The 70478-nt window shown below is 40.6% G+C and overlaps 7 protein-coding genes across 10 annotated transcripts in view; 4 read left to right on the forward strand and 3 right to left on the reverse strand.

The window, feature by feature from the left end:
• LOC133133881 (probable G-protein coupled receptor 132) overlaps positions 1-6052 on the reverse strand; it is a 7053-nt gene extending 1001 nt beyond the window's left edge. The window contains exons 1-3 of one of the 2 annotated variants that reach the window (XM_061250168.1): positions 5958-6012; positions 4921-5070; positions 1-2946 (exon numbers count right to left, since the gene is read on the reverse strand). The exon at positions 1-2946 is cut by the window's left edge and continues 1001 nt beyond it. In XM_061250168.1, the coding sequence (XP_061106152.1) occupies positions 1868-2932 (1065 nt within the window). In that variant the 5' untranslated portion in view covers positions 2933-2946; positions 4921-5070; positions 5958-6012 and the 3' untranslated portion in view covers positions 1-1867. Of the gene's footprint in view, positions 2947-4920; positions 5071-5957 lie in introns of both variants that reach the window. The other variant, XM_061250159.1, reaches the window with a different exon arrangement.
• Positions 6053-14113: 8061 nt separating this feature from the next.
• On the reverse strand, positions 14114-24751 carry vipas39 (VPS33B interacting protein, apical-basolateral polarity regulator, spe-39 homolog). Its single transcript, XM_061240741.1, has 19 exons — positions 24692-24751; positions 24115-24204; positions 23794-23896; positions 23570-23704; positions 23336-23374; positions 23158-23222; positions 21804-21860; positions 20410-20502; positions 20264-20297; positions 19996-20098; positions 19499-19526; positions 19298-19371; positions 18927-19002; positions 18034-18168; positions 17852-17893; positions 17161-17337; positions 16138-16227; positions 15641-15745; positions 14114-14727 (listed from the first exon to the last, which is right to left on the reverse strand). The coding sequence occupies exons 2-19, from the start codon at positions 24202-24204 to the stop codon at positions 14707-14709; spliced, it is 1467 nt and encodes a 488-aa protein (XP_061096725.1). The 5' UTR covers positions 24692-24751; the 3' UTR covers positions 14114-14706.
• Positions 24752-25275: 524 nt separating this feature from the next.
• On the forward strand, positions 25276-32224 carry LOC133135913 (activator of 90 kDa heat shock protein ATPase homolog 1-like). The gene is made up of 9 exons (XM_061253262.1): positions 25276-25601; positions 27310-27500; positions 27685-27767; positions 27897-28014; positions 28373-28461; positions 29194-29319; positions 29935-30036; positions 30377-30428; positions 31183-32224. The coding sequence occupies exons 1-9, from the start codon at positions 25522-25524 to the stop codon at positions 31353-31355; spliced, it is 1014 nt and encodes a 337-aa protein (XP_061109246.1). The 5' UTR covers positions 25276-25521; the 3' UTR covers positions 31356-32224.
• Positions 32225-34223: 1999 nt separating this feature from the next.
• Positions 34224-37203, reverse strand: LOC133137362 (dr1-associated corepressor). Its single transcript, XM_061255598.1, has 6 exons — positions 36597-37203; positions 36335-36407; positions 36065-36158; positions 35830-35946; positions 35592-35688; positions 34224-35500 (listed from the first exon to the last, which is right to left on the reverse strand). The coding sequence occupies exons 1-6, from the start codon at positions 36657-36659 to the stop codon at positions 35444-35446; spliced, it is 501 nt and encodes a 166-aa protein (XP_061111582.1). The 5' UTR covers positions 36660-37203; the 3' UTR covers positions 34224-35443.
• On the forward strand, positions 36529-51646 carry LOC133137343 (protein sel-1 homolog 1-like). Of its 3 annotated transcripts, none has more exons than XM_061255584.1 (22): positions 36529-36598; positions 37785-37921; positions 38256-38290; positions 39055-39235; positions 39879-40046; positions 40561-40666; positions 41457-41619; positions 41785-41838; positions 41958-42017; positions 42189-42270; positions 42629-42783; positions 43202-43258; positions 43349-43417; positions 44136-44213; positions 44782-44844; positions 45179-45266; positions 45503-45651; positions 46315-46480; positions 47267-47344; positions 47957-48129; positions 48789-48917; positions 49443-51646. In XM_061255584.1, the coding sequence occupies exons 2-22, from the start codon at positions 37858-37860 to the stop codon at positions 49905-49907; spliced, it is 2583 nt and encodes an 860-aa protein (XP_061111568.1). In that variant the 5' UTR covers positions 36529-36598; positions 37785-37857; the 3' UTR covers positions 49908-51646. The 3 variants fall into 3 exon arrangements, with proteins under 3 accessions (XP_061111568.1, XP_061111562.1, XP_061111554.1); XM_061255578.1 differs by lacking the exon at positions 36529-36598 and adding an exon at positions 37148-37281; XM_061255570.1 differs by lacking the exon at positions 36529-36598 and adding an exon at positions 37375-37444.
• Positions 51647-56898: 5252 nt separating this feature from the next.
• On the forward strand, positions 56899-58974 carry si:dkey-177p2.18 (phospholipase B1, membrane-associated). The gene is made up of 6 exons (XM_061216073.1): positions 56899-56907; positions 57375-57440; positions 57597-57688; positions 58216-58297; positions 58440-58541; positions 58855-58974. The coding sequence occupies exons 2-6, from the start codon at positions 57408-57410 to the stop codon at positions 58972-58974; spliced, it is 429 nt and encodes a 142-aa protein (XP_061072057.1). The 5' UTR covers positions 56899-56907; positions 57375-57407.
• A 9462-nt stretch (positions 58975-68436) lies between these two features.
• LOC133107089 (chromogranin-A-like) overlaps positions 68437-70478 on the forward strand; it is a 9769-nt gene continuing 7727 nt past the window's right edge. The window contains exons 1-2 of the mRNA XM_061216082.1: positions 68437-68690; positions 69232-69281. Coding sequence (XP_061072066.1) covers positions 68645-68690; positions 69232-69281 — 96 coding nt within the window. The 5' untranslated portion in view covers positions 68437-68644. The remainder of the gene's footprint in view (positions 68691-69231; positions 69282-70478) is intronic.

Raw genomic sequence — 70478 nt, forward strand, 5'->3', positions numbered from 1 at the left:
GTGACACAAGATTATATAATTAATATTGTTTCTTCAAGAATGGCTTGATATATTGCAAAGTAATAATGAAACATTAGCCCTTATATTACAGTAAATACTAATTAATTAATTAATAAAGGGGGTTCCTTACACCTTTAAATGTGTATGACTGTGTCACTAATAAATCCCATTCCTCATTTCTGCATTACAAGTGTCAGGGAACTAATTCCTAATTCACCATTGGGTCATAGGGAACTTCAAAAGACCAAGCCTGGTCTAGAGATGAGAAACGGAGAGACATAACTGGGGGGTCAGCCTTGTGTGTGTGTAAGTAATTGCTGTTTTAAACACATTTTACATTAGTCCTTGCGTCCCTGACACAAGCATCACCCAGACGTATATTTTCTTACAAGATAATGGAAAATTAAATTTTTCCAATGTGCAGTAATACTATTTTTCCAGTGCCTATATCCTCTCTCTCACCATATGGTTTTAAAACCCAGTGCACAGCCATTGTACAGAGGACTGTACAAAGCAAATTAATACCTCTGAAAGCTCCATTAGGATGAAAGTGTAGACCTAACAATCTGTTAACTACATTGAAATTACCAATGGAAATGATGTATTGCTGCAGCAAATATAAAAAGTATGTTTTATAATCTAGTATGTGTACATGTCTGCATACATTCCGTAAACTGTGCTCAGTGCTCTGTTACAAAGTTAGTTACATTCTCTGTCAAAATTGTAAAATTGTACATTTAATTAAAAAAAGATATACATTTCAGAAAGAGAAATACTGACCTCACATTTTTAAATAAAACAACAAATATTCAGTCATTGTGGCAAAATGTTCAGTATGTGATCGTGATCAGTGGGCCAAACTTAATCTTGCTTGTTGACAACCCAATGGGCAAACGACAATGTATGTTACAACACTGGCTTCTGTTGGGGACATTTATTGATACCTTCAGAAAGCCCACCTTGGCAGTTGACTGATAAAATACTACTCGGTGAATGCTGTATGGCATATCCTGGGTGACACTGACTACTGATAGGGATCATCAGAGCTGCTCAATGACAGCACAATGTGTCTGTTGGCCTCCACCTCTGCATATCACCAATATTGCAACACACAATATTGCAGCTCACACTTACAGGATACCAGTGTCATCCTATTGCAGAACTAGTATCTAGCCATCAATCTAGATTTCAGCACACATACAGTTGTACATACACTAATTTACAGAACATACATAACAAGTGCTATACATCAATGAATCCATTCCAACTCATTTTATATATAAAAAAAGGCATTCTTCGTAGCGATCACAAACTTTTAAAATCCATGAAATAGGCTACCAAGTGATACTTAAATACATGCAAGCCTTCATAGCAGTGATGTAAACAAATGCCTAATTTACTCCCAGGCACTCCAAATGTTGGCGTCCTGAGCAGATTGTGGCACAATGACAGATACTCTTGTAAGACAGGTCAGATATGAATACAATTAAATTACATTACATTACATTATTGGAATTTGGCAGACGCTCTTATCCAAAGCGATGTACAGTTGATTAGACTAAGCAGGAGACAATCCTCCCCTGGAGCAATGCAGGGTTAAGGGCCTTGCTCAAGGGCTGTGCAGATCTTATTGTGGCTACACTGGGATTAGAACCACCGACCTTGCGTCTCCCAGTCATTTACCTTAACCACTACACTACAGGCCGCCCTCTATATATGCATAGAGATGAAAATAATGACAAAAGAAATACCTGGTTTTGGCACTGGCGTGCCCATCAGTCTCCACACCTGCCTGACAGCAGCACAAGTAGCAAGTTCAGTTCAGAAATGCGTCCACCACCGAAAACCAGAGAGTGCCCCCATGCCGCTAAGTGACTTTGTTCTCCCGCACAGTGGCCATATCTGACGAGTTCTTGGAGTTGTGCATCTTGTGCTGGCTGCTGTCCGTGAAGGGCCGCTGCAGAGCGCTGCGGCTACGGAAGCTGGCCAGGCCCCGCCGGATCTCCTTGCGTATGTTGTCGCTGGCCAGCACGTAGAGGATGGGGTTCAGGGCACTGTTGAACGTAGACAGCCCCAGGGAGATGGTGTAGGGCGTGTAAATGCTGTTCTCAAAGTGGCATCCCTTTTGGAAGGAGGGGAAGTGGTACATGACGGCACGCAGCAGCAGGATGATGTGATAAGGGCCGAAGCAGACCAGGAAGAAGGCGATGACTGCCATGGCCAGGTACCTGACCTTGGCCTTCTGCTGGGGCCGGAGGCCCGTGCTGGCCTGGATGTTGACCAGGATGGAGTGGTTGGTGACCACCAGGATGCCCAGGGGGATGAAGAATCCGATGACGAAGCGGGCGTAGTTGAAGCCCGTCACCATGGCGGTGCTTTGGCCCGGCTCAAAGCAGCGCTTGTCCCCAGTGTCGGCGTCTCCCTCCGACATGGTGAAAACGGGCACATGCCCCAGGGCCACCACCAGGCAGATGACCAGCGTGATCGTCCCGGCGAGCTTCTGCCGGCGCAGGCCGCGGGACTCCACCGCGTAGACCACGGCCACATAGCGGTCGATGGACACGCAGCACAGCAGGAAGATGCTAATGTACATGTTGTTAAAAAATACATAGCTGGTCACTTTGCAGGCTAGGGAGCCGTACATCCACTCATGGCCAGCGCTGACGTAAGCCGCCCACAAGGGCAGGGTGCCCAGGTACATGAGGTCGCACAGGGACAGGCTCAGCAGGTAGATGCCTAGCACGTTCTTGCGCTGCACCTGTAGGAAGGTCATAAAAACGGTGGCAATGTTGGCTGGCAGCCCGATTATCAGCACAGTGCTGTACAGCGCGATCAATGGGATGCGGCCCTGGCTGTAAGGTGTAGTGCAGTTGCTCATATTCCGGGTAATATCGCCGGCCAACGCTGACTGCGTCACACTTGACTCGTGCATTGCTTTTGGGGTGACTGCAAGGGGAAGAGAGAAGAGCCTTTAGACACTGAGAAAGACAGGATCTTAAAGCATTTCAACACTCTCAAAGTAGAGCAAACATTGATGGGGATGCAACTGATACATCCTGTTTCACAATTTCCAGTTGTTATTTCCTGTTGCAATGTTTTATTTATGTATGTCCGAGAATGTAATTTCATTTAAAATACACGATGTTCAGGTATCCTGTATGTCATCTCATGGTTATTTAATCTCTCTGGCCTTTCTAGTACTTTCTAGTTGTTAAATATGCAAACTAACCAACGACATGTCTTCACATGCAAACCAATACAAACACACGCAAGGACACTGTGAGCTGAGACTATATTTTCCTTACACCTAAGTGAAAACCTCAACAGTCCCTGAGTTCTAGTTCTTTCAGATATCAACACTAATGACTTAAACTCATAATTTTCCTCCTCCAGCATATTAGGTGCATTTCAATGTTTCCACCTTTCTATTTAGTGCTTTTGGCAAGAATGAATGCATTCAATGAACTAGTCTGCCCTTTAATATGGGAGTGATGAAAGGATGGTAGTATACACCTTTTCCCATGTGCAAAGTCACGCTGCCTTGGCTGTAGGTTCCATACCTATTTCAAGACCCAACATTGTAACATTATGTTCTAATTTTGTCATTTTCCTGTTGGGCATATAAATTAAGGGCACAGTGACTCTGAGTCACGTTGACACACAATCCATTTCCTTTGTCCTCAGTACAGAACATATTCACATTTACTGTAGTCTCTATGGAGAAAAATGTGATTCAACCCCCGCTCTCGCTACATGGGTGTCATTGCTTTCAACTGATTTAAACACAACATCTCCCTCCCCCAGCACAGCTCCTGAAATATGTATTACTTGACTTGGAGGAGAGTGAAAACATGGAATAATAACCACATGACTGAACATGGGAAGAAATGGGTCAGGACCAGGACATAAAAAGTGATGGAATGGTATTGTTTATAAAATCCTTTAACTGTTATTTCATATTTAGCATTTGTAAAATTAATCAAGTATGGGAGAATGACTGGTTTTTAGTAAAACACATTTGTAAATACAACTACATTAATACTCAATTATAGGCCTAAATACGTACTTGATCCGTTATTTGATATTCATCACATTTGTGTCCCCCAAAGAGTCTGAATAAGCCTAGCAAAGACCATCTGCTTCATTTTGATAAAACTGTCATCTACTATAGCGAATGAGTCACAAAACAGTGGAACACACCTTTTGAGGTTTAACGGCATTTACCAAACAGCAAGTCAACTCCAAATGAACTTCCTGTTTAACTTCCTGTTTAACATCCTGATGTAGGCTAGTAACCTGCACACATCAACATGAACATATGCAAATCCCAAAGTAAATATATAACGTGGACAGTTTGATAAAAAGTTGTTTTGGGTGGTTTGGGTGGATTGTGCTGACAGGAAGGTAGGTTACATTAAATATCCATGTGCAAATCGTACCATGAAAATATGTATTTTGCGTTTGCACTCAGTTTTTGTTGTTACACTCATCAAGGATTAATTAGGTCAGGAGCACTGTAGGTTTGGAGAGTCCCTGTCAATCTATTATATCAGACTATACCTAAGGGTATGTGTGCACAATAATCTACTCATTTCTAACACAAGTTTGTGCGCACAAACTTATGATATGATTAATCTTCAACATTCAAACTTCTTCCAAATGAGAAACAGCAGCGGGTGGGTACTGTAGGCTCCATGAACCAATCAGCAGAAGAATAGAAGCCCATGTTTAAGATGTAAATCCCCTAGCCTATGCCTGGCACTGTGACTTCAAAGCATTTATACATCACCGAGTATTCTAGTAGGACGCTTTCACTGTTATATTTTTTCGCGAAAACAAGCCTACAGGAATAAATGCTGATTTGTATTTATCGAAATAAAAGCATACCGAACAATAACATTGTAAATGTCACAGGCATACTTTCGAGTCAACGGGAAGTCTTTGTTGAATGAAGACTTCCTCCGCTTCCTTTTGCTTCGACGGCGATGAAAGTGACATGACCTCCTTAGCCTATTTACTGAAGCTCTCTGGACGTGTCTGCTCTCATTAGGGTCACGGGCGCTCGCGCGACTGCAAAGTAAAGGTTTTTCACATATAGCTACATTAGTACTCGCTTCAACAGTATTTGCTCTCTGCGAGCATCTTAAGTGTTTGTAGTTAGCCATACCCCTGCTATTTTACGATTTCACTGGGCGGGTTTCTATAGCATACGAAATGGGCCACGTCAAATTGAAAGCCATTATCTAGACCAGACGACACATCGATGGAAAATGACCAGGCCACTGATCACATGACATACTATTATTTCAAAAGGTTGGTTAAAAAATTGCGCGCACTTAAACACAAATGAGCAAACGTAAATAATTATCCATTAAAAAAATATAGATATATATACACGTGAAAAGCTTGATTCACATAATGACAAATTTGCTGTTGTTTTGTACAAGAGTATTTTTTATAATATTTATAATATTTGCATAAAATGCTTCTTTTTTTTCATAGCCTAGATATTCATAGATATTGATCAATGCCTGGATTTAAAATCGGGTAATTCGTATTAAGTATTTTCCACGAGGTTAGAATTACTATGAAACAGCATGGCCGGAATTTCCCGTAAAATCTATTATTGAATATTAATATGATCCTGTAGATAGGGCATCTATAGGCAAACAGACAAAAATGACGAACAAAAATACAAACATTTTTAAGACTATGAGAAAAATGAGTTTTTGAACAAAATCATTAAAAAATAAATCATAGACCACTCATAGATCATGTGTTTTTCGTTTTACGGTAAATTCAGCAGCAGCCTACAGTAGACTAATATTACGGTTACAAGCACATTGTGTTATTTTATACAAAATGTGTATAGCCTTCAGTTGAAAAACAAATCTCTGACATTTACATCGTTTAATGCTCCATAAACACTATGCCATAGTTTAATAATGATAACTTACCAGCGGAGGAAAAGCGAAACATGACAGGTTGTTGCTCATTGTTGACTGACTGCTCTGAACACAGAATTTCAGTTCCAGTAGCTAAATTCGCTTCCTTCACCAGCCAGCGAGAAATTGAGTTAACCAGCAGAGGACGCTGCTGAGTATCCTAAGCGACGGCGTGCAGATTGCAGAAGTGAATTTATTTATAATTTATGGAAAATTCCTTATTCATAAGTGTAAAAGGTTAAAGGAGAAACCTAAATTTGCCAAATTCAACTGTAAGTCGCTTTGGATAAAAGTGTGCCAAATGCCATTAATGTAATGTAATGTAATGCTTAGAAAATCCATTGCACAAGCATTGGGGATAGCAAGTACAACTTTGAATGTGTTTTTGTGATTCTGAAAAATAAAGAAACTGCTGGCGTACTGAGCAACAGACATTGAACAGGTTGACCAGGGAAAAGAACAGCAATTGATGACTGAATCATTGCGAGAGCTGTGAAGAAAACCCCAAAACATCAGTCAGTTACATCAAACAACCTCCACAGGGCAGGGGTGAAACTATCTCAATCACTGCTGATACCAAAGGTGCTATGTTCCAAGTTTAACACATCATGGTGTAAATACCAGGAAATAAAAGCAGAAATTCTGACCTCTTGTCTCAAGTTCATCTTTTTATCTCTTTTTATTCAGTATATTGCAAAAACAATATTGGCCTTGCTGTTCCAATACCTTTGGAGGGGACTGGTAAATGGTAGGCATTTATATAGCGCCTTTATTCAAAGCACTGTACAATTGATGCTTCTCATTCACCCATTCATACACACACTCACGGCGATTGGCTGCCATGCAAGGCACCGACCAGCTCATCAGGAGCATTTAGGGGTGAGGTGTCTTGCTCAGGGACACTTCGACACAGCCCGGGCGGGGGATCGAACCGGCAACCCTCCGACTGCCAGACGACTGCTCTTACTGCCCCATGTATATTGATACTTTAATTGGACTGAGGAATTATAAACCAAAAACACCAAACGCCTTGAATCTAAATCTAAATCTAAATATATAAATATATATAGTTAATGTAAGCCATGTATTTTTGTTTCTTTTTTACGAGACATTTGATATATACCTTATGTTACTTTTTACCGTATTTTTTAAATTTTGCACATCATACAGCTTGATATACTTGATGTACATTTAGAGCTATGTAAAGAGAAACGATTGTGAAAAAATATTATTGCAATAAAAGAAGAAAGGAGATATGCATATTTAAAAAAAAAGAATTTGCAGAAGTTGTGTGTTTGCAGATCTGGGAATCCCCCAAAATAAACCTCAATAGAGAGAATTGGTGTTATAGGCATTACGGGAAGAGGTGAATAAATGTAGGGGGATTTCTATATCTTCATAAAAGCTGAAGTTAATTTGCTGAATTCCTCGAGGCACAAGTGCAGTACAGTTGTAGCGCTATATGGAAAATAAGACTCCACCATAGTGTTAGAAGGATTGCCAGTTTTTTACAATCACTTTGACACTAATTTCAGAACCCATCCATCCATCCATTATCTTAACCCGCTTATCCTGAACAGGGTTGCTGGAGCCTATTCCAGCATAAATTGGGCGAAAGGCAAGAATACACCCTGGACAGGTCACCAGTCCATCACAGGGCACACACACCATTCACTCACACACTCATACCTATGGGCAATTTAGACTCTCCAATCAGCCTAACCTGTATGTCTTTGGACTGTGGGAGGAAACCGGAGTACCCGAAGAAAACCCACATGCACACGGGGAGCACATACAAACTCCACACAGAGAGGCCCCAGCCGACCGGGATTCAAACCCAGGACCTCCTTGCTGTGAGGCGGCAGTGCTACCCTAATTTCAGAACCTTGAGGTAAAAACGGATAATTAAAATCATTTGATCACCGAATCAAATCACTTGTCCACAATGACTCAACTTAACTTTCAAAGTTGAGTCATTAGCATTTCAAAATGAAATACACACATTACATTTGAAAACACTGTCTTTTCATTCATTACGATGCATCTAACTACCAATGTATCTAACTACTCAAAATTATAAGTAACTGAAACATTACTCCTAAAACATAGTTTTATGGAAACAGATTACTTGTAACCACATTCCATGTTTAGATCATAAATGTTTTAGGATGAATAAATTGATTGACACCAATTACTTTGGAACAGGATCAATTTTACCTCATTATCATTGAACGTAATATTGCATCACCATCTTCTGTCACAGGGGTTTTCAACCTTTTTTGACACGCACGTTTGAGCTGGTGGTCAAATGACGATTGATTTTACATAGTGTTAAGAGCAGGAGTAAGGATGTGTATCCACCTGCAACAACAAAACGACAACATGGAGCAGTCAGATGATCTATGTTAGAATAAAGATCAAGCAGTGAGAGGAGGGGGAAGAGGAGGTGGTCAATGGAATGGCAGATGACAAGTAACATCTTGATGATCCCCAAAACTTTTTGGAAGGTGTGTGTCCCATTACATGTGGCGTAAAAGTAACACCGCATTTCAGAAAAAGAACATCATACCAACAGTAAAATATGGTGGTGGTAGTGTGATGGTCTGGGGCTGTTTTGCTACTTCAGGACCTGGAAGACTTGCTGTGATAAATGGAACCATGAATTCTGCTGTCTACCAAAAAATCATGTCCAGCCATCTGTTCGTGACCTCAAGCTGAAACGAACTTGGGTTCTGCAGCAGGACAATGATCCAAAACACACCAGCAGGTCCACCTCTGAATGGCTGAAGAAAAACAAAATGAAGACTTTGGAGTGGCCTAGTCAAAGTCCTGACCTGAATCCTATTGAGATGCTGTGGCATGACCTTAAAAAGGTGGTTCACGCTCGAAAACCTTCCAATGTGGTTGAATTACAACAATTCTGCAAAGATGAGTGGGCCAAAATTCCTCCACAGCACTGTAAGAGACTCATTGCAAGTCATCGCAAACGCTTGATTGCAGTTGTTGCTGCTAAGGGTGGCCCAACCAGTTATTAGGTTTAGGGGGCAATCACTTTTTCACACAGGGCCATGTAGGTTTGGATTTTTTTTCTCCCTTAATAATAAAAACCTTCATTTAAAAAACTGCATTTTGTGTTTACTTGTGTTGTCTTTGACTAATATTTAAATTTGTTTGATGATCTGAAACATTTAAGTGTGACAAACATGCAAAAAAATAAGAAATCAGGAAGGGGGCAAACACTTTTTCACACCACTGTAAGTATTCACAGCCTTTGCCATGAAGCTCAAAATTGAGCTCAGGTGCATCCTGCTTCCACTGATCAACCTTGAGATGTTTCTACAGCTTAATTGGAGTCCACCTGTGGTAAATTCAGTTGATTGGACATGATTTGGAAAGGCACGCACCTGTCTATATAAGGTCCCACAGTTGACAGTGCATGTCGGAGCACAAACCAAGCATGAAGTCAAAGGAATTGTCTGTAGACCTCCAAGACAGGATTGTCTCGAGGCACAAATCTGGGGAAGGGTACAGAAACATTTCTGCTGCTTTGAAAGTCCCAATGAGCACAGTGGCCTCCATCATCCGTAAATGGAAGAAGTTCGGAACCACCAGGACTCTTCCGAGAGCTGGCCGTCTGTCTAAACTGAGCAATCGGGGGAGAAGGGCCTTAGTCAGGGAGGTGACCGAGAACCCGATGGTCACTCTGTCAGAGCACCAGCGTTCCTCTGTGGAGAGAGGAGAACCTTCCAGAAAGACAACCATCTCTGCAGCAATCAACCAATCAGGCCTGTATGGTAGAGTGGCCAGACGGAAGCCACTCCTTAGTAAAAGGCACATGGCAGCCCACCTGGAGTTTGCCAAAAGGCACCTGAAGGACTCTCAGACCATGAGAAACAAAATTCTCTGGTCTGATGAGACAAAGATTGAACTCTTTGGCGTGAATGCCAGGCGTCATGTTTGGAGGAAACCAGGCACTGCTCATCACCTGGCCAATACCATCCCTACAGTGAAGCATGGTGGTGGCAGCATCATGCAGTGGGGATGTTTTTCAGAACTCGGAACTGGGAGACTAGTCAGGATTGAGGGAAAGATGAATGCAGCAATATACAGAGACATCCTGGATGAAAACCTGCTCCAGAGCGCTCTTGACCTCTGGGGCGACGGTTCATCTTTCAGCAGGACAACGACCCTAAGCACACAGCCAAGATATATAGTGGCTTCAGGACAACTCTGTTAATGTCCTTGAGTGGCCCAGCCAGAGCCCAGACTTGAATCTGATTGAACATCTCTGGAGAGATCTGAAAATGGCTGTGCACCGACGTTCCCCATCCAACCTGATGGAGTTTGAGAGGTGCTGCAAAGAGGAATGGGCGAAACTGCCCAAAGACAGGTGTGCCAAGCTTGTGGCATCATATTCAAAAAGATTTGAGGCTGTAATTGCTGCCAAAGGTGCATCAACAAAGTATTGAGGAAAGGCTGTGAATACTTATGTACATGTGATTTCTTAGTTTTTTATTTTTAATAAATTTGCAAAAATTTCAAAAAAACTTCTTTCATGTTGTCATTATGGGGTGTTGTGTGTAGAATTTTGAGGGAAAAAATGAATTTATTCCATTTTGGAATAAGGCTGTAACATAACAAAATGTGGGAAAAGTGAAGCGCTGTATACTTTTGTTGCTATGATTACAGTTGCAGCTTGTCAGTTCATTTCAATCACAAAATGGATCAAAACAACCAAACCACTGCAAACGTGTCTCAAAGGAAAAGCACCAGCACTAAAATAGTAAAAAAAAACATTAACAATCAGAAGCATTAATCAATGCATTATTTTCAAATTGGACAGTAGACAGTTGGTTCAGCCTGATTTTTTATAAAAGCAATGAAAAAAATCATTCAGTTTGGTCCACATATAGTGCACTTGTGCACTTGTGTTAACAGTGAAAAGTTCTAAAAAACGTCTAATAAGTATCAAAAAAATGCTTGTTTGCAAAAAAACTGTGATTCTGATTTCTGATTATTCTGATTCAGTATTCTGATTTTTTGTTTCTATGATTCTACTGACCTCTACTGTTTCCACCATTCCCTTTATTTACAACCACAAAAAGACAATATTGAAATATTTTTTCATGCTATAGCAAAAGCGATCTAAACAAATGTTCCTATAGTATGTCATGAAAAGTGAAGTGCAAGATTTATTCAAAGATATGAATGCACAATGCATGTTTTGAACAGGCGAACGGGCTGTGTTACGAGTGCTTACCATTTTGAGTTACATTCAAAACCATCCACAGACTTTCTTACAGATGGGTAGGCCTATTGTATATATAGGCCAGCTTACAATTACAGAATATGTACAAAATGTGCAGCATTTCTTTACAGAAATCATAAAGATGCCAAAATGTATAAATTTTGCAGGAGAGAAATCCCCTTACACTTGGCAATGTCCCCAACACTAAAACATCCTGGTTCAATTCCTCATCCAGCCGAAAATTATCCAGAACATTTGCAACTGATGTTAGAGATCATCTATAAAATGAGATGTCTAGCAAGCTAGAATTTCAATACCTATTCCAACATTTGCATCATTATAAATATAAAAATCAAACACTCTGTCAATCCCCTCACACAAATTTGCCTACTGCAGCTACTGTGAAGCTATACCGTAATTTAACTGAAGTGTAATGCAGTAGGCTACAGTTCTACTTATGCAAATGAAGTTGTGAAAGTAAAACTGCCGGAACACTGCAATTATAAAAGCGTCCAAAATATTGTATAGTACTGCAGTAAGTACAATCATAACAACTGCAGTTGGACTGCAGTCATTTTTCTGCAAAGGCATGACTATCGAAAAGCAATAGGAGATGGTTCAGATTTGTCACACTTACAGTGGGCTCAAAAATTATTGGCACCCCTGACAAAAAATGAACAAACAAACAAACCCGAAATACCAACATGTGATAAATACTGTGCTATATTAATGTTTCAATGGAACCAACAAAAATCATTTACTGATTGAATTAAATCTATCAATTTAAATTAATCAATTTCCTCCAAATCAATGTTTCACAATTATTGGCACCCTTAAAGATTATTGTAAATAACACCTACCAAAATTAAACCAGGTATTAAATTCCACTTATTTAAGTTTATCTATATGTTAAGGAACTGTATTGAGTGATTACATCACTTCCTGTTTCACTAGGGTATAAAAATGAGGTAACACACATGCAATATCCCTTGTCATCCAACACCATGAAGAAAACAAAAGAATTGGCAGTTCAAAAGAGGCAGATGGTCGTAGACCTTCATAAACGTGGTAATGGCTACAAGAAAATTCACAAATGATTGAATATACCACTGAGCACTGTCAGAGCAATTATAAAAAAGTTCAAAAGATATGGAACTTTTGAAAATCTCATGGGTAGAGGACGCAACTGCATCTTGCCCCCCAGCATACTGAGGAGAATGGTGAGAGAAGCAACAAAATCCCCAAGGATTACAGTGAAAGAATTGCAGGCCTTGGTGGCATCTTGGGGTCACCATCAGACACATAACCACAGCCTCATTGGAAGGGTTGCCAGAAGAAAGCCTTTTCTGACCACAAGACACAGAAGAAAGCGCTTGGAGTTTGCCAAATGTCATTTACATTATGACTGGTTCTCTGGTCAGATGAGACCAAAATTGAACGTTTTGGTCAGATACAGCATCGGTATGTTTGGCGTAGGAACAGAGATGCATACAAGGAGAAGCACCTCATACCCACAGTGAAATATGGTGGTGGGTCAGTCATGTTTTGGGGCTGTTTTAATTCCAGAGGTCCAGGGGCACTGGTTAGGATTGATGGCATAATGAATTCCAGCAAGTATCAGGCAATTGTGGCTGAAAATCTGGTCCCCTCTGCCAGAAATCTGGGACTTGGTCGTAGGTGGACTTTCCAACAAGACAATGACCCAAAACACACCTCAAGATCCACACAGAAATGGTTCCGTGACAACAAAATCAACGTTCTGCAATGGCCGTCTCAGTCACCAGACCTCAATCCAATCGAGTTGAAGAGGTCAGTTGATAAGCACAAACCCAAGAACGTGAAGGATCTTGAAAGGATATGCAAAGAGGAATGGTCCAAAATCCCTCCAAATGTGTTCCTTAATCTTGTCAAAAATTACAGGAAGAGACTCCATGGTGTTATCCTGGCCAGAGGTGGTTACACTAAGTACTAGGTGAAGGGTGCCAATAATTCTGAAACCTTGATTTTGTTGAAATTTATTTTTTGATTAAATGATTATGGTTTTGGTTGTTTCCATTGAAACATTAATAAAGTACAGTATTTGGCACATGTTGGTGTATTACCTTTCACTATAATTATATAATTATATAATTTAAGCCTTGTTTGTGCATTGCTGGTGAGGGGTGCCAATAATTCTTGAGCCCACTGTACATTTGAAATTTGAATTTGAAAAATGGCATAAGTGACTGGACTCAAACCAACCTTGATAGGCAATTGGTTCCAAGACCTACTGGTTCTCATCACTGTTACTGCCAATTTGGTGTGTGATACTACAGGGTGAAATGCATTATAAAGAATAAACTGAGCACAGGGACAACACACTGATTTTCCATAATCATTTTCAGCCGCATATTCACAAATCACTGACAACCAGGACTGCGAAGAAATATAAATACCAAAAAGACAAAGAAAAAAGTGCCTAACCGACTGGAAAGGGAGGTAGCCACAGGGGGGCCTGGACATCACACTGACAAAACACCGTTCAAACAGGAGGTGAACTTCAACAGGCTGGGGAACCTGGGGCCTCAAAATGTCTTTATTTCTGTCATGGGAGTAGGACAGAAAACAATGGTTAAGTGAAAGAGCAGCTGGACTTTCGCTTCCGTTCTCCTCTCTGCATCAGGGGAAACCAGGGACGACCACAACAGCTTTATGGGCCCCCTGCCACAGATCAATGCGGTGTACTCACCTTCTCCTCACGAGGTGTCTGCTATCACGCCCGAATATCATGTTGGCTGCCTTCCTGTCTGCCGTATACACTACCAGATTTATGTCATTAGTTTAAAGCAATTACAGTACATGAGTGCCGGTTATCTTTTCTGCAATGCACAGGCCTTACTTTAGAAAATGGCAATGGAGGACAAGAAAAACACCAAGAACAGGTTTTTCACAGGTATTTAATTGCATCTCTTTTTCTGGGAGTTACTTCATGAATTACCGCAACACATTTTAAGGGTTGACTCTTGTTGCATCTTTTCAGTAATTCTGTTTTATTGTTATGGACTTGAATGAAAGAAACAAAAGCAAATTCAGGACATTTTACAGTGGAAGATAAAATTTAATGAGGAATAATAGGGATAGATTTGCATTTTGGATCTTTGTGGGTTCACATGGCAAATATTTAATAAATATTGGCCAAGTTTTAGCGTAAGGTCAGTATGCTCTTATATCACATAGACAGTGAAGCAAAGCTGGCAGGTTGAGATCCATGCTTGGGAATCTTTACAAAAATGCAAATAAATAAAAGTCCCGGTTCTTTCTTCAGTCCCAGATTGGCTCTCCTTTGTCGATCTTATTTTCCACAGTACCTGGAAAATGACCAACGTCTCATCTATAAACGTACATATAGACGTATACGCTATGGGAATGAAACAAGGCCTTCACAGTTCATTAAAAAAAGAATGTCTTTGAGCTTTGGTCATGAGCGGGCCTTTCTGCTCTGCCCCTCTACCCACAGGCTGCTCATGAAAGAGGTCAGTTCTTCCATCGGATTTGCTGAAAGAGAAAAGTCAATCGTTTAGGATTTTGTCTCGTGTTCAGTGTTTTACCAATATATAGATTAGTGCTGCAGGAATTCACAACAAACAATCCTGCTGTTATGTCTGGTTCAGGAAGAGATATAACCACTGCACTATTGTTTTGACTGGAGAGGAAAGATAGCTCACAGAATTACACTGGTAGGAATAAAGTGCCAAAAACAGGACAGTTAAACAATATTAATACAAGTGTCATCAAAAAGCCATTTAAATCTGACAAAATTCACCCTGCACTGCCAATTTTGTCCCATTGCCATTCGAACAGGACAGGAACATAGTGTACTGATTGTTAATGTTTTTTACAATTTTAGTGCTGGTGCTTTTCCTTTGAGACACGTTTGCAGTGGTTTGGTTGTTTTGATCCATTTTGTGATTGAAATGAACTGACAAGCTGCAACTGTAATCATAGCAACAAAAGTATATGTACAAAGTTGGAAACTGCAGTAGAAGATACTGTACCAGGACAACCCCCCCACCTCAAAGACAAGAAACAAGGCCACCTCTCCGAAGGAGTACTGGTCATCTGCCATTCCATTGACCACCTCCTCTTCCCCCTCCTCTCACTGCTTGATCTTTATTCTAACATAGATCATCTGACTGCTCCATGTTGTCGTTATGTTGTTGCAGGTGGATACACATCCTTGCTCCTGCTCTTAACACTATATACAATAATATATATAATATACAACTTGTGTATTTGCCCAGTATGAAGTACTGCAATATCAATTTTATTTCTTTATACTGGGAGCACCCTCCTGAGAGGCACAGAGAAAGGGAGAATAAAATGCTACACAGTGGCACCTGACCTGTGGGGTCACTGACCACACAGACTCAAATCCCGCGGGTCCGAGAGAGATGCTGCCCTGACCTACCGTGTTGTTCAGCAGGGCTTCGATCTTCCTGTCCTCGGGCGACCCCCTCTCAACCTTACCCCTGTACACAGTCAGCTGCTGACGGTCCTTCAGGTCTTTGTAGGTCTGAGGTGAGAGAGGAAGAGGGGTAGAATTGGGAGTTGATGCCATTGTTCTTTTTTGACCAAAACAGGTTTAAAACAGAACAACGAGGTCGAACAACACGCATCGCGCAATACGAAAATAATCACGTTAAGTTGCGATCAAGTACCCAGTGCGCTCATAATTCAGAATGTGTGTGAAACCAAAGGTCACATATGGAAAGATATACCCTCAATGAGGTCTAGGACAGTGTCTTTAATTGTGGTCAGTGATCAACACAGCATGAAAAGCAGTGTTCACATTACTCATTGTCCCTCCTGCTCAGATATATAGCTCTCAATGAGACTAGGAAAGGTGGATAATTATCAGTATTATAAGTATCAGTAAAATTGACTGGATGTTCAGCGGACACTCACATCAATGATGATGTCATGGCACTTGTGTTTCTGTGCCAGGCTGATCCTGAGCTCTGCATCTTCCACCAAACGCAAGTACTCCTGCAGCACCTAGAGCAGATTCAGAGGCAGCACAAGGATATCAGACATCCACACACACACACACACACACACACACACACACACTCCTGCAGCACCTCGTGCAGATTCAGAGGCAGCACAAGGATATCAGACATCCACACACACACACACACACACTCCTGCAGCGCCTAGAGCAGATTCAGAGGCAGCACAAGGATATCAGACATCCACATCCACATCCACACACACACACACACACACACACACACACACACACACACAAACTCCTGCAGCACCTAGAGCAGATTCAGAGGCAGCACAAGGATATCAGACATCCACACACACACACAAACACACACACACACACACACACACACACACACACACACACACACTCCTGCAGCGCCTAGAGCAGATTCAGAGGCAACACAAGGATATCAGACATCCACACACACACACACACACACACACTCCTGCAGCACCTAGAGCAGATTCAGAGGCAGCACAAGGATATCAGACATCCACACACACACACACACACACACACACACACACGCTCACACGCTCACACGCTCACACGCTCACATACACACATACACACATACACACGCGCAGTCATAACATCAATTTCTGAATTTGATGTGTACTCTTTCACCCTAAGACGCATTTGTAGTACTTCATGACAGGAGTATGTAATTCATATGTACTTGCCACTAACCTTGAGTCCTAGTTAATAATGCTCTAACAATTCAGTCTTGGTGTAAATATTAATTAGAATCTGTGGATATAAATGTGGTGGCTACAGAGACATCTGGTGGACAATCAACAGAATGTATGGCAAGAAACACAACAGACTTAATATTCCAACCAATAATAAAAGAAACCTCCACATTACAGTACCCCCAGAAGGTCAGGCTAAAGGATCATAATGAGCAGTGATGGTGGATACTGGACTATACCCACCTGCACCGGTGCATTGTTTTTCTGCAGGATGTCCACCACCCGGTGAAACCCAATTGGGGATCTCTTCTTTGTGTAGCCCAGCCAATTTTTGGTGGTGAATAGGCTGTCCACATCGAACCATGCTTTCAGCTTCGCCCTCGCCCCAAGGGCTGTGAGGAAATACTGCTTTTCACAAATCTGGAGCGAGAGAAAAAAGGAAACAGATTTTTGATAATACTGTTTCTGTCTGCTTCTGTCAACCAGCACACAAAAATTCCTTGAGGCCGTAAGGGTTTTTGACCCTAAACAAAGTCACAAAAGCAGACTTGATTCCAGAATTCTACTAGAAATATTTTCTGAACGGTTTGTGTTTACGTTTCAATAAAGTTAGCTGACTCAGATCCACATTTCCCTGACAAACACAGCAGGGTGTCATCAGCTTTACAATGGAATCAGAAGAACCCAACGGAAAGTACATACCATGACTTAACACTGCCTCAATACACAATGAGAAACACTGACAAATATTGAATGGAAAGTTACGTAATATGAGCTATGCTGCATATAAATAAGTATGAGACCTACAACAAAAAGGAAGTATAGAAACCACAACCTTTGTCAACTGTGGGTGCTTAACTAAACTGCTTCTGTGAACATCACTGTAACTACAAGAGCCAACAACACTTTTATTAATTAAAAATTTTTCTCTTACCTTAAATGTCTGTCTAATGTTTGCTGGACTGCTGTACGTCCCCTGTAGCAATAGAAGGGTCAGAAAATTAGTTTATTCACATGAAAATAACACATGGTACGTTTGTGGAAGATTAAGAGGAACTAGACATTTGAAAATAAAACAGCCAGCAGTTGAAGCTTGGCTAGGCTGATATGACAAACCTCTGACTCCCCATAGTGGTAGAAGCAGGAGTAGTACAGGGTCGTGATAATGGGCATGTTCAGGATAGAGGCCTTTCTGGGGAATTTCTTAAATATGTCTGTCTGCCCTCTGCTTTCCACCTGCTTGTCATTGACCTGGACAAAGACAGGAAATGAGGTCGTTACATAGCATCCCCTGCCCCAGAATACAAAAAGATGCAGGAAGTCAAGTAAATACATTTCTGAAACATTCTGCTTAGTATAGATAGGCCATATGGACAGAAAATCATGTTTTCGCAATACCAAATAAGTATTATTTTTTAATTTTACATCGGTTTTTAAGTTTCTCTAAACATAGTGATATGCCCTTAGCATGAATATATAACATTACTGTATTTCTTAAAAAGCAGGAAACACCCAGGCATGTGACTTCAAAGGTGAGAATATACACACGTGAATATTAATCAATTGTATTAATTCATAACAGTGCATAATGTTCCCCAATTGATGCAATTAAACCGTGGTTTGGGAGAAAATGTTATGCAACTGTACTGCAGTTATACTTCTGCAAATTGATGAACTCAATCACCACTTGTGGAATATCAGTACATCAAGGTTTCTCAAAGTAAGCAACACTGGTTAGCATGTTAGCTGATGTTAGCTATGCCCTAAAGAAGGATGATCTCCACAATTTCGTTTGAAATTGTACCGCTGACAATATTTAAACTTCATCATATCACCCACCCCTATTCAGTATTCTTTCAATTCACAAAATAAAATGTATATTTGTCTCATGATCATCCAGCAGCCTATCATTAAAAACCATCAATATAACACAACAATCACCACTATAACACAACAATCACCAATATATCACAATAATCACCAATATAACACAGCAATGCTGGCCTCACCTCTATGATGATTTGTCTTTCTAATAATGTATAGTGGTCTTGGACATGAGTTGCGTCATCTGGTGCAAAAGGGAGACTGCAAATAAGGTAAAAACAAACACACTAAATATAAGCGTTATACTTGCAAAAGTAAAATCAGCATTATAATCGGATACTGTACTGTCAGACTGCCCAACCCTGTTCCTGGAGGTCTACTGTCCTCTGGGTTTTCATTTTACCCATAATTAGGCAAACCTGACTCTACTAATTAGCAGCTCACGGAGATCTCCAGGTGTTGAACGAGGTGTGCTTTGCTATAGCTGAAGTGAAAACGGACAGCACAGTAGATCTCCACAAACAGGGTTGGGCAGCCGTGCCGGATTGTGCCTTACCTGATACAGTTTTTCAAGAAGTCTTTTCTTCGCACTTCATCTTTGATGTTGAGGTGCTCTTTGTACTGCAGGAGCTGTGAATGGAAATATAACACATTTAGGGCTTGTCTGATGCTCCATGACCTGGCAGACCAGTACAACATGTAAGGGCTTGATGACGGGTACATCACAATGGCTGATCATGTTGATTCTGGAACATACCGCCACATCCTCCGTTCTGCCCAGAGACCTGGAAGAAGATCAGGAGCAGGAGCTTCAGTTCAAACATTGACAACAGATCTGAACTTAATGCAGGTGCTTAATACAGGGATGGTAGTCTTTCACACACATTTTAACCATCAGGGCAAATTTGGAAAAAAAGGATATACAGCATTGGTCAAAACAAAAATGTCTGCCAAAATCCTAAAAGTCAAATATTCATGCAAAGCTATAAATGCGTATACTCAATACCAGCATCCAGTAATATAAAATCATTATTACAGCAGTGTTTGGTTTTAATGGGACCTTATATAAGTACCATTTTGAGAAAATACAAAATACTGTAAAAGATTAAATAAATAAATAAATTAAATAAAATTAATAAATAAATAAAAAGCATATTCAAGACACAAAAACAACTCCACCAAAAATCATCTAACAATATTTAGACTGGAAAAAGCGCATTAATACAAACTATTATAATAATGAAAAGCACTAACTTGAGAAGATCTAGCAGTAGCTTCTGCTCTCCCACTTCCTTCAGATAATGAATATAGTGCCGGAGAGCTATTTCCCTTGACATTAATTCTCTGGAGATGATTTCTGTCGAGGGACAATACGAAACGAAGAGGGTAGGCTAAGAGAGGCTTATATATAGCACCAAGTGCTATCCACCGTTTGTGAATGCAAAATAAACACGGATTTATTCATCAGAAAACTGAAGAGTACATGGAAAAATGATACACAACTAACCAAAAGAATTCTCACCTTTACTTAATGACTTCTTCAAATAGATTAAAACCTGCAAAGACAAGTCTTGTCTGTAAGTATACAATAGTCAGAGGACGTCTTAAATGTTTTTCACAATAGTAAACAAAATAAAATAAAAAAGATTGAAGATAATCAGGTCATACCGCAGTAATGACATTTCCATCGAGTGCAGAAACTGCTTTGTCCAGGAGCAGGAGTTTATCCTTCAAAGATCGAAACGTCTCCAGGGAGTAAGCCTTTTAACAAAACACCCGCAATACAAAAACACAGGCTAAGTAAATGCTACAGTGCTACAGAACAATGTGATCTTCTGACTGGCTCACTTGGGAACTATAGCTTGTAATAGGAGATCATAGTGAGTTAAACAGCCGTAACATTGTACAAAGTATTACAAGGGCTACTGATGGGTGGTCACAAAAGTCTATGGCCTTTGAATAAACTATGTATACCTCTGCGTAACACTGTCCGGTACTGTGCATTTTGTACTACTGAATTCCTGATAGTTACAGTATACAGCCCATTTCTGAAATGTCAATGTCTATTCTCCAATAGTCATTCACCTCACATCAGAAACCAAATTAGACTGTACTCTGATATAATATGTTCAAGAGAACCTGACATAATGCTATAATATAGGGGGGCGACATGGCTCGGCAGTAAGAGCAGTCGTCTGGCAATCGGAGGGTTGCCGGTTCGATCCCCCGCCCGGGCTGTGTCAAAGTGTCCCTGAGCAAGACACCTAACCTCTAAATGCTCCTGACAAGCTGGTCGGTGCCTTGCATGGCAGTCAATCGCCGTTGGTGTGTGAGTGTGTGTATGAATGGGTGAATGAGAAGCATCAATTGCACAGCGCTTTGGATAAAGGGGCTATATAAATGCCAACCATTTAGCATTTAATATCACTTTGTTATTATACCTATTGCATGCAATGACTGCGCCACTGATGAGTAAGTCTTAATCAAATGGGACCTCAAGGCACTATAACAGGGGTGGCCAATTCCATTCCTGTAGGGCTGATGTGTATGCATGTGTTGCCACCAATTACACTGGCCAAATTAGCCAATTAGCCGAATACACTTATTCCGGTTTAACCATAGATTAGATACTAGTAAAGTGTTTCATGGTGGGACACAGGGACAGGCAGTCTTCAGCTGTCATTCACAGAGGTGGAAAGTCCAGGGGTCAGAAAGTAAAAGTCCTGCCAAGTGTTTCTTCCACCCATGAACTCAGCCAGCTGATTTTACTCATTAGTTCTACCTCAGGTTGAAGAACTGCGCTAATCGGAAAATCCGGGTGATTGGAACAACATACTGGGGAGGACTTCTACTCAATGAACCCGGATATTCCACCTCTGGTCATTTACTTATCAAGAAATGTAGGTAAAATATCAATTACTCAATGATTGGGCTTAATAAACAAATAAGAAAAGTTAGCATCCAGAAACGGATAGAGGCTTCCTCGGCCACCCCTGCTTTAGAATCAAGTGCCTGGTTATGGATGAGGGGGAAGCATTTATGTTGTTTTTTTAATGTCCTACCTTCCCTCTCCGCATCCTCTTCACGGTTTCCTCTGGAGTCCAATCACTGACGTAGTCCTGTCACAACAACAGCAGCAGCCGCATTAGTGATAACAGGCTGACATCACGTGCCTCAAAGGAGAGGGCATGCTTGCTCGTGCTCTCCTGAATAGCAATGATCGTTACATGATTGTGCATTCCCAATGGAAAAGGGCAAACAAGTATAGTTATAGTTTTTGAGTTCTTATATACACACTGTGCAAATGTATGCAATGCAGTGGTCCTAGTTTTATAATCATAGGTGTGTGCACCCTTAATTGACCGATGTATCGATATATCACATTAGATTTAGACGTCATCTGTTATCTGTTGTGTGCCTTACCACTAATTCAAAGATTCATGTTTACGTTCCTTCATCCTCATGCCCACAATGTTTATTTTAAAGGTACAATCGGTAAGATTTTTGTGCTAAAACATTGTTACAAGACCATTGTAAATCCCTTCCTATCATTGAAAATCATCATCCTCTACCTGTGTTTATAGTCCTTAAATTCAGGTTTCAAAATATACAGTTGACGGCCCGACACTCTGTACCAAAACATATAACATATATAACTGTACAAAAATTCAAGCCCATTGGCTGAAAATTGGTTCTAACTGCCACAGCCAATGGCGTTTCAATGTCAGCGCATTCACAGAGAAGGGGTGGGATAAACAGTGTTGTGGTTTGGGTGTGTTTCTTGGGTATGTTTCTTGCTCTCTTGACCATTAGAAGTCCAAAATTACCTATTGTACCTTTAAACTTTACATAACCTATTGTGTGATACACCAATATTTCAGCTGCTGTAGTGTTATAATACTATATAATTTCTTTATATGCAATTGATTCATATGGGGCTATAATTATTTTATTATTATCTTTTGGTTTTCCTGTGACTGTATCTGGTTTTAAAATATGATATATTGCAGTCTTTGACAATCATTAACCCTTTACATTGTATATACTTCCCTATTTTTCTTCTGGCGCCGTTATGTTTATTTGTGTGTGCATGTTTGTATTGTGGGATGGGAGTGGGTAAGGGGAGTTATCTATCTGTTTTTGTATGTATTTCTGAATAGAATACTTAAAGCCAAAAGGGTAAAAAAGGTGGGAAATCATTCAAATATGTGCTCTCTGAGTTGCAACATTGACTATTATCACAGCTGTCATACCACATCAAGAATGGTTTGATAACAGGTCTGATAATGGACAGAATGTTATGCATGCAAATCCTTTAATCTTATGGATTTACTTCACAGAATTTAGAGGCTTGTGTCAGTTTTACACATGAAATCCACATTAACATGTGAACCCAAGGACACAGATTAAAGTTACCTTGTATTCAGACTTTGGCTTCCGAAGCTCAGGTGCAAAACTTCTGGCAGATGTTTCACTGAGACCTATGCAATTTAATAAAAGATAAAATTGAATAAATAAAAAAATTCAATGACATCTACAACATGTATGTTTGCCCAGGTGAGCACCTATGTAATGACCAAGGAATTATACTTACATTCTGAAAAGGTCGCAAAACTCCCACTTTTGCTTCTTCCTAAATAATATTAATATGATTAATAATAATAACAATAATAATAAAAAACAGAACACCAGGAGTGGAGAGAAACTAAAATCAAGCATGTCACAGCCATCTACAAGCAGGAATGGTCAGAACAGGCTTCATAAGCAATTTTTGTTTCCACTTGTTTAAAATAAAATATGTCCAAGAGCGGAGGTAAAAGTCCTATACCTTTGAAGAGGGAACTAAGTGAGTAGCCAGAACCCTGTTTGGTCAATGAAGGAGTGGTGTCAATCTTGGGCAATCCTTGATCACGTATAGTTGACTGGGTGCTTGATGCCGTCTCCTTAATAGACCAGGAGATACCTAAAAAAAAGCCAAGCTGTTCTGTAAATCTGTAACATGAAGGGAACTCAACCAGAGTCAATCATCCTATGGGTGGTGGGGTTGCATACTTCCAACAGGCTCTCCACTCCAGCTGACCTTCTCCACATCATCTTCATCATCATCATCATCCGCGAGGGGAATACTGTTAACAGCTCTTTTAGATTCCTTCAGCTGCAAGTAAGTGCAAAGTCATTCATTAATACAAAGGTAGTTCATGTAATCATTTCTACTCTAATCTTTTCGAATAAATGGTTAGTCATCCTGTGAACACCATGCATACCGTAAGTAGCTACAAGCAAACTAAAATGTTAAACTTTAGTCAACGTAAAAGTTTCAGTAGTGTGACTGTTTTGCTTTACTGGAATTAATAATCGTCGCAGGTTTCATACACTTGAATATTCTTCCTCGTCATCAAAAGTGAAGGCTCTGAACTTCGAACTGTTCCAGTAATCATCGTCGTCAGGTTTACCCCTTGTCATCTGAAAGGGAAAATGTAGTTTAAATTTGATTGTTTATATAACGCATGACTTATGCATTTCTTAATGAAAATAGAATAATGTGGAACTTTTGGTGCCAGGAAATGAACTCAGGAACTCGGGGAGCTGATTAGCGATTAGCTAAACAGTTTCGCAAGCAGTTTGCTTCTCTTCGTTTTCTTGAAATTCGTCTAGCTAGCTAACTAGAACTAGTTACAGCGGTTGTTATCTTGCTTTGCAGTAATAGTGCTACTTGGCTGCACGGACGTTAGCATAATGACATTATGAGACTGAGATTGATATAGCCAGCCAACTAGCAAATAGCTATGTTAGCTGTTTATGGCTGACAATGCAAGAGTGACAATCTCGAATTGCATTTTGTTATTGCTATAAAGATAAGTCTTAAATGGCCAGTCTTTTTGATCATTATCGACGATATTTTGTTAGCTATGTGTGGGAGAAAAAAGAGTAACGTTAGCTACATCCTTACCTTGCGATAACACACCCGTCACAGTAAAGGGTCCTATGGTAGATCACACGTCATTGTAATCACCCTGGGAAATGTAGTAGTTTTCTAATGGGCTTATCTATTGAAGCCTTACTGAAAGAATACAATAAAACGACAAATCCCATGTGCCTTTCTTTCCACGTTACTTCCTTATTTCGCTTCGTAAGATGCAATGATCTGTGGGAATTGTAGGTTTTAGCTACACAGCTGTCAACCTCAGGAATGTTAATCATTCATATCATTAATTCAAAGCCTGCTTCAAAGCCTGTTGTTTTATCTTTCAAATTCCAATTCATTCACAGAAGATTGTGCAAATATGTTGGTTATATAGATTATTATTAACGCAGCTTTCTAACTTGATGAAATTAGTTATGGACATTGGCAAGCGCATCTCTTTGTTAAGATAATTTGCTTTAGCTTTAACTCATTTTAGAATAGTGTTATAATAACGTACTGCTTGAGTGTTTGGCTCTTTTTAATTATTAAGTTTAAATGGAACCTTTTTTGCTGAATTGACGGATCTCTGAGAGGTTTGTGGAGGAAATATTTCAGTGTGACACTACACAATTCCGTTTCCAGTAATTTCTACGGTCGGAGTTAAAAAGCGACCGAGTATTCTAGAAAAAGTAACGTTACAGGCATAAGAAAGAACTGTGCTCGACAGAACACAGATACAGTATTGCGGTTGCAGACACTTTAACATTTGCCACTCACTAAAATGATCTTTGCATTTTAGTTGAGAACATAGCTAGCACTAAAGTAGCAAGTATATTAGCAAGATATATTACTGTTTTCCCCCGTCTGAACAAGAGATGGCCAAGTGGGGAGAAGGGGACCCTCGCTGGATTGTGGAGGAGAGAGCCGATGCGACTAACGTCAATAACTGGCATTGGTAAGGAATTTAGTACACAGTCTCACTTAAGTTACTGGCATATTTATATCTGCAGCCTGCTATTCAGGAAATATATGTAGCTGTATATATATATATCACACATATATATATATATATATATATATATATATATATATATATATATATATATATATATATATATATATATATTAAAATTTCAGACATCGATCATGTCTGATCAAATATCCAAGCTCTCTGGTAATATTGCTAACGATAGCTAGCTAGCCTCTTTGAGGCAACCCTGCATGCTGCTTTAATGTACCGATGGACCAGATAACGTGACTAGCTAAGAAGATAGTAACCAGCCAGGCTATATTTTCATTGTTCATTCCCAGGCAAGATGTTGTCAATAAAGCGTATTTTCCTGGGCTAGAGAAGCTTTAACGTTATGTCTAAAAATGCATGGGATGTCAAAATACTATACAGTTACTAGCCGATAACCCTTTGATCTGCACATGCAGGTAATAATAATAATAATACATTAACTATTATAGCACCTTTTTATACAATGCATTTCAAAGCAGTTCTTCACATGACATAAATGCATGATAAAAGCGTACCTGCTTAACTTAACTGGTTCAGTTAATCAGATGAACTGCGTATATTTCTGCATTTTACTGTGCACGAAAATATTATCAATATTTAGAGCGTACAGTACATCAATAAATCATATCAAGCATTTGGGCAGTCTGGGAAAATTCTGGAATGGTGAGACCTGAAAATGAGGTAAAGTGAATAGTTGTTTGTGCTTTATGTTCCTGTGGAGGAGTTTTTCATTCTATCATTAAAAGGAGCATTTTTAGAGTGGAAAACATCATCACCACTGAAGCTCTCAAGGGCTCAGGCCACATATCTCATAGGTTAGTAAGGTTACATAAACATTCTGTTCAGTGCTATAGACATGTAGTGTTCATGTGAATCCTTGAAATGGCTGCAACCTTTTTTGATATCAGTTGACTGAAATGAGCCCCACCTTGTAATTTTGAACTTGTAATCCTCAAGATTAAACTAAGTCATACACTTCCGTTCAAAAGTTTGGAATCAACTTGTTTTTTTAATTCATTTTCCAATTTTATATTTCATGTTCTGTGTTTGTAATCAAACAATTTACATGTGGTCAAAGACTCAGAGATTTTAAAGCTTTAAAGCTCTTTGCTTTTGAATGGATCTCTATGGGAATTGGGGGGTGGGACTAAATTCAGATGTAAATTATGCTGATACAGTATGGAACACATTTGTTGGCGAAATGGATTTAAGTCATCAAGGGTCCAAGGTATCAAATTAGCCTCAAACCACTGTGCTGCTGCCAGATACACAGTAGATACTACAAATTGTTTCTCATGACTAATTTTTCCATTGCGTTAAACAGGAAAATTAGTCAGGAGAAACTATTCTTGTAGTATCTACTGCATATCTGGCAGCAGCATGGTGGTTTGAAGCTCATTTGATACCTTGGACCCTTGATGATTATGAGATTATGAGGTTATGAAATATGGCCACTTTTTGGCACGTTTCACTGTGCATCTACCCAGGCTAATAGGCTTCTATTTTTGTAGCCACTAGTGATTCCCTTTTCCCTGTTTCCAGTATGCATTTTCATTACATCTAGGCATTTGGCAGACTTACACAAAATATCCATTATCCTAAACAGCCGCATGTTTATATTTATGTGTCCTGTATCGTGAAGGACGGAGAGGGATGTGACACACTGGTCGTCGGACAAGCTGAAGGAGCTGCTCGTGGGGGTGCGCACGGAGAACGACGAGGGAAGCTGTGAGGTCACAGAGGTCAGCAAGCTGGAGGGAGAGGCCTCCATCAACAACCGCAAAGGGAAGCTCATCTTCTTCTACGAGTGGAGCATCAAAGCCACGTGGACTGGTGAGTTGGGAGGCATATTTGCAGTCTCTCTTTCCACATTAAAATGTATCTTGTGATGTAAGACATGAAAGAGTTAACAGTGAGGGGAGGGTAATACTACATATGCAGTATAAATACCTTCAGATGCCTCTTTTGAAGAAAAGATGTGACACATCTATACACCTGGGTTTTCTCTTTATGACAGGAAAGTCGAAAACCGGAATCAAATATAAAGGCAACATAGAAGTTCCAAACTTTTCAGATGAGAATGACATGGAGGATTTGGATGTAAGTTTCAATGATTATGAAGTTAAAAGGTGAAATTGCTTATTAAAACACATGATTGCTATTAACGATCTTTGTTATTTGTTGCTTAGAAGGCAAAATAAAAGAAATGTAATTTGTGATATCTTTCAGATAAGTGTGACGCTTGGCAAAGATGAACCAGAAACGCCTCTTACAGGGCTCATGAAAAATGAAGGGGCAGATAAAATCCGGGCTGCACTGGGGAGCTATGTGGGTTTCCTTAAAACAGGTGAGATCATCTCTATGGTGTTTGCTTTATTATAATAGCAAAACTAATTTTACCTACCTTTGGCACACTTAATTGTAACCAGACCTGGGTCAAATACGTAATTGTTTTGGATTCAAATGCTTTTCTGTGCTCGATTGATATTGCCGGGTGCAATTGAGCAAACCAAGAGGACCAGAGGGCGGGTTTTGCACTTTGTCAGAGTATTACATAGGTTGCAATGCTCGGTGCAAGCAGCTTGATAAAGGATAGGAAAGTAATTTGCACCCAAAACAATTACGTATTTGACCCAGGTCTGATTGTAACAGTGTCATGTTTTTGCATTGAAATGAAATGAATGTGTTGTAGCTCATTGTTTCAGAGTTTACCCAAGGCATGATCCTTCCCACGGCGAATGGTTTGTGCAAGCAACAGTCATCAGAATCCAAGACCAAAGTGGACCAAACCCAGGTAGATATATCATCATCTTCAACAAAGAGCTAGGACTCATCATATTATTGTTACTTACATTTTCTTCTCCAAAATGATGTTAAGATACATTAAACATTAAATTGCAGAAATACCAAGAACCGACACAGAGCAATGAGACATACAGTGGCAAGTTGAAAATGGTGCTGAAAAAGTCTAGTATTGCTCAACGTGTCAGAGACTGCATTTTAAATTATTTCAACACCTTCCTGACCAAGCATTTCCTGACCTGGTACCAGAAAATACTTCCATGTCATGTTTTCATGTGAGTTGTTTATAGTGGGCCATTTTGTAGCAACGGCAAAGGTAAATGTCCATGCCCTGGTTATCAGTGAAGAAAATACATCTTTAGAAATGGTATAATGCATATCTAAGTTTATTTTAAATATTTTGTTCGTTTTGTTTAGTTTATGGAAACATCTACTCTATCTGTATCTGTAATCAGATAGAAAACCAGAAGTGGGCACAGCATACAAAGGAAGTTGTGTAAATGCTATATTGCACTGAAGAGTAACTACTGTAATATCCCAAGATTGCTATATGGTACTCTCAACCTTATATCTTTTCAACCAGTCCAAATGACTGCTATACTATTGTTTTGAGACCCTATTAAAACCCTACATCAACCAAAGTCAAAACCCAGTGGGATTTGGCTGGAGCTACTTAACATTGGGCTTGGGACTGGAAGGGTAATGACTCTTCTTGTCTCTTTAGATTGGCTCTGGTAGCTCAGCTCCTCCGCCCAGCTCTGGGGTAAAGATACCTACCTGCAAGTTCAGCCTGAAGGAGACCTTCCTCACCTCCCCTGAGGAGCTCTACAGAGCCTTTGTCAACCAGGAGGTGAGTGGAGAAACCTGTACAATCTGGACAATGGCTCGGGCAGGGGGAGATCTTATTCGCAGCAAATGTGAATGTTCCAGATATAAAATGTTCAGTTTGGCTTCCATGGATATGAAAACAGTCAACAATTAGCTCTATAAAATTGGCTATGTTCCCACAAAATTAAATGAGATCTCCCATTACTGCTTCATTAAACGGCCGAGCACACTGTGTTTTAAACATACACCGCCATGACCCTGAAATGCTGCATTTTAACTGCTGTTACATTGTTAAATAAATGCTTTTCCTGCTTACTCTGAACATGGAAATAAAACTGGCAGGGAAATGGTTATTCGACTCATTGACTTTTCCCTTAAGTAATTCTGCTTGCTTTGTTTGTAGCTTACCTCTACAGAATGTTTATAATAAAGGGTTTGTGATTTCTTGGATGGCTGTCACCAGGCCTCAATGTTATGAAGTGAAGAAATGTCTCAGTTCTAATTTCAGGATGAAATATAGGTCTTCAGTTTTGCTTTCTAAGAAATCTGTGACCTTGCTGCAATATGATTCAAAGCAGGCATTGAAATTGCATTTGGCGAATGATCAGAAATAAAACTTTCTCTCCTGGTCATGTAGATGGTGCAAGCATTCACACATGCACCAGCCATGGTGGACCCACAGAAAGGGGGGAGATTTCGCCTGTTGGACGGGAACATCTTCGGAGAGTTTCAGGAGCTGGTGAGGGCTGAACACTGTCTTGCACTTTGAGAGCTTGGATTATACATTTACACCTGACAATTTTGTCAAATTGTAAATTCTCCTCATCTTAGTTGTAATTTTCTATATAATGGATGAACTGTCTGAAATAGGTTTATAAACATTAAAACTAAAATAGGCACAATAAAAAACAAAGCGGTTACATTATAAGGGATTTAAACATTCTAAAGCTATACTTCATATCTCAAAGCTATACTTTCTGGAGTTCAAACCCTGTTATTTTATGCATGCTAAAAAGCTTTGGATGCATGAACATCAACAGCACAGGATTTAGTTTTTTTTCCCTCCCTCTCCTCCAAAGGTACCTGATCAAAAGATTGTCATGAAGTGGAGGTACAACACCTGGCCCTGTGGTAAGTAATGTGTCATTTTATCTTCATATTCACAATCTATTTGCTTTTATATGTTTCTTATTTGTCTGTGAACTGTAGGTGTCTGATTAGTAATAATCAGAATCATAAATTATATATAGCACCTTTCAAAATACAGTTAAAAATACGGGTAAATTATTGATTAATAAGTAAATATGTAAGTCAATAAAAAAAGTAAATAAATGGCAATGAAATGAAAAATAAAGAGCTGCACAGTTATAGGGAGGCCTGCTAAAACACAAAAGAAGATACAGAATATTCGAAAGCCTGAGCTCATCAGGCTGGGAGTTCCAGAGCCTCGGAGTCCTGGCCTCAAAGGCCCGAACACCTTTGGTCTCAAGCCCAGTTTTTGGGATAAGCAGGAGAGCCCTGCCTGTGGATCTCAGGCTGTATTCCGGTTCATACGGGATCAGCATGCCAGATTTCAGTAGGGGCCGAACCTTGCCTGGCCTCATCAAACATCGTAGCTGCCGCTATCTGAACAAGCGAGAGACACGAGAGAGAAGTTACTGAACAATGAAACATTCAGTAACCCAGCAGTCACGCGGACTTACGTAGCAGGGATGCTAGCAAGATTCATGAACAGGATGCTAATGAAGTTGTGCCGATGAACGGGTGCATGAGTTACGTCTCAGAAAAATATGAGTCTCTCTCTTTGCGGAGGAAATAAAACATTCAATGTGCTATGCCTGTTCCACGTCAATATTAATTCTCTGCAATCTCTTTCCAACCCTAGAGCATTATTCCATGATCATCCTGAACTTTCTGGACCATGGAAACGAGACGGAGCTGAAGGTGGAGTGTGCAGGAGTGCCGGAGAGCGAGGAGGACCGCACTAAATGGGGCTGGCGGCAGTACTACTTTGAGGCGATCAAACAGACTTTTGGTTACGGAGCACGGCTCTGCTGAAGATGCGCTCCATGGTATTATTCCTCTTGTATGACAAAAGAATTTGAAATCATGCAAAATGTGAAGAGAAAGGAAACGTCATAAGTTCATTGCTTTCATTTGTAGAAGTTATTATTTTAGCACCTGCTGTAAAGCAAGTATAAATGAACGGTGCCTTTTTTAGGGACTACTGTACAACTCGGCGCAGTTGTTTGACATGACATGACATGAAATTAAGAAAGTGAAAAGGAAACTCTGAACCACTAAATCATTGTTTATTTCTGATGTATGTAAAGAAAAGGTTTATGCTTGCTTTGTTCGTTTGTACTTCTACACATTGCTATGAGTAATTGTGAGTTTATAAAACAACTGTTCTCTTTAAATATCACCTCACTGGTTCTATATGAATGTCCATCTTCTTAAGTACTGTGTTCATATCTGATGTTGACCTTTATGTTCGAAGCCAGAACTCAAACCCAGGTATTATGTCAACCTTCAGACAACTGCAAGACACTGCTGTTCCCTGTCCAATTTAAATCATGTTCATTTTATTTGGTTCTTTGCATTTGGATGAGACTTGCTTTCCTTCTGGGAAAATAACTATGAATCAGCCTACAACTGAAAACTGTTAAATAAAAAGACTTCAGTAAGAAGCCAAAAAATGTGTTGCTGTGAACATATTTCCTATGCAGACTCCGTACTATAGTTGTAGTGCAGAGGTCTCTCCTTTTGGATTATTACTAAATGTGTACTTTTGAAGAAATAATATATGATCTATAAGAGCATTGTCGACCATGTTTTAATTTATTTAAATATTTCAACCTCTGTGGTATTATTTGTGACATGAACCCTCATGGATTTCTTATAATAAAAATCTTTCATCCTCTTAATTTTTCTAGTACTTAGCACCTTTCATTATTTTCTCGTGGTTCAGTATTGGCCATCTTGTGGTACACTCTGTGGCTCGTATGAGAAATTAAATTGTCACCTCCCTTGTCAACTCCTCCCTGTCTTCTGGCTGTTTTCCAGCATCCTCCAAGAGGGCCCACATCACTCCACTGCTAAAAAAGCCTACACTGGATCCCTCCATCATCCAGAACTACCGCCCGGTATCTCTTCTTCCTTTTCTTTCTAAAACCATAGAACGAGCCGCTTCTACTCAACTTTCTTCTTTCTTTTCTAACAACAACCTGCTAGACCCCCATCAGTCTGGCTTCAGATCGGGCCACTCGACAGAGACCGCGCTCCTCTCCGTCAGTGAATCACTCCATGCCGCACAAGCAGCCTCCCTCTCCTCTGTCCTCATTCTTCTAGATCTCTCTGCTGCCTTCGACACTGTGGATCACTCCATCCTCCTGTCTGCCCTGTCAGCAACGGGCATCTGTGACACAGCCCTGGACTGGATTGAGTCCTACCTCTCTGATCGCTCCTTCCAGGTTGCCTGGGCTGATACGGTATCGACACCTCGGACCCTTGCCACAGGAGTTCCCCAGGGCTCAGTCCTAGGCCCACTTCTTTTTTCTCTTTACACTCGTTCCCTTGGCCCTGTGATCACTGCACATGGGCTGTCCTACCACTGCTATGCAGACGATACCCAACTCTTCATCTCATTCCCACCATCTGATACACAGGTTTCAGACCGTATCTCTCTGAGTGACATCCAGAGCTGGATGGACAACCACCATCTAAAGATCAACCCAGGTAAGACTGAAATGATATTCATCCCTGCGAATACCTCTCCCCATCTGGATTTCTCCATTTCTCTCTGGGATACCACACTCACGCCATCACCCAGTGCAAGGAACCTCGGCGTGGTGATGGACAGCAGACTGTCCCTCTCCGAGAACATTGCGGTGGTGACCCGGTCATGCAGGTTCTTCCTATACAACATATGGAGAATCCACCCCTTTCTCACCCCCTACTCGACCCAGCTCCTGGTCCAAGCAATGGTTCTGTTCCACCTGGACTAGTGCAATTCCCTCTTGGCTGGCCTCCCAGCGTCCGCCATCAGACCCCTCCAACTTATCCAGAATGCAGCAGCTCGTCTGGTCTTCAACCTTTCCAAATACTCACACATCACCCCCCTGCTTACTTCCCTCCACTAGCTGCCTGTCATGGTTCGCATCAAATTCAAAACATTGGTGCTAGCCTATCAAGCAGTTAAGGGGTCTTCCCCAGCTTACCTACAAAAAATCATCAGACCCTACACCCCTGCCAGACCTCTTCGTTCAGCTGCTTGGCACCTCCCCCTCTCCCTCTCCGAACCTCCACCTCACACTCACGACTACTGTCTGTTCTGGCTCCACGGTGGTGGAATGAACTCCCCGTTGAGGTCAGAACTGTAGAATCTCTCCCCACCTTCAAGCGCAAACTGAAGACGCACCTCTTCAAGCAGCACCTCTCCCCGTCCCTCCCTACCTCCCTGTGAACCTTAATTGTTGTCTTTCTGTGATTTACTTTGTATCAGTATTTTGGATAAGATAAGAGCGTCTGCCAAATGCCATTAATGTAATGTAATGTAAAATAGTAAATGGTTGGCATTGATATAGCGCCTTTATCCAAAGCGCTGTACAATGCTTATCATTCACCCATTCATACACACTCACACACCAACGGCGATTGGCTGCCATACAAGGCACCGACCCGCTCGTAAGGAGCATTTGGGGGTTAGGTGTCTTGCTCAGGAACACTGTAACACCCAGGGCAGGATTGAACTGGCAACCCTCCAACAGCCATACGACTGAGCCAATGAACACAGTCTCAATAGACAATAGATCAGAGGAGGCTGTGTTCTTCAGCTACAGTGTTATCTGTGCAGATAAAATAGTGGTGATACAGGATCATAAAATTGATTCCAAACACAAGGGAAAACATAGGACTTGCCTGAAATTTGTCATTGAAATATACACTTTATTTGATACAATTTTTCAGTCTCATCTAGACTGAGATATTTATCTACACAATATTTTACATGTTTAGTTTTGTGCTGAGATCTAGATTCCAAAATGAGCTTCAATCATGAAAACCCTGCATATGAATGTATCCTTATATCAAGCTGAAATGTATAAATGTATGTCATTTATTTTGTCATGACATCTACACAATATGATTTGAGCCTTTAAAATATTTTTGTACCAAATAGCAGGACTATAAAAGTGAAAATGAAGTACAATTAAATAGACCCATCTGCAAAATTGTCAATCTGAAATGCAATCAAATAACATAAGCTAATTTCTGAATTAAAATACAAATTTGTACAAATGAACATACTTATATTCATTAGAAGTACAGAAGTCTTCTTGTAATGATTTTACTGAAAAGAGAGGTAACGCCCTAAATATAAAGAAGTAATTCTTCATAATCAGTCAATAATGCAATAATGACAGTTCATTGTGATCATTTTTCTTTTAACGTTTCTAAACTCAGCAAAAAAAAAATAAAATAAAAAAAAGTACCCCAACTCTGGTCATGCAAACTTCAGAAGGTAAATAGACATTTAAATGAAGAAAAAAAAAAAAAAAAAAAAACGCCATTTCACATTCCCATTATAAATGTACTTTCACAAAACACCAAAACAAACCAATGTCTGAACCAAGAGAATCAACATTCCATTCATAGAATACAAAAATATGAAACAACTTTGTCCACAAAAATAAGGGTTTGAGCTAAAACCTGAATTACCCATATACAATTTGGATATCAAGCTATTCCTATTAAGACTTCATCAGAATGTCACAAAATTCATTTCATTGATTCATTTTTATACATTAATTTAAATGCCATTGCGTCACACAGACACAACAATAAAATACTACATAGAACAATAAATTAAAACAAAAAAACAGGTTACCACAGGTTATTTTGTAAAAAAAAATAGAATTATTTCAATTTGTATGGGGCTAATAGGCCCTTTTACACAACCACCATATTGTCATGGACAGCAGCCTACCCATCTTTCGAGCAAAACAGACCAAGTCCAATTCAAATATTACTAGTGACATAACATTCTGCGCTCAATAAATACAAGCAAGTAATATTGCAGATGACTATTTTGTGGGGGTTAGAATAGAAAAGAACTGAGCGGGCTAGAAGTCAGTGGTCGATTCTGTTCAGTGATGATGTTGCAGCTTTGCTCCCAGACTGATGAGAAGTTCTGAGCCAGAGTCCTATAGAAGAAAACAATTCAACTTTAAAGAATTTAGCAGAGCAGCATAGTGGTTGCCCCCTCCACACATCATCACCAAAACAAATACCTACATCTGAGTGTTCAGTGTTGCCCAAAGAGTCATTCTTGGGCCTGCTTGACCTTTCTGCTTCCCCATGCTGCTTTGAGCTGATGTCTTGCCATCGTTTCCTATGGAAGATCATGAGAAAATAAATATTCACTCTTTTTAGAGGAGTTATGTGTATATACAAATATGCATGCTATGATAGGGCTCCCAATATTGTTTCCAAGTTCAGGTTCACTCAGGGCTAGAGAGGCGATGCTTCCCACCTGTGAGCCAGCCATTTCCCCTTCACACGCCCTTCTCCCTGGGAGGCTGGGGCCGTGGCCTGCTCTGCCAAGTCCTTGAGGAAGTCAAAGAGCTTCTCGTTCTCTATACATTGCTTCCTATGGATCACCCATAAAACAATGATCACTACATGTGAATTAGCTTGCATATGTATTCATGTTTTCCAAAGGAATAATAACACAAGACAGATTGCAGCCATAATTTTTGTACACTCACATGTGGGCCATTGACATGACCCTGCTGTGCTTTGACTGGGTAATCTGACTGGTCATGATGAGAAATGATTTTAAAAACATTTCAAGGGCCCTAGCTGATCTCAAAGGTTAAGGATATGTAATAAATGGAAGCAGAAACACTTGACACATAGTTTGGGTCAAACACAAAGCAAATGAAAGTGTCCAAACATAGGTCAATTTGGCACAGGGTCCAGGGGTAGTCCAAAGTGGCAAATTGCGGCACAAGTAACTAATACGACATAAAGGATACATATGATAACAGGCACAGCAGCTGCAATCCTCCCCACCTCCGTGTCCTTCTGCATAATTTTCTTGATACGACCCTGCTTACAATAAAACAGAAACGATGGAGTCTTGATCAAAGATGATCATTAAGCAGTCATAAGGAAAACAAAGCACCATATGCGCAATGAAAGGAGAACATCATACAATATGGTCGTCACCAGTCGCCCCGCTCTTGTTATTTAAGAGAAACAAAGAAGATAAGCGTTTACACTGAACAACGCACTTACCGGTGGGAACCGGACATTGTATTTCCTCTTTTGTCTCGGCATTTCGAACGCAAAAATGCCCATTTAGGGTTACATTTCGGAAGATTTTTACGGCTTAGTATCTTCAGCTCCATTTGTTTACCTTTCACAGGAAGTCGGATAGGGGGTAAAAATGCACCAGAAGAAGAATTGGTTGCTTTGACAGAATTATCTAAAGATCCAAGTACATGCTAATATAATATTGATTGTACTTATATGTATACATGTAGTTTCACGAGATTAAACCTATACATTTGAGCTGTAAAGGTTGCAGACATTTAGAATAGTAGAACCAATATTCAGCTTCAAAAAGTGGTTGCCAGGACTACACTCAATTGATAATTAGGTCAGATTGCTTAGAAGTTGATTGAAGGCTGATTAAGTTAAAGCAGAAAAACATATCTAATTGAATCGTGACAAACAACATCGTAATCGGCATAAGGAAGCACAATCAAGTAACGATACGAAACCAATCATACATGGAACACAATTGAATTAAGTCATTATATTGAGCATTTCGTCCTGCACAATGAGTAGCTTTTAAAAAAGTTAGCCTCTTTAGCTACTCATTTAGTAATACACGTTTGCGGGAAACGCTGTATCGGTAAAATGGTAGTCATTTGTTTAAATATGCGCGCTTGACAAATAGGGCTTTGACATATACATGGTAATATTATTCAATCCACTAACAGTATATGTAATTTCATTGTGTGTGCGTTTATTATTGGGCAGTTGTAATCACCAAGCTGAACGATTGGCTAAGAGTTTGTATTGTAAGCGACTCATTGGCTAGCGCGAAAGGGTAGGGGGTACCGGTCGTGGTTCAATAGGTAACCTATGTCTGACGAAACTGGAAAGCTGTTCATAAGCCGATTTTTAATATTGTTGCAACTGACGAAGTGTAAAACCAACTGTAGCTAAGAACATTTATCCCCGAACTGTTCTATCGAACAGAAATACCAGCAAACTCAGACATCTAGCTAGTTATGTTGAATGCATGCTACTTATCTTGGCATAGCATAGCAATAATGTTAAAAAGCAGTTAGTCTGCGTGTCGTGTCAGCAACAAAATAACTACGCTAGCTAGCTACAGTATGCTAGCTCTTTAGCTATAAGTGTTTATCTGTGGTTGTAGCGAGTTGTCAAGTAAAAACATGACATATTTTTCAGAAAGCAAGTGTGGATTTTATACCCAGTCGACTGAAGCGATATCCACAATCTGAAGCAAAACATATTTTTAAACATGACTGTGAAGATGTGGAATCTGTTTTCACTGTTATTGCTTGTGTCAGGCGTACTAACAGCTGGTGAGTAGCCTCTAGCACCTAACTAAAGTTAGACTAACGTTGGTTAGCCATGAAGTTCAGTCCAAGATTTGGCGAGCTTGCAAATATACGTAATATATAATGTTGGTCAGTTGTTGTTCAACGTAAGAAACTGTAATATACGATTTTGGTTGCAATGTTTGTGTTGTAGGCTATCTTTCTACAGTCTATAGTTGTAGCGTGTTACCAGCCAGCTAGCTTTTGTACCTGTAATTTACTGTATATCTGGCTTTTTTATAGATAGATATTACTTTGGTGATAAGTATGTTACTGTGCAACATGTCACCATTTATGATTGTGACATTTGTATTTGCAGATGTAGAAGAGCTGAATGATGCACCTGAAACCAAGGTAGTATAGCTCTATATTCTCAGAAGTTTTCTCACGTATTTTTCTGCAAAGACTACCTCTTAGCCATGTCATTAGGCTGCTGTTTTTGTTGTTTGTAGTTCAATAGATTGTTTCTGGGCTTTCTGTCTTGCATAAGGAAGCACAATTTGATGTGCAGATTAATATGTCAGTTGTCCTAGAATGTATATACTTGCAAGAAGAGACATAAAAGGAGGAATGTTTATATGTCCTTTTTCAGCACCAGTGCTGCACTAGATAGGAGAGATTGAAATACTGTAAACTTGGACTGTCTGTGTCATGTCAGCTGTTTTACTTCCCACAACTATCACAAGGAAGATATAGTGTACAAAATTTACATTTTAGTGCTTTGCTTGCATCGCCAAGTATGCACTTACAGGGTATGTTTCTGAGAGTAAGTGTAAGTCCAAGTATATTTTTAGTAATAATTTATTATTATTACAGTAGTATTGTTTTTCACTTATTTGAGAACAATTCACTTTATGCAAGTGAGCAGACCTTATCTAATTATATCAGAACCAGAACATATGAACATCTCTTTCTAAGAGATCCCAGTCAGATGCTAGTCTGTCAGATGCTAGGGCTGGCGATATGTAAAGCAGCATATTCAGTATATGTTCCAGTTTGAAATAATCCTTTTCCTGTTTTTGTATGTTCTCTTAAACTATTCTCTGTTGTCATCTTCCTTTAATCATAGTTACATTCTCATTCACTATCCATTTTTTAAAATTATTATTTGTTTGAAGACCTTTCACAGTCAGGACACTGAGGAGGATGAAGTGCCAGTGGGGACAGTTGTGGCAGGGAAGGTGTTCCCCAGGGAAGATGTTTCCCAGCCTGATGACACCCAGGCGGAGTCTGACAACATCCCCGAAGGAGGATATATCCCTCCACTGCCCAGCCCCGAAGAAGAGAAGCCAAACGAGAGTAAGTACTGCTCACAGCTTGGAGCTTAAATCACCTGCAGTCATTGTTTTCTTTTTTATATCTGTGCAATTCTTATGTTAAAATTACCCTAAAAGAACATGGACAATGAAGACGATCATCTTAAACAATGTTTTTCATAGTGTATTTTGCATAGCTTGGTCCTGCTGCTTAAGTCTGATTTTGATTATGATTACATGTCATGTGATATCATTGGATGACGGCAAGTTAAATCATTCTTGACGTCCAAGGTGACGGGGTCAAAGTTATTCAGAAGGGTTACCGGATCTTCCCTTAACCGTTTGCATCTTAATTTATATTTCAGTTGCTCAGTTTGTGTTTTACTCTCTGTTGCAGTTTCTGTTCTTGTTCTTTCAAGTAACCACAAAGGTAGAGCTCATCCGCACATCTGTTTTTGCCACGTCTTTGGTGAAACTCTTCAAGCGTATACCCGTAGTTTCATTGCTGCTGGTGGAGAAAAAACACCAGCTACTAATGTTAAATGCTAATAAAACGGTCCTTCATACTGATGTGTGTTGCTAGTAGAGATTATCCCTGAACAATATTTCCTTCATCCTCTCAAATATTTGATCTCTGCTTGATGTGAGGGTGGCATTACAGGACGTCTCTTACTTTCACAATGCAGTTCCTGTGGTAGTCGGGGGCACAGCTGCAGGGGAACCCTGCCTCTTTCCATTCCTCTTTTTGGGGAAGGAGTACTATGAGTGCACTACAGAGGGGCGCTCTGACGGCAGGCTCTGGTGTGCCACCACGTACAACTACGACAGTGACAAGAGATGGGGCTTCTGCGAGAGTGAGTAAGCCTCAGTCAGGCATCACTGGATAAAGCAGGGTGTGACTTTGTATTTACAGATCATTCCTGTTTTAGCCAGTACAATCTATTTTGGTTGGTTTCTTAAAATGTGTCCGGTGTCAAAATGAAAGATTACTGTGAGGCGACATTGGCTCAGGAGGTATGAGCAGTCGTCTGGCAGTCGGAGGGTTGCCGGTTCGATCCCGCCCTGGGTGTGTCGAAGTGTCCCTGAGAAAGACCAAACCCCCAATTGCTGGTTGGTGCCTTGCATGGCAGCCAATTGCTGTTGGTGTGTGAGTGTGTGTGAATGGGTGAATGACAAGCATCAGCTGTGCAGCGCTTTGATAAAGGCGTTATATAAATGCAGACCATTTACTGTAAATTCAATGCATGCATGTTTCTTTGTCAGTTTATTTACAGTATAAATGCTGTTATATTCAAAGCACTTCCCTGTGTTAATGAAATGTATACAGAATATACACAGCCAACCGCATGCTGCTCTTATGAATTGTAGCTGAAGAGGAGGGTGAGCAGAGGCGCCAGGCGGAGGAGGCAGAAGAGCTGTATCAGAAGGCCATGAAGATCATCAATGGCACCGGCAAAAAGAGCCAGAGGAAGGAGTGCGTGCTCTGTTCCCTTCCCCTCTCCCTGTCACCTTCTCTCCTCTCACTGCCCCTCACACTGTTCTGTGCTCAGTGCTCCTCACTCACATATATTCTATTATATTCTATGTGAGGCTGCCCTTAGAAACATAAGAAATATATTGTACCTTAGCAGGTTTAAAGATAGGAGCAGGCCATTGAATGAATTAATGAATTAATAATTTATTTCTGTCACACATTATAAGGAACAAAACTTGAATTGTGTGAATAAATGACCGACAAAACATTACCCTACATGTTTACGCCAATCCATTTCACACAATAAAGTTCACACAATCAATGACAAAAAAGGAATAGGCTGAAGCCAAATGCATATTACTGCCTATCCTAAACAATGAATATGATAACCCAGAATATCAGTATAATACCATTCACCTCACTCAAAATATTTTTCACACATTATATTTTTTCTGGCCATGAGAGCCTGTAGCACTGTGTTAAACCTGCTTCATGTATGGGTCCTGGTTAGTTACTCTGTGATGACATACTGTACCTCTTATTATCAGTGTGAAATTTCCATTTATGCCCACTTGTCTCATTGGATAGGACTAACAAGTTTTGTTGTTTAAAGAGCATGTCTGCCCCAGTTGGATTTTTCAGTAAAGGACAGGGCTTTGACTTTGTCTGGAAAACAATGTCATATTTCTCAACTTCTTCCGCTCAGTTTTAAAGGAATGGCTAGAGGAGGCTGAGGTGTGTGCATTTGCCTGCTATGTCCTCAATATAGAGGTCTTCTCTACTGCTGCAGGGAGTATAAGATGCTGGTGAAAGTGGCAGGCATGGGCCACACTAAGGCCATGGAGAAGGTGGCCTACGCCATGCTGTTCGGTGACAATCTGGCCCAGAATGTCCCAAAGGCCCGGGGCATGTTCGAGAAGCTAGCAGTGGAGGGGTCACCCAAAGCTCAAACGGTACATTACATGCCACCGTAAATCCCAGTGTGATCACCTGCCCCATCACAATCTGTGCTTTTCACCTCCCCCACCCATCTCATCTCGCACCGCCATTTTGTCGAGTCTACATGTAGATTTTGATGAGTTTACGCTTTTGTGAAAGGCTTTCCTTCCTCCCACCAGGCCCTTGGATTCCTCTACGCTGCTGGTTTAGGGGTGAACTCCAACCAGGCAAAGGTATGCGCTCAACTTAATTGAAATGCTGAACGTTATTTGTAATGGTAAAGTATAACACACCTCACTTGTTGTAATCTTTCTTTGGGTTGTTTTGTTGTCCTTTCTCTGTTTCTCTGCAGTCATTGGTGTACTACACTTTTGGGGCCTTGGGCGGAAACCTAGTGGCTCACATGATTCTGGTGAGTTCACCTTTTCAGAATTTACAGATACATTTTGGTTTTACCGAGACAAATGCTCACAAGACTGCTGTACAGAGCTGCTCAAGTCCAAATTATCATGGCATTGTTGTTTGTTGGTGTGTAGTTTTCATTCTTCCGTACATGGCTTGATGAAAGTCCTTTTCTGTGTAGGGCTACAGGTACTGGGGAGGGATCGGAGTGCCACAGAGCTGTGAATCTGCGCTGACACACTACAGACTAGTGGCTAATCACGGTATGATACCCGCCACTCTCTGCAGCTGCTGCTGTCGGTTGATCTTAGACCAAATAGAAGTGAGAGACTTGGACTAAAAGAGAGACTTTTGGGAACCCTTTCTCAGAAATGATATCAAAGACAGGCTATCTTCATGAATGGAAAAAGGGCTGTGTTGGCTCATAGTTGATGCTGTCCTTTTGGGTTTTAATGCATTTTTTTAAATGAATGTTTTTCAAAATTGTTTTGTATATTTGGATTATAACTGCTGAGAAACTGAAATGTGAATTGTGAATTTGCACATTTGAAAGCATTTTGTGAAAACCACCTGATGTGTGTGTGTCTGTGTGTGTGTATGTGTGTCCACATGTGAATTCAGTGGCCAATGACATCATGGTGACGGGCGGGATTGTGGTGCAGAGGGTCAGGCTGCTGGACGAGCAGGAGAACCCTGGGACAGCCAGCGGGATGCTGGAGGAGGACCTCATCCAGTACTATCAGTTCCTGGCTGAAAAGGGCGACGTGCAGGCCCAGGTGAGCCCTCCCCTGGAGGTTATAGTCACACAGGAGTAGGGTTGGGTACGGACGCCCGGTTCCCCAGTTTCCAGTACTTTCTAGACCAAAGTGCAATGCCAATTTCTGTGCCATGCACTTTCACTAGCTGATGGTACACTTGGGTTACCACAGGTATCGTTAGAAAGCTTGGATAATATTAAACCTGGTCAGAATGGCAAGAGTGAAACGGTATGAAATGAATTATGAGTATGAAGTTTAATTTAAGCAAATAAATAATTTAAAGAAAGTATAAGTTTAGGCGCTGTACTGTAAGTACTGTTTTAAAAGTATCGTTTTAGCATCAGTATCAGCAAACTCTGAACGTTACCCATCCTTACACGGGTGTGTTGGCAGGATGTCCTCTGACACTGTAGTCCTTGTCTCTGTGCCCCTCCAGGTGGGCCTGGGACAGCTGCACTTGCATGGGGGACGTGGAGTGGAGCAGAACCACCAGGTAGCAGCCAGCCCCGGATCCCAGTGAGATAGTGTGTTCTCCAGTAACAGTGTACAATGCTCTCCTCACACGTGCTTGTCTCTTCCCCAGAGGGCCTTCGACTACTTCCAGCAGGCCGCAGACGCTGGGAACACTCACGCCATGGCCTTTCTGGGGAAGGTTTGTGTCTCAATCTGGGCCTCTTAGCTGGGCCTCTCTGCTAAAGAAGTCACAGCTGTGTCCGCTGCAGCACTGTAACCAGCCCTGTAACTGGTGCAGCCCTGTAACCAGCCCTGTAACTGGTGCAGCCCTGTAACCAGCCCTGTAGCCACTGCTGTCTCCTGTAACTGGTTATGTCTCCTGTAGCCACTGCTGTCTCCTGTAGCCACTGCTGTCTCCTGTAACCACTGCTGTCTCCTGTAACTGGTTATGTCTCCTGTAGCCACTGCTGTCTCCTGTAGCCACTGCTGTCTCCTGTAACTGGTTATGTCTCCTGTAACCACTGCTGTCTCCTGTAACTGGTTATGTCTCCTGTAACCACTGCTGTCTCCTGTAACCTGTTCTGTCTCCTGTAACCACTGCTGTCTCCTGTAACTCGTTCTGTCTCCTGTAACCACTGCTGTCTCCTGTAACCACTGCTGTCTCCTGTAACTCGTTCTGTCTCCTGTAACCACTGCTGTCTCCTGTAACTCGTTCTGTCTCCTGTAACCACTGCTGTCTCCTGTAACTGGTTCTGTCTCCTGTAACCACTGCTGTCTCCTGTAACTGGTTCTGTCTCCTGTAACCACTGCTGTCTCCGGTAACTGGTTCTGTCTCCTGTAACCACTGCTGTCTCCCGTAACTGGTTCTGTCTCCTGTAACCACTGCTGTCTCCTGTAACTGGTTCTGTCTCCCACAGATGTACTCGGATGGCAGCGAGGCCGTGCCACAGAACAACGAGACCGCCCTGGAGTACTTTAAGAAGGCCGCTGAGCTGGTGAGATTAGCTACATTAGCTGGCAGGTTCGGTATATTTTTGCCCTCAACAGCACGCTGGGGGCAGACAGTCGTGTCGAAAGGGTAATCTCACGCCTGAATGTTTGCTAATCAATTGAGGGGGAGAACATTTTTTATTTTTTTTAAGCAAGCAGCCTCGTATACTGAAAAAGCAGCTCTGGCTCCCAGCATATTTGGTGGTGTGGTTAGTGTGATTGTCTCTCATGCGGGACACCAGAATCAAGGCTTAATTATAATTTTTTTTTGTTTTTTTTCTGCTCACTTTAAAAAGCCAAAAAACAAAAAGACAATAACAAATTCTATTCTTCAACTCAGTCCAGGGGGTCTGGGGAAAGGCAGTCTTAACTAAAACAGGTCCATTGGAGCAACTCTCAGTTTAGAGGGAAGAACGGAGTTCGCTTCGGTGGGAACATCAAGCAAAACACGGCCGTCTGCCCCCAGGGTACTGTTGAGGGCAAAAAAACGGATTGAGTTTGTCGGCGTCACTCTGTCAAGTCTTGCACTTCACAGTGAACTTCCCTAAGTGGTCACCTCCTCTCTTTTCTCAGGGTAACCCCATGGCTCAGAGTGGCCTGGGCATGGCCTATCTGTATGGCAGAGGTGTCCCTGTGGTAAGTGTCCTCATGTACGCTCCAGATCAGTGTTACTGGTCTGTGTAGCAAATTTAGAATAGAATATTATACAGGAGAACTTATTTTCCCAGGGGGAATTCACCCTGATAGTTTTATTTAAAAATATTTAAAAGAACATTCGCTGCACTTTTATGGCAGTCTAATTATAGAAAGGAGAGGCAAATAATGTTTTAATGCAGATTAAGATTCCATATTATTAGGCTAATAAAAAAAACTAAGTGCAATTAAAGTTTCAGGATGCCACCAGGCTGTTTGTGTCACAGTGACCTTTGTTTATATCATCGGTGTGTAACCTCCATGTTCATTCTGTCAGGACTATGAGCTGGCACTGACGTACTACCAGAAGGCTGCAGAGCAGGGCTGGGTGGATGGACAGCTGCAGTTAGGCACCATGTACTACAGTGAGTGACTTTTCCCACTTGCCTTCCCGGTGCTCTGTTTTTATGTTTTATAATGTCACTGTTCTCCGGTATTCCCAAATCCATCTTTCCTCTGGAGCGACGGCTCGGTTGATCCCGTGTCTTTTTGCTGGAGAGCCGTGGAGGAACTTTGTCATCGTTGCTGGGGAGGAAATGGTAAGGTGTGTGAGGTGGTGCTGTGTTGTGTTCACACCTGCACCGCTCTCCTTCCTGCGCAGATGGCTTCGGTGTGAAGCGCGACTACAAGCAGGCGCTGAAGTACTTCAACCTGGCGTCCCAGGCGGGTCACATCCTGGCCTTCTACAACCTGGCGCAGATGCATGCCACCGGCACCGGGGTTATGCGCTCCTGCCACGCGGCTGTGGAGGTCAGTTCAGCGTGAGGACGCGCGTCGCCCTCCTCCCTCCGCTGCCTCTTCTCTCTTCAGCCGAACGCCTCCCCTGGGAGGGAGACGCAGCACTCCCAGAATGTTCGCCGTATGGAGGGAGACAGAGAATAAATAATAACTAGTCTTCGCCCTTCCCCCTCGCGGGTTCCGGGCAAAAATAATAACCTAACACAGTAAACTGAAATAAAAAATAAAAAAGCAAGCGACAGCTTTCTTGCTCACTGCTCGGGCTGATGAATTGAAGCATAAACAAAATGAAATAAACACCTCCACCACAAAACTGGTGCTCTTGGAGTGTTCTCCCGGTCTCAGCCACCTACTGTGGAAAGAAGCACAGCCTGGACTAATTTGAAATGTAGTCCAGGTGTGTGCCTACGTAACCTGTAGGCATGGTCCTCAGATTGCCCTGCTCCCTTCCCGCAAACCATGCCCTTGCTCCAGGCTGCTACTTAGCATTACGGCTGAGTTGGATTGGTCTGTGGTCCCACATTTTTTCAACCTACGTTTCATTACGGGAGAATCAAGAAGCGATCTGCACTGACAGTCATAACCAAAACTCATTGCTGCCATTTTCTTGAATGTATCGCGCACAGGACTGGGTTGGTTTAGCGGTCCCTCATGTGGTCCTGTGTTAATGTGCAGCTCTTCAAGAACGTGTGTGAACGTGGACGCTGGTCGGAGAGGCTGATAAGCGCTTACGAGAGCTTCCGAGAAGGCAACATGGACACCGCCGTGGTGCAGTACCTGATGCTGGCTGAACAGGGCTATGAGGCAGCGCAGAGCAACGTGGCCTTCATCCTGGACCAGAGTAAGTTCCTCTGTTTCACTTCTGGGCAGTCGCCACCAGAGGGCAGTGTTGGCTTTAGGAACTTTTTATGCAATGCAGTAAATCAGTAGTCTCTCCAATCCTGGTCCTGGAGAGCCACAGTGTTGGTTCTCGTATTTTTCCAAGTAACCAGGTTAGGTAAGTTAACTCTAATTTCTCAAATGTATTAATTAAGTGCAGAGTAAGCCCCAAAATCTAGCTCTCTTGGATCAGTGTTGGAGGCTATGGCAGTCAATATTTTGATATCTGTCTACAGGTAGTTTTGTTATATATCACTTACTAACACTGACACATTACAATAATATTGCAGTAAACAAATTAGGGCTGCATGATATATATCGTATATTTTTCATCTTCGAGATATGAACGTGTAATGAACATATCGCAAAAGACTGATCACTTGACCTGCAATTGATTGTATTTATTTAAATTGATGTTCTGTTAAATTAAATTGATGTTCAATTTGTTCAATGAAAGCGTGTTGGAAATAATGTATTTATTTATTTTTATTCAGTGGACATAGGCTACTCATTGTCTGGGGTCTATGTTAGCAGTGTACCAAAAGCGGAAAGACATTACAACTGAGCACACTTCAATATTTGTTAATTTGTCGCAAGTCAATCCAATATTCATCGACGTTATTGCATACTTTCCTCATATCATGCAGCCCTAACACAAATGGTTTTGTGTCAAGTTAAATTTGGGCGCTCCTTTCTATCAGGAACTAGCATCAGTGTTAACATTGCGGTTCATGGTCTCTGTGTGTAGCCGGACATGTGAGGGTCTTCAGTAAGAATGAGACCTACCCACGAGCCCTGCTACACTGGAACAGAGCTGCTGCCCAAGGTGAGCTTCTCTCAGTCTCCGTCAGTCTCACTGCACTAAGCTCCTATCCTTCAGCCACTCGTTTGCATCACTGAAGCTCTGAATGTCGGGCCGGAGATGTATGCCTTCTCCTTCACAAGCTCTCGTGTAAACACATCGCTTTTGTTGTAAATGTACTGCAAATATTCATTTGTGAAATGTTCCCTCGTTTTTCACTCTAACAGATAACCGGGAAAATTATTTATTTTTGCAGTGGTTTTCATGATACTTTGTACTGTAGATTGTCTGTATAGTTGCATCACTTGTGTTGTGCAATTCTGCTACAAATGCTCATTATTGCACAGCATGTGCTTGTGCACTTGCACACATTTAGTAGGAGACACAGTGCAACATTTTCTATATATGTTGGAAGTAACTACATCAACGTTACTTCAAACAAAATATGACCCAGATAAGGTATAGGTATGTTGTTGTCAATAAACAAAGGTCTCCTCAGACCTGAGGAGGATCAAGACAGGATCAAAGCGTTGCCTCGTTGAAAGTGCGGGGTTTTAAAAAACATGAATTATTAAGGAATTAGCTCGACCCAACTCTGTGTTTCAGCATGTGCGTGTGGTTATGGACCCCTCACAGGGTACACTGTGGCACGGATAAAGCTGGGGGACTACCACTTCTACGGCTATGGCACGGACGTGGACTATGAGACGGCGGTGTTCCACTACAGGCTGGCCTCCGAGCAGCAACACAGCGCGCAGGCCATGTTCAACCTGGGCTACATGCACGAGAAGGGCCTGGGCATCAAACAAGTGAGCGCACTCTCTCCTGCCACTACCACACAACAGCCATTATCCGCCTGTACACACTCTCCTACCACTACCACACCACAGCCATTATCCGCCTGTACACACTCTCCTGCCACTACCACACAACAGCCATTATTCGTCTGTACACACACTTTTGCCACTACCACACAACAGCCATTATCCGCCTGTACATACTCTCCTGCCACTACCACACAACAGCCATTATCCGCCTGTACACACTCTCCTGCCACAACCACACAACAGCCACTATCTACCTGTACACACTCTCCTGCCACTACCACACAACAGCCATTATTCGTCTGTACACACACTTCTGTCACTACCACACAACAGCCATTATCCGCCTGTACATACTCTCCTGCCACTACCACACAACAGCCATTAGCCGCCTGTACACACTCTCCTGCCACAACCACACAACAGCCATTAGCCGCCTGTACACACTCTCCTGCCACAACCACACAACAGCCATTATCTGCCTGTACACACTCTCCTGCCGCTACCACACAACAGCCATTATCCGCCTGTACACACTCTCTTGCCACTACCACACCACAGCCATTATCCGCCAGTTTGGAGTTTGGAGTTACTGCAAACGTAGTGAGCTTTTTTTATATCCAGTAACGCATTGTCTCCCTCAGGATATTCACCTGGCGAAGCGCTTCTATGACATGGCAGCTGAGGCTAGTGTGGATGCCCAGGTGCCCGTCTTCCTGGCCCTGTGTAAGCTGGGCTTCCTCTACACTGTAGAGTACCTGCAGGAGTTCAACGTAAGTCTCCAAACCGCCACCTCGCAATATGAGCGACCGTTCCGTCAGTTATGCTAACAGTCAGTAGTCCTACTTTCTCAGTGGAATAAATTCATATTGATATAATGCTTTGTGTACGGAAAGAGGAACTTGTGGTCTGGTTTGTCCACTCAGTATCTTATAATACTTTGTCATTTTGGGCAGTTCACCCTAAAATGAAATGTAGCTATGTTCCCATTTACCCAGAGTGATGTCTACATTATTGGCATTTGGCAGACGCTCTTATCCAGAGCGACGTACAGTTGGCTAGACTGAGCAGGAGACAATCCTCCCCTGGAGCAATGCCTTGCTCAAGGGCCCAACGATCTTATTGTGGCTACACCGGGATGTCTAGCCATCCGGATAGTTTCTCTGTGATTTGAGACAGAGTTTTCTAGGGGTGAACTGCCTCTTGAAGCTCGGAACACTCACTGTCCTGACTATTTATTAGTTGGTTTTAAAGGTTCCTCACACAATGTTCCCTCCTAACTGCCAATCCGTCTGCAGCTAACGGGGCTGCTATCCCAGGTGGACCTGGACCAGCTGCTGGGACCAGAGTGGGACCTCTGCCTCATGACGGTCCTCGCTCTCCTCCTGGGCACCGTCATCGCCTACCGCCAGAGACAGCAGCTGGTCATCCCTCAGCCCCCAGGCCCCGAGGGGCCCCCGGCCCGGCCTGCAGACGCCCAGCCTGCCGATGCTAACGCCCAACCTGCAGATGCCCAGCCTGCCAATGCTAATGCCCAACCTGGAGACGCCCAACCTGCCGATGCTAATGCCCAACCTGCAGATGCCCAGCCTGCCAATGCCCAGCGTGATGACACCCAGCCACCCAACGTCCAGCCTACCGATGCTAATGTCCAGCCTACTGACGCTAACGCCCAGCCTACCGATGCTAACGCCCAGCCTCCCGATGCTAACACCCAGCCACTCGATGCCCAGCCTGCAGACGCCCAGCCAGAGCAGCAGTGAGGCTGACTCTAACCCCCTCCACCCTGCGGCCTCTTTAGTGAAGCGGGAGGAACTCTGAATCCACGTTCAGCCTCATACGCCCAAAGACCACTCAGCAACCTGGAACTCTTTTGGGGGAAATGTGGTGTGGGGGGTGAAAATTTGGGGTTTCTGTTGGCCAACAGAAAACATTGAGAAACTGAAATGTGTGTCTCAGGGTTTGACCTTTTGAGCATTCCTCTTGTCATGGCCATAGAAAAGTGGGAGGGACAGTCTATTTCATCACCTATGCTATAAATACTCCTCCTGGGAAACTAATGTTCCTCCTGTTAAAACCGATTTGCCTTCATCATCCTTTGGTGTGTCTCAGGCTCTTGAGTGGAAGTGTATGAGCAGTGGGGCCTGTGGGTGGGTTTGTACACAGCACAGCGAGGACCCCCGGTCTGGCCAAGGGTGTGCTCCCAACTTTTTTAAAGGAGACCGAAACATAATTTGGATTTTTAAACGTAACATATTTTGCCCCACTTCCTCAGGGCCTTTACCAGTGTATGTTAGTAGAACTCAGGAAAAGGCATGGTCATCTTTGGAAATGCATTTTAACAAGGGAAGCCTTTACATCTTAAAGCCATATCATCTCTCGGCTTGATCATAGACTTGGCACATACTGTATATGGAAATCGAACACACAGCTTTTTGTTTTGGCGTTTGCACTATGTTGTGGTCATGTCAGGTTGGCTATAGACTTGGGTTTTGACACATTAATTTCTATGATGTCAATGTATGTGCCAAATAGACTGCATGTATAGTGTGTTGGATTTTATATGAATGGAGACGGCATCGTTGGTTGTAATGAAATAAAATGGTACTCTGTTCACATGGTAGGTACCACTTCTTGCAAAGAGCAAGACCCTTCCACTCCTTGGATGGGAAAACCTGGAATCATCTAGCCTTTTGATAAGCTTTATTTAACACCATTTTCCCTGTGGTTTCTGTACTTTTTATCTTTGTACTCTTTGTTATTTGCAGTTCCTTTTGATGTAACTGCAAATAACAGTTGTTACAATGTGAACAAGATGAAATTCAGTTGATATTTGGATTTATTCTGATGTGTTCTGTTCCCTTTGAGTATACTCAGTCAGTTTGACGTGAGTTGATAACAGCAGTTGGTTGTTACATGTACTACAATTTACTTTAAAGATACTTACTTCCCAGGGGTAGACAAATGTGATGTATTCTCAACTGTGAGAAAGCATGTTTATTATTTCAAGCCAAATATCTGATTTTGTTTCCTCATCCAAATAAATGCAAAGCCCTTCAAACAGTAAGTGAGAATACACTGAAAAAGTTTTTATATAATGACTGGGGAAAACATTTATCATTGGTGCAACATTCATACTCTTCCCTACTATAAACAAATACTTTCATTCATCTCAATCTCTGGCCTGAGGTCGTGGACATATCATGATTGCACAATATGCAGTTATGCTTTAGTGCAATTATGCTTTTCAGTGTTTCCATGTCAGTCGACAAATGGATTAATTTAAATTTGTTCATAATGCTTCCAATAATTCAGATTTATTCAATGCAGCTGATAACATAACAAACTACTGTTTGGACGTAAACAACACTTTACGCAAAAATATGCCTTGAATGTGCATTCCATTCCATTTGAATGGAAATGTAATTAAAACTGCCATCTAAGTAGAGCTATATTTTAACATTCAGGGGTAAAATATAGGAGTAGCTTTGCTGATTTCAATCTCAATATTGAATAGTTTTATTTTATAAGGAAAAGAGATGCGAGCCATTCGTGAATGATTGTCTTAGCATAGCAATATGAACAACTGCAGTTGAAGAATATGTATAGATTGATCTTAATGGGACTTAAATGTAAGTAGTTATATGGCTGAGATAAATTGCAACTGTATGACAGTTGATGCACCATGTCTCTCTTGCATTGAGGGTTAAGAAGTGTGGGTTAGCACTTTATTTTTAATTTTCACTCAAATATTTGGAAAGTATTAGAAATATTTTTCGGAAAAATATTTTTTGCTGTTACAATATTTAGAATTTATTGAAAAAGAGAAATATCTGAATAAAATGATCAAAGGAAATAAGTTATTGTCCTGTCATCACTGTGAAAAGTTTGATTGGCAGTTATGCAGCATGAGTCATTGTCGGAGAAACTTTGATTACTGTTGGATCCAAGGTCTACTAAGACGAGAAAACATGTTTTGTGGAATTTGCAAGGCAGTGGAAATGGTGGAAAGCAGAGAGGAGACAGGAGAAGTAATGAATATGTCTTTATTTAATTTCTCATACCACTGTCAATGGAGCAGAACATTACATATCAGTACAGCAATTCGGGTTGATTATTGATTTAAATCTTTGTCGTTTTATACTAAAGGATATTTTCCCAGGTTGTGCTCTCGCTCTCTGCTTGAAGATTAACTATGTGATTAAATTTGAGACTTTGCCCAGCACTATTAATTGGACGAGATAAGAACGTATAATATAAAGCTTGTACATTTTGTATTGCGTGTTATTGTATGATAAGTTAATGCACCGGGAAACACCAATAGAACCGACTTAAAATGAGAAGGATTTCAATTGCTGTGGTGACCTGCATATTTGCTTCTTGCCTTGTCAAAGGTAAATACAGTTCTTTTTCTTCTAAAATGTGCACCATCATCATTGTAGATTGTATTATGGTGATTAGTAAATACTGCACTGTTGGATATCAAACAAAACTGTTTATTGTTTTGTTTTTTTAGATGTTATTGAATTGAATTTTACATTTAATAATATCTGCTCCACTGTTAGATTCATACATTCATTAACTAGTATGGACACTGGATAAATGCATTGCAATTACTTAGAAATGTATTTTGCTTTTCTCCCAAAGGCAACAGTTGGTGGGAAAATTATGAGGAGGGAACGTACTACAGTGAGGAGGCTCTCAGTAAGGTACAATACAAGGGAAGGGAACACATTCATCTATGGTCTGTTCAAACTATAAGTACCTTGCTTGTCTTTGTATTAGTTTTCACTAGGAGATTCAACATTCCCAAGCAGCTTTCCATGGAATCAGATCAATACAGTCTTAAGTAGATTTTCTGCTCTGGCCATTATTATAAATTGGTGAGAGTTACCGGTCTAATGTACTGCAATGGTAATTGACACCTAGGTCCCCAGTTCATCTGCTAACGTTTGTGTCACTCGACCATTCCAGGAGTTTCCAGAGAAGGCCAGACCACAGGGCGTCACTCACCCCCTCTTTCAGTGTCCAGACATGAGCCCCTCCGCTATATATCCCTCATCAGGTCTGGCGATGTGAATTACCGATGCACTCAATTATTGAAGAAGTTATTACTTGAAATGTGACTATATCTCAAGGACATGATATTAAAATGATGAAATACATTTTTCATTTTTTATTTAAAGGTGAAATGTGTACTGTAGAGTTTGAACTCTCGAATGGTGACGGTCTTTTCTTTGGCAGTTGAGCGTGTGAAAGCAGCTGACATCAGAGTCATCGCAGCCATGGGTGATTCGCTGACAGTAAGTATAACCTCTATATTTCCTCTGTCCAGGTATTGGTTTATTTTGCTCAGTCATATTGTGAACCACACACTTAAAAAAAGGTTGAGTCACTGGTGAATAAAACAACACTGTATGTTGAATGTAAGACTGTTGTACCTCCATAGCACTAATTGCTACCTTGTTAAGGGGCACCTGTTGGAGTAAGAGATACAATTCATATGGTAATTTATGGAACCAGACAATGAAGTTGAAGAAAAGTCCAGCTTGACCTTGGATTTCATATTCCTTTCCCCCAATATTCTGTTCCCTCTACTGAATATCAAGTTAACATTTCCTTAACCCGATCAGTATATTTAATGGGAGTCTGGCACTGAGAGATATGTACTTCGGTGGCACTTCTCTAGAGCTGTCATCAATAGGTTACATCTACAATATAGTGTTATATCGATTTTTTCCTTTAATTGTGATGGTTTGATCTGTTTTCCATTGTAGACAGCAGTTGCTGCCAATGCTTCCACTGTCCTTGGGGTCCCCATTGAATACCGTTCAGTTTCATGGAGGTAACTCGTTTTTACACTAATAAAAATGTATCATTACACCTCACCTTGAAATGTTAGTAGATGCCTCAGGCTACTCCCGGGAGTCTTCCCCAGAATAACTGCCATTAAATGATTAGGTGTGATGCTGTGATAAACTGCATCACACCTAGAGTAAAAATAAGTAAAATAAGAAATTTTGAAGTATTGCCTTCATTGTGAAGAGTGACCTTAGAATATGATCTTAAAGGGGCAGTTCACAATTAAATTAAGGCATGGTTCTACTTACCCAGAGTAGTATCTGTCTAACAGTTTTCCTGAAATGTGTTGTGCTTTCTAAATATTTGCTGATGGGACATTGTGTAAGGCTAGTTTTTAAAAGCACATATTTGGGATATTAACATACGTAATTTCAATGACATAAATTGCATCCTGTTAATATATCAACCATGAATTCCCTGTGGATGTCCATGCTTAACCGTAGGATCAGATGTGGAAAGAGATGTTGAATTTTTTTAATTTTTGCCACTTTAAAGCCACAGGCTTCATATGATCCACTTTACCAGGGTGAATTACAAATATTTTGAAAATGTAATAAGAAAATAAGTAGAATTTTCTGGGGTTACTGCCCCTTTAATAAGGAAATGTCAGCTCCAGTGATTGATTGACTGCACTTATCAGCCTCTTGGTGGACATTGGCCTCATTTGATAATGCTTCACTTCATTTAAGGCAGTCACACAATGAATATTACTCAATGAATATTATCTTTGGAGGAAATACATAACCAAGTCCATAATTAATATTTAATTTTCAAAAGAATGACATTTTAAATCACTACTGCCTTCGGTGTGATAGATCTGATATGTGTGCATCATTGTGTGTTCATGCTATATGATCTATCAAATTGATAAGGAAGATTTGATTTGATTTTATCTATGGTTGCCGTCTTGAAGGTGACAGCTGAATGCATTTTATTGAGTGGCGCTTTATTCGCTCTGAAACCAAAATGTGATTTTATTGGTCCTTCACAGTCACATTTCTGAATGTAAATGTTTTTCCCATGCAGTATTGGGGGCTATGGGACATTCCAAGATGTTATTACACTTGCAAGTAAGTTAATAATGTTAATCATTCTGATAAAGTGATATAGGTAATGCAGGCACTATTTTATATTTATACGTATTATTTGTATGTATGTGTACTATGTACGTATGTACAGTAGGCTCCAGAATTTTGGCACCCTTGATAAATACTGTTTGCAGAAAAAATACTGTCAACTAAAAAATAATCATTGCTGTGCTTTATTAATTATGGTGCTTTAGCATTGTGCTGTATTAATGATTCAATATAATCAACCAAAGGCTTATATTTAAAAAAATATATATATATGTATGTATGTCTATGTGGAAAAGCACATGCATTACATTACAGGCATTTTGGCAGAGCTCTTATCCAGAGCGACGTACAGTTGATTAGACTAAGCAGGAGACAATCCCACCCTGGAGCAATGCAGGGTTAAGGGCCTTGCTCAAGGGCCCAACAGCTGTGCGGATCTTATTGCGGCTACACTGGGATTAGAACCACCGACCTTGCATGTCCCAGTCATTTACCTTAACCACTACGCTACAGGCCGCCCTGTATGTTCACCCTACATGCATACAGTATGTTCTTTATTCAATATTATGAACATCTGAGTGATGTGTTCCCCCATTGCCTTAGCTTAGTTTTAAGTCTTACAGCGCTAACCAGATATTGAGATGTCGGATCATCTTAGCAAAATAATATATCCAAATGAGGAAGGTTCAGTGACTAGTCTGATAAGCCTTAACCCCTAATCTCTCTCTGATTGTTCACTACAGACATCGTCAAACTGTTTAACCCAAATGTACTGGGGCCAGCACCCATAAATACACTCAATGGCTATCCTCTTACCATCAATGAAACCGGCTTCAACCTGGCAGTCACTGGACACAACACTTTGTAAGAGCCTCTGCACGTGAAAGCAAATGTGTACATGCAATATTGATTGGTTGACATTCTCTGCCTTGAATATATTGTTATATTATCTGGTATAAAGTCCTTTAGTGGAATTGAGAAGTTATTGATTTCTATACGTGTGTATTATCTAATCTAGGTTTATCAATGACAATATTGTTAAGCAGTGCAACTTAATTACTGTAATGTGGATAGATTGATACATGTATTAGATAGATATTAAACAGCCTTTGACCTTTTCAGTCTCAATATCATATTGATGATATTATAGTGTTATGGATTTTTATTGTTTTATTCACTACAATTACTCAAATGGATTTGTAAAAAAAAATGTTTTGTCATACTAAAAATTTTTTACACTGATAGCATCAGCTGTCTGCTGTACAAAAAGTCCATGAACAATATGCTTTATTATGTAACGTTATCATTTTATTGTTTGTGTATGCTCAATGGCAGAATTCCAGTAGTTGAAAGATTATTCATTCCTGCATTCATAATTACTCCCTACTTTATGTTGTTGATATTAAAATGTCAGTGCTTCCAGGATGTTATTGCCTATTATATGAATAGTGTACTTGGGAATAGTTTAGCCGTGTGCATGAAGTAGAACGTACAGTGTGATAGAAGGAAACTAGAAGGAACTAAGTCCTTTTTCTTCTTCCAGAAATTTCTCTGAACAGGCCAGACACCTCATTGACACATTCAAAAACTATCCAGTAAGTATCTACCATTTACTGTAGCACATTTGCTTTTTTCTTGCTTTATATGGTTGATTTTAATTTCCTCACCATGAACAAAAGCTTGTCTAAGGCATCTCAAAACAATCCAAATCCACCATAGTTTACAGACTCATATTATATTCTAGGGTCTGAACTTTACTGAGGACTGGAAACTGGCCACTGTACTTATTGGAATGAACGATATCTGCGATCACTGTAAAAACAAGGTAAGCACCCCTTTTCAGAAAGCAGAAAGCGTGTTGTATGTAATATTCAATATCAGGTTATGTACTTAAAACGTAAGAACTATTCTGTGTGATTATTTGCATTTATTAGGAGCTTCCTCACATTAATATGAACAGTTGCATAACTACATTGTATGTGTTTGTCGGTGTGTGCTGTCATAAAGTATTAAATTGTACATTAGTAACGTAACGTAACTTTCTTTACTATGGAGTTAATGCAGCTTTTCATAACCAAATTTCCAGACACAATTGGACAATGAAAAGGAGCTGATTGTAGTTCTGTGTCCTGCAAGGACTGAAAGATTTAGGGCAGCCCTCTGCAACAAACTCCTCCCCCTCTCCCCAGCCAGTCTGAAGACCCCCAACAACCAGTCCCATGAGAAATCCTAGTAGTGCCTTGGAATACATGTACGATTTACTACAAAAGCCATGCATTATTCTTTTTACAGACACTTTTCTCAGCGGACAACTTCATTCATTATATGACAGAGGCATTGGACATGATGATGAATGAGGTGAGGTTTAATTGAAAACAGATTAACATTCATCTTAAAGTGTCTATAGTCCCTTTATCCAGTGATTTGGCATCTCAATCTACTATGTAGACAGTGATATTGTACAGTCACAGATCACTGTGATAAGCAGCACTGACAGTGTGTGGCCTGGCTCAGGTCCCCAGGATGATCGTGAACGTGGTGCAGCTCTTGTACATGGAGCCATTGAGAGAGGTCCAGATGCCAACCTTGGGCTGCCTGCTGCAGAAGTATGGTTCAGTACCATTTTCACTGTCACCCAGAGAGATGGCTCTCTTCAACAACGTCTTCATCTTCATCAGTGTTAATTACAGGAGACCGGTGCATGCCAGTCAATGTGCACTAGCATTATATAATAATATTCTATATTATTATTCTTCTTCTTTACTCAGTTTTTATTATATTGGAAATGCATTAGGCCATTTAAAATGTGTAGTAAACCATGTCTTGATGATGGTTATGACTGTTGATGATGATGATGATGACAGTGGTTATTATCAGTATCATTAAGTTGTTGTTGTTGTTGTTATTATAATAATAATTATTATTGTTGTTGTTATGGTTATTATGATTGTTGTTGTTGTTAGTATTGTTATTATGATTATTCATATTATTATTGTTGTTATTATTATTGTTATTATGATAATTATTGTTGTTGTAGTTGTTGCTATTGTGGTTGTTGTTGTGTCTGCTCCTTTCTTGTATAAACTGAATTTCACAGGTCAGCTGTAAGCAGTCTCTGCATCTATCCCCACAGATCTTTCTGTTCCTGCTTGACTAGGCCACCTTCTGATTCTCCAGAGCTGAAGGAGCTTGTTGAGTTGAACTTTGAGTTCCAGGTGTGTTCAGCCGTTTTCTCTTTTCCATCTTCCATAGGAACCCTCAGTTTTGTCCTTGCCTGTCCATTCCTCTGCTGGGCTGGCATATGATATACTTTGTAAAGCACAGATAGATTTATCAGTACCTCTTTGTCTTGTTCAGAGGAGGTTGGAGCAACTTCTCGATAGTGATCGTTACTTTAAGGAGGACTTTGCTGTGGTTCTCCAGCCCTACACGAAAAAAGCCCTACCACCAAGACTTCCCGTAAGTTTCCTCTCAAATCCATACTCCCCAAGGACACCTGGGATTGTTAACTTATACATTATTAATGCAAAAGCTGACTATATTATGTAACATTTTAACATCACATTTAACAACACATCAGCCTGTAGCATAGTGGTTAAGGTACATGACTGGGACCCACAAGGTCGGTGGTTCGCCCTTAACCCTGCATTGCTCTCGGGGAGGATTGTCTCCTGCTTAGTCTAATCAACTGAAAGCCACTTTGGGTAAAAGCGTCTGCAAATGACATGTAATGTAATGTAATGCCACTCATCGTGAATCTTGTTCACCTCAGGATGGGAAAATTGACGTGAGCTTCTTTACCCCTGACTGCTTCCACTTCACCATTAAAGGTCATGAGGAACTGGCTAAGGGCTTATGGAACAACATGGTGAGCACTGCTAGCAGACACTGACACTCAATGACACAAGGCTTATGGAACAACATGGTGAGCACTGCTAGCAGACACTGACACTCAATGACACAGTACTTATGGAACAACATGGTGAGCACTGCTAGCAGACACTGACACTCAATGACACAGGGCTTATGGAACAACATGGTGAGCACTGCTAGCAGACACTGACACTCAATGACACAGTACTTATGGAACAACATGGTGAGCACTGCTAGCAGACACTGACGCTCAATGACACAGTACTTATGGAACAACATGGTGAGCACTGCTAGCAGACACTGACACTCAATGACACAGGGCTTATGGAACAACATGGTGAGCACTGCTAGCAGACACTGACACTCAATGACACAGGGCTTATGGAACAACATGGTGAGCACTGCTAGCAGACACTGACACTCAATGACACAGGGCTTATGGAACAACATGGTGAGCACTGCTAGCAGACACTGACACTCAATGACACAGTACTTATGGAACAACATGGTGAGCACTGCTAGCAGACACTGACACTCAATGACACAGGGCTTATGGAACAACATGGTAAGCACTGCTAGCAGACACTGACACTCAATGACACAGTACTTATGGAACAACATGGTGAGCACCACTAGCAGACACTGACACTTATGGACACAGTCCCCTTACTATGGAATGACTAGTAGAGTGATACTATCATTCAGATGTCGCCAGTAGATGCCCATTATAACTGAATTGGCACAGACTGAAGCTTTGTCAGATGGTCACACATGAATGCATTTGAAAAAGGGTCCTAATGTACACATTCATTTTGTCTCCCAGTTCCAGCCAGCAGGTGAAAAGTTTCTGATTGAAACATTCACTGAACCGGTTAAACTCATATGTCCCCCCAAGGTAGGTTTTGCAGTGTGGTTGTTTGGTTGTTTAGACCCTGAAAGCCCAGTAATAAATGTCAACTCTTTTAAACGTCTTTTGAGTCATATTATATCATGCTGTGAATTGATTATTTTAATGACCCTAGTTTGACCTGGCTTATTTTCACAGTTGGTTAGAATCATTTTAAATGAAAAATGGCCCCAAGAGACCTGTTACAAACTGACAGCTGTACTTTTTAGGAGCATCCTTACATCTACACAAGACCAAAGGCTGCTATCCCGTCTTCTACTCCAACAACTAAACCAGCGCCCATGTCCACGCAGCCCTGGCTCTTCCTGTTCCTATTGGCTGTGGCATATGTCCTGTAATGGCTAAATTATGACCTCACCACTTTGAGGCTCAATGCTGCTGAATGTGGGACAGCATAGATTATTTAATGTTTTTACATTCATAGACTTGCTGATATGAACTGATGTTTATAGTGAATGTATGATCATACACATGGACATGTACACACTGAGGGACCAAGGATGCACACACACACACACACACACACACACACACACACACATACACACACATACACACATACACACACACTCTCCAGGTAAGCAATTGAGAGATTGTGCTGACTGTTGCCTGCTGTCACAGGGTTTCATAACTGTTTACTGTCCTTAATGACATCAGAGGGCACAGCTGAAAATATTTTAAATAAGACTCAAAAGTGTTTTTTAAATATTTTTTTATAAAAGGGCTCATTACTAAGTCCTTTCATTTGTGCAAGAATAGTTGTAAATATATAAATAAAGGTAATATTTTAACAGATTGCTATTTGTGTGCCATTTTGGAGCTCTGGAAAATGCGCAATATTCATTTTTCTTTAAAACCGCTTTAATAGTGTCATTAACATTGAGATTAATTAATGTAATTAGTATTAGGGCTACATCATCACAGTCCCCTGTCAAAGGGCACGTAGAGATTTGCTCTGCAGATTGAGTTGCAGAATTAATATGCATGTCAGCTTCTTTTAAAGGGCATTAAAATGACTTGTCCGCACTGTATTACATCCCCCTGTAGCTGAATGGAAACACTTCATCACCTTGCTTGTTTTTCCTGAGAGCGTTTGATTTCTCTGGTTTTGTCCACAGCCATTATCCTGCTGCATTCCCATTGCGCTACTGAGGGCTGCCATCACAGACAGATAAAAAACAGGCATTATTTCAGAGTATTTTAAATGTACTGCAGGGATCAGGAAAGACAGGTTGTATCGGAAAATGAATTCAGGGAGGTTAGAGGTCCAAAGCATTAAGGAGACAAAAGCTAGGCATTTAAAAGCTTTGAACAAGGTAAACGACGTCAAAGCTAACCTCCTGACAGAGATGGGATAATGGGACGGAGATATTTCAGGGGAAACCTGAAACGTGTTATTCTCTTGCACAACTTAAGCCTTTGAAAAAAACAAACCCACAAAGGTGTCTAGCCGTTCCTTTCATGAGCAGCCTCTTTCGCTCAGCAGTCTAACAGCAGCTCTCGTTCCTCAGTTGTCCTTGCTCTGTAGGTGTGTGCATAAACACACAGCCCCGGTTTATGGAGAACAATCACAGGCTGCAATCCTGCAATCGGCCGGCTGCTACAGCTTTTTATAGACATTTGGAATAAAGAGGAGCGCTGTAATCTGACGCTGGACAAACAGGGCCCCTCACTGACGCAAAGCGGCCTTTATTGTTTTCGGAAGAGCACACAGATTGGGATCTTTACAGATGGCGAAATAGGAAATTTGATACAGGCAATATTAATGGGTCTCCATAAGTATTCATTAAAGTGTCTTCATGTTTAATTAAAGTCCATGATAAAGCAGACTGCTAAAGTTCAAGTTCCACAATCAGGTAATGGTTTCTGGTTTATGGAACAGTACAACTGTAATTTATACACACAAACATTGTCAGATTGCAACAATATTCTTCATATTTTTAATTAATTAAAGCAAATGTCCCTCATAAAGATGTGTTAAAAAGCCCATGTTACAGAACTAAAGTCAGAATTGGATCTAAAATGTTCAGGTTGTTTCATTTTAGGAAATTGGATATTTTACCAAAGGAGGGATTTGAGTCTGAACTGAAAGTGTTTGCATCCTTACCAACAGGGCTGATCATTTTTTTTATTAAATATTTTTATTTATTAATGTTTTCAGAAGAACTTTACATGGGCTTATTTGACCCTCTGTAACTGCATAAAATGTAACTGTAGAAAATATGCAACCATTTAAATTTTTATCTCAGATTTCTTTGTGGATGATTCTGGAGGCACTTTCTAGGTGCCAAGCTTTCACTTCCTGTACCTCAGGCTCTAAAATTAGATGTTTCTCACCTATTATTCACATTTCATATATATGGATAATAGGCTAGTCATTTGGGAAACAATAAGTCAATTTGATCCCAAACATAAAAGAGGTCATAACCCTCCTATTATGTTACTGTATGAGCTAACAAGAAGGATGACTTTGCAATGGTGTATACAATTTGTAAAGGTTATTTGAGGTAGTCTGTTTCCATACCTTGGGAAATGAATTAGTTTGCAAATCCACAGTGGTGATTCATGCCTGTACTAGCACATGTACCTTTGAATGGAAGATCATTAAAGATACATGGGGATCAGTAGTCTGACCTATCATCCATTACATTACATTAATGGCATTTGGCAGACGCTCTTATCCAGAGTGACATACGGTTGATTAGACTAAGCAGGAGACAATCCTCCCCTGGAGCAATGCAGGGTTAAGGGCCTTGCTGAAGAGCCCAACGGCTGTGCGGATCTTATTGAGGCTACACCCGGGGTCGAACCACCGACCTTGCGGGTCCCAGTCATGCACCTTAGCCACTACGCTACAGGCATCCTGCACGGCTGCCATTATTATCCACTTGATTTAAATGGTGATTTCCAGGTGCATTATGTTTTCTTTGAGAGAACTGAAAAGAGATGCCATTATGGCTCAGGATACACAGAGTGATTCTAGCCTGTTCAACACAAAATACTTAATTGTGTTGCATTTTAATATACATTTTATAAATTCTCTTTTTAAGATTATCCGAGAAGAATAGCAACCAACAATACATACTCGAGGAAAACCAATAGCCAAGTGACTCAAACATTTGCAGAAGAACAAATGGACTGACAGTGTCACAATAATAGCAATAATCAATCATCCCTTCTCCCAGTACTGTGAAACAATGAGTTGAACTTGAAAATCCTTCGGGAGAAAATAAACCTCTCTTTCTGAAAACTTCAAATCTGACATGTTGCAGCCAGCCTGGTGATACAGCAGAAAGGATCACAGTTGGCTTAGAGTGGACAGATCAATAATAGATATAGATATTGAAGTTAATCAAATGATCACAAGGTTTGAGAGGAAATATGGAGGGGTAATTTGAAGGCCCTTACTAGTGAAAATGAGGGAGGTTTTTTGGTGAAGCCCTCTCTGTTATTAGAGAGGGAAGGAACATGGCAGTTTAACAATGCTTAATAAGAACTGGAGCTGCGTACACTCAGTATTGTGCATCAGTGCCAATGAAAGGCTCTCATTTTACAAATGATTATTGGCAAGCATGAACGAACACACAACTTGGAATGAACATTTTTAACTGAATGATGCCAAAATGAACTATACCCTGTATCTTTAGGCCTACAGTGAAGAGTCAACTGTACCGTCTATATCAGATGCCTTAGAGTTTAATTCTAATAATGGAGGGCAGATCAGGCCCACAGCAGGGAGCTTTATTGACGGGTTAGCTCTCAGTTGCATTGCACTCAGGCCTCCATCTTTAGATAGTCCATTAGGCCTCTTTCAATGGCATTATGCCAGCAATACAATGCCAAATATGTCCTTCAACCCCCAGTCGCATTTGTTAAAGGCTCTTACTGTTTCCAATAAAGATGGGGAAGCAACGATCTTTTATGCACCTTGAAACTTAATAACACGATTGTTTACTGTTATTAAATTGCTTTGTTCCTCTTTCAAATCTGCTGAATGTTCAGTACACAAAAACAAAGATGTCTGTTTCCTTCTATATATCTCCAGTATTTGCTCTGGTGCAGAAAGGACAATTAAATGCAAGATAAATATTAGCAGGGCTTCAATGGTTTTCATGGCACAGTTGATGACATCCTTGTTGCTTGGTACTGGTGAAAAATATTACGCATGCAAGTCTCATAATGAAATTAGATTTTTAAAAGGTAGGTTTTTTTATTTTATTACAACTACATGCTGTTTTCAAAATGATAGAACCTTTAGATCATTGTAGTATCTCCATCTATTGTATCTAAGAAGGAAATACTGTTTATATGCTTATCTTATCATTCTCACCTTTACTGGAAAATACAGTTTATATAATAAATAATGAAATGATTACCTAAACTCAAACAGATTATCAAATGTATGAAATATGTTATGAAATGTAATTATATGAAACTAAATGAGGTTAACTGAAACAGGTTCATACCAAAAAGGCAGCAGAAGTGAGGCGAAGTGAGACACCTGCCATGACATAACAGATTTAATTACCTGTGTCCTAGCAACGCCTCTTGATCATAGAATCACTGTTTGTAGAAAAAGAGACAGGTGTATTTTCTCCTTCATTGTGATAAGACTGGATTGTGCTCTGCTGTTATGTCTCTTTGCTGATTTGGTCTCTATTTAATGTACTTTCATTTATTCCAAATGAAAGGATAGATACTGTATGCTCTTTTAATTTAAATGACCTTTATTTAACCAGGAAGTCTTTTGAGATAACATTTCTTTCAGAGGTAGACCTGGCCAGAAAGCAGCCAGAAGTTAAGAACAATACATATGGAATCATACAATTCACAGGGACTTTATCTCTTATAATCTTTGTGGAAAGTGTTATGAAGAAGGGTAATGAATTCATTCAAGGGAATAATCATATCTAATTTCAAAGATCTTTGGATGGTATTCCAAGTCTTTAGTGTCGAATAAGAAAGAACCATTTCCCCTAGTTTGGAGATTGCTGTCGGAACTGAAGAAAAGTTGATGTTACACATGAATGAATGTAATTTCTGGAACAAATATTTTCTCTCTCTCTCTCTCTCATTCTCTCTCTCTCTCTCTCTCTCTCTCTCTCTCTCTCTCTCTGTTTAGCATAGGCACACACACATACACACACACACACAGAGACATGGTTCCCAAGTGAATAAGTGAAGATGCATATTGAAATGCATCTTCATTGCTTCCATTAATTGGTAATAGCAGCATTGTCAGATATTGCTCTCCAAGGTCCTGTCCTTCAGGCTAGATATTTAATACTACCAGACAGCAGTTTAATTAACACCACTTCAAATAGCCTCTCATACAAACAATCCCTGAATGTATAAGCTGTTTTCGCCAAAGCTTATAGACAATCCAATAAAATCTATTGGCTAGCTGCTTTGCTTGAGGCGAAGGGACATTATTTTTGGACAGTCATCTTGGAAATGAAAACATTAAAAAGAGACAAACATGATATTATTACCACTCCTGGACATTTTTTTATGCCATATTTCTGTCATTGCTCCAACATTCTCTGGTTTTTCACCATTCAAATATTTTGGATCACAGACAGGATTACATTCACAAGCACAGCCCAACCATATTCAGCATGTAATTGTAATAACAAAATCAATACTAATGGACTGGAATGGACAAAAACTATGTACTCATAAAATCCTTCTGTGGGTTAAGGAAAAGGCTTTATTATTGTCTAGCTCATTTTATCACTCTGTCAAGCCAAAAATAAATCACTTGGCATTACATGAAGTGTCCAGTTATTTGACAGACACATCCTGGCAGATGACCCTAAGGAGAGACACAGTCCTGTTCGTGTTCAAGAACATACCCTCACCCCTTACTTAGGCCGTACGGTGTTTAAATACAAGACTGAGTGGCCTGCCTTTGTTAGGGCTATAAGTCTATACGGAAACTAACTCTTGGTCATTTCCCTATGCCCTATGCAAAGTGATGTTCAGCCCCCTCAATGCTCCTCTCTGAGCTGTGTCCCTTCATTTACCCTCTGTGTACTTTCTCTTACCCTCTGTGTCCATTCTCTTACCCACTCTGTGTTTCTCTTACCCTATGTGTCCATTCTCTTACCCTCTCTGTGTTTCTCTTACCCTATGTGGCCATTCTCTTACCCTCTCTGTGTTCTGTGTACCTTCTCTTACCCTCTGTATCCATTCTCTTACCCTCTCTGTGTTTCTCTTACCCTATGTGGCCATTCTCTTACCCTCTCTGTGTTCTGTGTACCTTCTCTTACCCTCTCTGTGTTCTGTGTACCTTCTCTTACCCTCTCTGTGTTCTGTGTACCTTCTCTTACCCTCTCTGTGTTCTGTGTACCTTTTCTTACCCTCTCTGTGTTCTGTGTACCTTCTCTTACCCTCTCTGTGTTCTGTGTCCATTTTCTTACCCTCTCTGTGTTCTGTGTACCTGCTCTTACCCTCTGTGTACCTTCTCTTACCCTCTCTGTGTTCTGTGTACCTTCTCTTACCCTCTCTGTGTTCTGTGTACCTTCTCTTACCCTCTCTGTGTTCTGTGTCCATTTTCTTACCCTCTCTGTGTTCTGTGTACCTGCTCTTACCCTCTGTGTACCTTCTCTTACCCTCTCTGTGTTCTGTGTACCTTCTCTTACCCTCTCTGTGTTCTGTGTACCTTCTCTTACCCTCTCTGTGTTCTGTGTACCTTCTCTTACCCTCTCTCTGTTCTGTGTACCTTCTCTTACCCTCTCTGTGTTCTGTGTCCATTTTCTGACCCTCTCTGTGTTCTGTGTACCTGCTCTTACCCTCTGTGTACCTTCTCTTACCCTCTCTGTGTTTCTCTTACCCTATGTGTCCATTCTCTTACCCTCTCTGTCTGCCCGTGAATAAAGCTGGAGATACAAAAGGAGGGCAGACTGTAAAAAAAAAAGAACTTGCGCAACATTCTTTGTCTAAAAATGGTCGACCTGACATTTGGGGACATGTTTAATAAACATGGGAAACATTTTTACATTTTTAGCCGTCTAAACCCTAGATAGAGCATTAAACCAGGTCTCCGAGTTGAAAGCTCAGCATTCTCTCTCCCATGAGAGTGCATAAACTGTGTTTCAGATCACATAAAACTACAGACGCTCTCTGCTCCAGTGTGGGAAAAGGAGCTGAAGAGGATCTCTCCCCAGAGAGGCGAACATCATCACATTGATCCCTCCATGACGACTGCAAATACAAATGCATCCGTTTCATTTTTGCCTAATTTGCATACGCTGACATGAATCTGGAATACACCACCATGATTTGATTTGAGGGACAAGTAGTAGCCCTTGCCATTTTGAAATGCTTATGTCAGACTGCTACGGATGACAGCTTGTCCATCATACTTAAAACAACGCTTTGAAAAACCAGCAGGAACTCCTTCATCCTCTTTCACTCCTTCATGCACTTCATCAACAAGATGGGGCTTGTCAGTCTCCTCATTTGGGAGCTCAGCGCATTGGCATTGTTCCACCTCGTCTAGGGACCTAATTGCTTTCCTCTAGAGTCAGAGTCATTGAGGAGAATATTCCAGCATTTAGATACAATAGATCTAATATTATAATCAACCCTGCCATAGACAACCTGTATCTAGCATGATAAGTGGGCAGCACTGAAAGAAACAGATTGATGCAGGAAGGTGTCATATCAGACGTGGAGGTTGCCAGATATATGAGGGGATTGGAACAGAAACATACTTAAAATAGGAAGGTTGTAGCCTGGTATGCTCAAAGCCCAGAGCAATTACTGTTTTCTTTTTCTTTTTTACTGAAAAATGTTCTGCCCCAAATCCAGTCTGTCTCCTGATGCTGCTCCTACACCTCTGAAGAGCCGAACTGATAAAGCTTTGTCAACAAACTGGAAAAGTTCAAAAAGTAACTTCATGAGGTTAATTTGGGATCTTCAATACATTACAACCACTAGTATTGCAATCCATTAAACAATAAAGTAAGAATTCCTGAAAATAACACCCACTCTTAAAGGGCTTTACAATTTTGTATATACTTGACTAAAATTGTGTATTGACACAAGTTTAAATGTTTTACAATGGTCATTATTGTCTAACAAACATACACAAACTATACATGATAAAGCTGATGAAAATGTCCATGCACCATTTACACAATAAAACCGTGCTACAGAATAATAATAAAAAAGGGTCCATAATGCATTTGCATTCATTAACTAAATATTGATGACTAATTGATGATGTACCAAAGCAAATACTTCACTTGGAATTGGAGTTCCTAAATACTGTTTAAACTTCGTAAAACTAACTTGTAAAATACATTTTGCATAAAAAGAATGACAGGACTAAAAATGGTCCGGTAATTCGATTTATTTTCATTAACTTTAATAGTGTTTCAGACATTGAGGATTTTAAAATGGAAATGAGCCGTTAAAAGGTGGTGGAAAGCGATTGGCTGCTTTTTTACCTAATCAATAAAAATGAATATAGTGACATTTTAAAGGCATATGCAGGAGAAGAAAAGATCGTTAGCATTGCGGTGATGTCATTTCCTTCTCGGTGGGTACCCATATAAAGTAGGTGTTGCTGCATTAAGTGCTTCTCGAGACATCAGTACAGCGAGTGTGCACTGCAGCAGATGTGGAAGAGCCCACTACTCAAAAGACAACAAAGGCAGCACACCTAAATGAATAATACATTTCGCGCAAGGCAGCGGGACATAGTGAGACCTTATCATAGACTTTACCTCCTTCACAACAAACTCCGGACTGTGTGTGTTGTTGGTCCGCAAAAATGATCACAAGAGGATGCTATGTTTTTACATTATTGGTGAGCTACGGTAAGCCAAAAATAAAATATACTTACAAATGTATTTTTACTTCTGTTTTTTTACTGGTTCATTAACTGTATTGTATATCACGGGGAACACAGGTTCCTCTTTCATCGAAGCCGTCCTTTTAATTCAGAACCAAGGACAGCGGTACTTTATAAAACCCGGGACTCCAACGTGTGGTGCGCGGTTTAAAAATTGTGAACGTACTGTGTATGTACTGAACTATGTACTGTAAGTACAGAATTCCATGTTGTAAATCCAGGAGAATACTAAAAATAATGAGCGACGTGTTCTCAAAACTATCAATTTCAGTGAATCCTTATTATTAGTGTATGATTCAAGGTCATAACTGTTGTTATCGTCGGAGTGCTTGTCTCCACATAACTTAAACCTAAGTTACAGGAAAAGTCAAATATATTGATTATGACTTCCTCAAAAATATGCTTTCGCCTCAAATTTTTGCTGTGCACGTTTCAAATTGATATATTGAAAGTATAATTTGCGTTGCAAGATATGCGTAATGGAGAAATTCGGCTTTCCCCTGCAGTGCTTTCAATCCCCGTTCCTTCAGATCAAGTGGAGAAAGATGACATTAAGGTAAGATATGCTGTTCACTTTGTATTATTTATTGTGGTTTTCCCCTAGAGTGCTTTCTAGAGCAACGCCATTCAGTTTACTTCGTTGATTTGTTGATATCCCAGTCAATAACCAGTCTCTGATAGATTCCGTAATACATAGCCTTCTTTTAACTATACATTCAAGTGAATGCTTATTTTGATTATGCTTATGGTATGGTTACATCTTAATTGAGTGTGTCCATGATGATGATGAGGATATTTGTTTTCTTTCTTTCTTTTGTTATCAATACTGGACAAAAGATTGTAAACAAAAAAAAACAAAGACGCAATGTATTATGAACCTTACCAACATGTTAAGAATGATGGATTTTGTGTTTGCTACGAGAGTGCAATTCCAGCAGAAGTAGGTAAGCAATTGAAAAGAAATCACTTGATAAGGTACTATTGACATTTAAAGTGATTTCACACTGTGTAACTCATCAATGAACGCTATGTCACAATTATAGAATACATTTAAAATGTTATGTTCCATACAATCATACAAAGTAAACTGCTAAATAGACATGGCACAATAAATCCAAAATATTGTTTTTATAAAGAAGGTTTCTATATTTACAAGTTGAGAAATTATGGAAGTGGAACTATCCAATGTGCCAAAGATTAGTATGGCAATGATGTGGCAGCAACTAAGAATTGAGGCCTGCCATCTGCAGAAGTAGCGAAACACAGTCAACAGGACATTAAGAAACAGATGGTGAGAGCACAAATCATGTGGACTAATATACAACCACCAAGAGGAATGGTATCAAGACAGTGCAGGGGGTTAGGGGTTTTTTATTTAGTTTACCAATATTTTAAAATGTCAATGCCATGTGACTGTGCTATCTCATTGAAAACATGCCTGTTATAAAGCAGGGTTGGTATAAACCGGGTCATTTTCCCTCACTGAAGCCTGCAAGTCTTGGATTATGGATAAGTGTAAAATGGAATGCGCTTGGGTGAAACAAACTGCGAGTGAACTTATATTCACACCCTTCAGTTCAGCCTGTCCTTTACAGCTCAGAGAACAGTCACACAGATAAAACAAGGTGGCCTGAATGACACAGCAGAAAGTCTGAAAGAAAACCCTTTGCATTGTACCAGAAAACACGTTAATGGGAAACGTCGTCTATTCCATGAAACCTGAACCAAAGTTCATTTTAGCCGACAATTTAGG

The sequence above is a fragment of the Conger conger genome, chromosome 1 (genome assembly GCF_963514075.1).
Source record: "Conger conger chromosome 1, fConCon1.1, whole genome shotgun sequence".
NCBI lineage: Eukaryota > Metazoa > Chordata > Actinopteri > Anguilliformes > Congridae > Conger > Conger conger.

Excerpts from the sequence above, each read along its gene's own strand:
- LOC133137362 (XM_061255598.1), bottom strand. The coding sequence starts at position 36,659 with ATGGGCATTTTTGCGTTCGAAATGCCGAGACAAAAGAGGAAATACAAT. Across the intron at positions 36,408-36,596 it reads ACAATGTCCGGTTCCCACCG|GGTCGTATCAAGAAAATTAT; the intron begins GTAAGTGCGTTG and ends TATTGTAAGCAG. Across the intron at positions 35,947-36,064 it reads GTCATGTCAATGGCCCACAT|GAAGCAATGTATAGAGAACG; the intron begins GTGAGTGTACAA and ends GGTGATCCATAG.
- si:dkey-177p2.18 (XM_061216073.1), top strand. The coding sequence starts at position 57,408 with ATGACAGAGGCATTGGACATGATGATGAATGAG. Across the intron at positions 57,441-57,596 it reads TGGACATGATGATGAATGAG|GTCCCCAGGATGATCGTGAA; the intron begins GTGAGGTTTAAT and ends GGCCTGGCTCAG. Across the intron at positions 58,542-58,854 it reads CCCTACCACCAAGACTTCCC|GATGGGAAAATTGACGTGAG; the intron begins GTAAGTTTCCTC and ends TGTTCACCTCAG.
- LOC133137343 (XM_061255584.1), top strand. The coding sequence starts at position 37,858 with ATGACTGTGAAGATGTGGAATCTGTTTTCACTGTTATTGCTTGTGTCA. Across the intron at positions 41,620-41,784 it reads GGTCACCCAAAGCTCAAACG|GCCCTTGGATTCCTCTACGC; the intron begins GTACATTACATG and ends TCCTCCCACCAG. Across the intron at positions 44,845-45,178 it reads ATGGCAGAGGTGTCCCTGTG|GACTATGAGCTGGCACTGAC; the intron begins GTAAGTGTCCTC and ends TCATTCTGTCAG.
- vipas39 (XM_061240741.1), bottom strand. The coding sequence starts at position 24,204 with ATGACAAGGGGTAAACCTGACGACGATGATTACTGGAACAGTTCGAAG. Across the intron at positions 20,503-21,803 it reads AGAGGATGCGGAGAGGGAAG|GCTTACTCCCTGGAGACGTT; the intron begins GTAGGACATTAA and ends TTTTGTTAAAAG. Across the intron at positions 17,894-18,033 it reads ACCACTATGGGGAGTCAGAG|GGGACGTACAGCAGTCCAGC; the intron begins GTTTGTCATATC and ends CTATTGCTACAG.
- LOC133135913 (XM_061253262.1), top strand. The coding sequence starts at position 25,522 with ATGGCCAAGTGGGGAGAAGGGGACCCTCGCTGGATTGTGGAGGAGAGA. Across the intron at positions 27,768-27,896 it reads ATGACATGGAGGATTTGGAT|ATAAGTGTGACGCTTGGCAA; the intron begins GTAAGTTTCAAT and ends GATATCTTTCAG. Across the intron at positions 30,037-30,376 it reads TCGGAGAGTTTCAGGAGCTG|GTACCTGATCAAAAGATTGT; the intron begins GTGAGGGCTGAA and ends TCTCCTCCAAAG.